The following is a 70,189-nucleotide window of genomic DNA, read 5'->3' on the forward strand; positions in this document are numbered from 1 at the left end:
TTACATGAAAACTTCATAATGTATAATTATATAACAATTACAATTTAGTAAAGTTAACATTACTTAATGACATAAGCTCTAGATTACGATTTAAAACCTATTTTAATGCACCTGTGTCGATTTCATTGAAATATCTGTAGAACTGGAAGTTTGGACTTACTGGGTTAAGTGCTGTCGTTTCCCCTCACGTCCTGGCTTGCAGCACAGCTACCTGACACCTTCACATTTATCATCCTACCTCCTGACCAAGCCCCATACACCTGTGTCCCAGAGGACAGGGTTTGGGGCAATGACCCTCTCCCACCCCCAGACCAGAGTTCAACCCTCAAAAGTGACAGACACCAGAGGAGTCCCTATTACCCTTCACCGTCAGTCTTCATCAGGGGCCTCACAGGGACAAGATCTCAGAGTACACTGAAGACGGGGCACTCTGGGGGCAGGAAGGAGGTGGAAGGCTTGGACCTGGGGGCAGGGCTCCAGCGAACTGGTCTTAGGGGTCTCACCTGCCTCAAGCCTGACCTCAGCTGTCTACTCCACCTGGCTGGGGTGGCCTGCACGCCTGCGCATAACCATTCCCGCGACAACAGACAAGCTCTGCAAACCGCTCCTTCTGGGCTCCGCGCGCGAGCAGACGCGGCCCACCCGCGCTCCCACTCCCCACCCCCGGCAGGAGGCCGCGTCCTCGGAACGCGTTCAGCGCAGGTGCTACCTCTCCTTTCCACACCCCTCCCCGCCCACCACAAACGTTTACACCAGGGCAGAAAAATGAAAATCAGCGGTTCTATCTGTGGAATAAACCGCCTGGCTGCCGCAGAAATCGGAAGCCACACCTTGCGCGCGCCCCGCCCAGTGCGCTCTGGGAGCTGCGGGCTGAGCGCGCGACGTTGCCCCGGGACCGCCGGGAGTTCTAGGTGCAGCTCCTCGGCTGGGGCAAAGCGCCCCGCAGGCGCCTGCAAGTCGGGGTCCTTGCCGGGCGCGGCAGCCTCCACGTGCGGGTTCTGCCCAGGTGAGCGCCGGGTCGCACCTCCGCCGTGCAGGAATGGAAGGCCTCTGGATTTCTCTCCGGGCATTCTCATAGGCTCCCCTGGAGAGATGGTGCTCTTCGTGATCTCCCAGTGCCTCTCTCCGGGCAGGAGTACCCTGGGCAGCTGATGAAGCTGCTGACCCACTTTGGACTCTGCGGCTCTATCTTACTCCTCGCCCTCCAACCCTGGCGCAGTGCAAGCACACCTTCTTCTGTCCTGGATAAACCCGGAGTGGTCAGAGCAGGTCACGGGGTGCTGAGGCGGCTGTGAAAGCCCAGAAGCGCCGCCAGACCCAGCTAAAGGTTCAGGAAGATCCACAAAGGCCCAACCTCAAATCTACCACGTCCAAGCGAAATTCTAGATTCTCTGCCCTAAACCCACCTCTGCCTTTCCCTTCCCGCCTGTTTCCCATCTTCCCCCGTGTTTAAGCCATCTTCCCCCGTGTTTAAGCCAGTACCTCAGAGTCGTGGGCAGTTCTTTTCTCATCCACTTCCCTCCCCCAACCAAGTCTCATGAGTCCCATCGGCTTTATCTCCAAAGGAGAGCCACAGTCTACTTCTCTTCCTCTTTACTGCCTCAACTGTCCCCTGAACCCTGGATCCCTGTAGGAGCCTCCTGACTGTGCTGCCTGCTCCTGTCCTTGCCACCCTCCACTCAGCTCAGGAGCAGCCCAGGGAATCCTGTTAAAATGTAAATCAAATCCTGTCAACCCCTAGCCTAAAATCATCCAATGGCTACACCTCGTTCAAGACAACATCCAGGCTCTTTGCCAGCTTCCAAGATTTCATCCCTCTGTGGCTTTCAGCCACAACGCACTCTCCAGCCACCTGGACCTGCCCAGGTCAGGTGCATTTGCTATTGGCTCTGTTTTCACCGTTTCTAATGCCTGGCTCCTCATGCAGCTCGCCTCAGCTTAAAGGCCTTCTCTGCTCGCTCCAGCCTCAGACACTCCCTCCCGTTTCCTCAGTCATAACATCAAGGGTAACTTTCTCATACTGCCTTTCATATTTGGAAAGCATCCTGGCCATTCACTTGCTTATCCGTGGACTGGCTCGTCCAGTAGAGGACCAGGAGCCTAGGGAACGCCAGCCTTTCCTGCCTTGTGCACTGCTGGGTTCCCAGGTCTGGAGCGTGCCAGGAGACACTCACTCAGAGGGCGTTTGTGGACTGAGAGGATGAAAGCTTGAGCTGAGGCTGGAAGGGAAGGTCCAGTGACCACAGTGACTCAATGGCAGCAGCTGGGCCAAAAGTGCAGGCAGTGGAGAAACCCATCAGACGTTTATCTGGCTGAGGTTGGTGGGATCAGACTACAGAGGGCCATAAAGGACCTCAAACATCCGCTGGCTCAGGGTGGGGAGGCTCATCAGGGTTTCTATCAGGGGTGGGACGGGATCCGATGAGGACCTCATGAGGTGGATTCCTGGACTGGAGACAGTAGAGTTAGAGGGTGTGAAACATGAGTCCTGTCCTGCGGAGGTGCTAGGTGGAGGTGCTGCTACTCTGGGGAGACAGGGATCTGCTCCAGGAGAGTAACTCTCTGCCTCGGGAGCAGGGGCTGGTCCGTGTGGGCACTGAGAAGATGTGAAAGAAGCCAGTGGAGACGTTCCGTCAGGCATTTGGAGGACCAGGAGGACCAGGCTGGAAACATTAAGATTCAGAGTCACCCACAAGGAAAATGAAAAGAGGGGTGCTGGGGACAATTCGAGAGTGATAAAGAGGTCTCTGCAAGAGACTGGTAAGAGAAGTCCAAGGGGAGCAGAGGGAAGACTTCACCAAACACAGGGCAGAAGATATTCTACCGAGTGCAGCACTCAACTGTGACAGATGTGCCCAGTGGTCATGACAGGTGAGTCCTGAGGGACACTTGCTGTGCTCAGTGGCAGGAAGGAGGAAGGAGGCGGTGCAAGCACATGAAGGCTGGTTTGTCCTGGTGTGCTGGGTAGCAGAGGCAGCGTGAGGAGCTGAGGTTCAGAGGAAAGAGGAGCCCTGTGGGCCCAGGGCCTCAGGCAGTGGGCATCGACTAGTGAGGTGAGCCCCGTGGCGGATGACAGGACACTGGGCAGGACCCCAGGGCTGCTGTGTGAGCGAGAGCGCGCTAAGGAGGGGAGGAGTCTTCTGCCAACGTCCAGCAGCAAGAGGGCCTAGACGGGGGCTGGCTGGGGCCCCTGGATCTGTTTTTTTTTTTTTTATTTATTTTATTTTTTCTAATTACTTCTACATGGTAGTAGAATGCATTTATACATCTTGAAGATCACACATAAATGGAATGTAATCTCTGGGAACATATTTTTTGTCGTTGTTGTTTCTGTTTGTACATGGAGTAACAGCATACCATTTGCATATTCACACACTTACATAGGGTAATGATGCTGGATTCATTCCGTTATTTTTTTCCTCCCCCCACACCCTTCCCACCTCTTTTCCCTCTACAGAGTCCCTCCTTCCTCCATTCTTGCCCCCCTCCTACCCCCCATTATGGGTCATCATCCACTAATCAGTGAGATCATTTGCCTTTTGGATTTTTGAGATTGGCTTATCTCACTTAACATGATATTCTCCAATTTCATCCATTTGCCTGCAAATGCCATAATTTTATTATTCTTTATGGCTGAGTAATATTCCATTGTATATATATATATCACAGTTTCTTTATCCATTCATCAATTGAAGGGCATCTAGGTTGGTTCCACAGTCTGGCTATTGTGAATTGAGCAGCTATGAACATTGATGTGGCTGTATCTCTGTAGTATGCGGATTTCAAGTCCTTTGGGTATAGGCCGAGGAGTGGGATAGCTGGGTCAAATGGTGGGTCCATTCCAAGTTTTCTAAGGAATCTCCACACTGCTTTCCAGAGTGGCTGCACTAATTTGCAGCCCCACCAGCAATGTATGAGTGTACCTTTTTCCCCACATCCTCTCCAACACCTATTGTTCCGTGTATTCTTGACAATCACCATTCTAATTGGGGTGAGATGGAATCTTAGTGTAGTTTTGATTTGCATTTCTCTTATTACTAAAGATGGTGAACATTTTTTCATATGTTTGTTGATTGCTTGTAGATCTTCTTCTGTGAAGTGTCTGTTCATTTCCTTAGCCCATTTGTTGATTGGGTTATTTGTATTCTTCATGTAGAGTATTTTGAGTTCTTTATATATTCTGGAAATTAGTGCTCTATCTGAAGTATGAGTGGCAAAGATATTCTCCCACTCTGTAGGCTCTCTCTTCACATTATTGATAGTTTCCTTTGCTGAGAGAAAGCTTTTTGGTTTGAATCTATCCCAGTTATTGATTCTTGCTTTTATTTCTTTTGCTATGGGAGTCCTGTTAAGGAAGTCTGATCCTAAGCCAACAAGTTGAAGATTTGGACCTACTTTTTCTTCTATAAGATGCAGGGTCTCTGGTCTGATTTCAAGGTCCTTGATCCATTGTGAGTTGATTTTTGTGCAGGGTGAGAGATAGGGGTTTAGTTTCATTCTGTTGCATATGGATTTCCAGTTTTCCCAGCACCATTTGTGGAAGAGGCTATCTTTTCTCCATTGCATATTTTTGGCACCTTTGTCTAGTATGAGAAAATTGTATTTATTTGGGTTTGTGTCCGTGTCCTCTATCCTGTACCATTGATCTACCTGTCTATTTTGGTGCCAATACCATGCTGTTTTTGTTACTATTGCTTTGTAGTATAGTTGAAGTTCTGGTATTGCAATACCCCCTGTTTCATTCTTCCTGCTAAGGATTGCTTTAGCTATTCTGGGTTTCTTATTCTTCCAGATGAATTTCATGATTGCTTGCTCTATTTCTGTAAAGTATGTCATTGGGATTTTAATTGGAATTGCATTGAATCTGTATAGCACTTTTGGTAGTATGGCCATTTTGACAATATTAATTCTGCCTATCCAAGAACATGGGAGATCTTTCTATCTTCTAAGGTCTTCCTCAGTTTCTTTCTTCAATGTTTTGTAGTTTTTGTTGTAGAGATCTTTTACCTCTTTTGTGATTGATTCCTAAGTATTTTATTTTTTGGGGGGCTACTGCAAATGGAGTTGTTTTCCTCATTTCCCTTTCAGGTGTTTCATCGCTTGTGTATAGCCTGCTATTTTGCTGAATTCATTGATGAGGTCTAGAAGTTTTCTGGAGGAGGTTTTTGGATCCTCTAAATATAGAATCATGTCATTCGCCAATAGTGACAACTTAAGTTCCTCTTTTCCTATTCGTATCCCTTTAATTTCTTTAGTATGTCTAATTGCTCTTGCTAGAGTTTCGAGGACAATGTTGAATAGAAGTGGTGAAAGAGGACATCCCTGTCTTGTTCCCGTTTTTAAAGCGAATGGTTTCAGTTTTTCTCCATTAAGAATGATGTTGGCCATGGGCTTAGCATAAATAGCCTTTACAATGTTCAGGTATGTTCCTACTATCCCTATTTTTTCTAGTGTTTTGAGCATGAAGGGGTGTTGTATTTTGTCGAACGCTTTTTCTGTGTCAATTGAAATAACCATATGATTCTTATCCTTAAGTCTATTGACATGATGGATTACGTTTATTGATTTACGAATGTTGATCCATCCTTGCATTCCAGGGATGAACCCCACTTGATCGTGGTGCACAATTTTCTTAATATGTTTTTGGATATGGTTTGCCAATATTTTGTTAAGGATCTTTGCATCTATATTCATCAAGGATATTGGTCTAAAATTTTCTTTCCTTGATGTGTCTTTTCCTGGTTTAGGTATGAGGGTGATATTAGCTTCATAGAATGAGTTTGGTAGGGTACCCTCCTTTTCTATTTCCTGGAATACTTTGAGAAGTATTGGAATGAGTTCTTCTTTGAAGGTCTTGTAGAACTCAGCTTAGAATCCGTCTGGTCCTGGGCTTTTCTTGGATGGTAGATTTTTAATGGCTTCTTCTATTTCATTGCTTGATATTGATCTGATTAAATTGTGTATGTCCTCCTGGTTCAGTTTGGGAGGAGCATATGTCTCTAGAAATTTGTCAATGTCTTCAGTAGTTTCTATTTTGTTGGAATACAGATTTTCAAAGTAGTTTCTCATTATGTTATGTATCTCAGTGGTGTCTGTCGTGATATTTCCTTTTGCATCATGTATTTTAGTAATTTGAGTCTTCTCTCTCATTCTCTTTCTTAGTGTGGCTAAGGGTTTGTCTATTTTGTTTACTTTCTCAAAGAACCAACTTTTTGTTTTGTCAATTTTTTGAATTGTTTCTTTTGTTTCAATTTCATTGATTTCAGCTCTGATTTTAATTATTTCCTGTCTTCTACTACTTTTGCTGTTATTCTGTTCTTCTTTTTCTAGGGCTTTGAGCTGTAATGTTAGGTCATTTAGTTGTTGACTTTTCATTATTTTCTGGAATGCACTCCATGCAATGAATTTTCCTCTTAATACCACTTTCACAGTGTCCCAGAGATTTTGTTATGTTGTATCGTCATTCTCATTGACCTCTAAGAATTTTTTTATCTCCTCCCTGATGTTTTCTGTTATCCATGTTTCTTTCAATAGCATATTATTTAGTCTCCAGGTGTTGGAGTAATTTCTGTTATTTATTTTGTCATTGATTTCTATTCTCAGTCCATTATGATCTGATAGAACACAGGGTAGTATCTCTATTTTTTTGCATTTCCTAAGGGCTGCTTTGTGGCATAACATATGGTCTATTTTGGAGAAGGTTCCTTGTGCTGCTGAGAAGAAAGTGAATCCGCTTGTTGATGGATGGAATATTCTATATATGTCTGTTAAGTCCAGGATATTGATTGTGTTATTGAGTTCTAGTGGTTTCTTTGGTTGGTTTTTGTTTGGAAGATCTATCAAGTGGTGACAGCAGTGTGTTAAAGTCACCCAGAATTATTGTGTTGTGGTCTATGTGATTCCTGAAATTGAAAAGGATTTGTTTGATGTACAGGGATGCACCATTGTTTGGGGCATAAATGTTTACTATCGTTATGTCTTCCTGATTTATGGTTCCCTTAAGCAGTATGAAATGTCCTTCTTAATCCCTTCTGACTAACTTTGGCTTGAAGTCCACTTTATCTGATATAAGGATGGAAACCCCTGCTTTTTAACTGAGTCCATGTGCATGGTAGGTTTTTTCCCATCCTTTCACCTTTAGTCTGTGGATGTCTTTTTCTATGAGATGAGTTTCTTGCAGACAGCATATTGCTGGGTCTTTCTTTTAAATCCATTCTGTCAGTCTATGTCTTTTGATTGATGAGTTTAGGCCATTAACGTTCAGGTTTATTATTGAGATATGATTTGTATTCCCAGTCATTTGGCTTATTTTTGGTTTTTAATTTGGCTTGGTTTTTCCTTTGAGTGGTTTTTCTCTAAGGTAGTTCCACCCTTTGCTGACCTCCATTGTTGTTTTTCATTTCCTCCTCATGGAATATTTTGTTGAGAACATTCTGTAGTGCAGGCTTTCTATTTGTAAATTCTTTTAACTTTTGTTTATCATGGAAGGATTTTATTTCATCTTCAAATCTGAAGGTTAGTTTTGCTGGGTATAGGATTGTTGGTTGGCAACCATGTTCTTTCAGAGCTTGGAATATGTTGGTCCAGGCCCTTCTAGCTTTTAGAGTCTGGGTTGAGAAGTCTGCTGCTATCTGTATTGGTCTCCCTCTATATGTAATCTGATGCTTTTCTCTCGCGGCCTTCAAAATCCCAACTTTATTTTGAATGTTAGGCATTTTCATTATAATGTGCCTTGGTGTGGATCTGTTGGTGATTCTGTGCATTTGGTGTTCTATAAGCCTCTTGTATTTGATTTTCCATTTCATTCTTCAGGTTTGGGAAATTTTCTGATATTATTTCATTGAATAGGTTGTTCATTCCTTTGGTTTGTATCTCTGTGCCTTCCTCAATCCCAATAATTCTTAAATTTGGTCTTTTCATGATGTCCCATAGTTCTTGGAGATTCCGTTCATGATTTCTTACCATCTTCTCTGTTTGGGCAACTTTATTTTCAAGATTAAATATTTTGTCTTCATTGTCTGAGGTTCTGTCTTCCAAGTGGTCTAGTCTTTTGGTGATGCTTTCCATTGAGTTTTTTATTTGGTTTATTGTTTCCTTCATTTCAAGGATTTCCGTTTGGTTTTTTTTTTTTTTCTTTTTTTGAGAATCTCTATCTCTTTGTTGAAATGATCTTTTGCTTCCTGCACTTGCTCTTTCAGCTTATTGGTATTATCATTCATTGCCTGCATTTGCTCTCTTATCTCATCCTTTGCTTCATGAATCATCTTAATCATGTATAATCTGAAGCCCTTTTCTGACATTTCTTCTAACATACTGTCATTGGATTCTACTAATACAGAATCTAGATTTGTTTGGATCATTTTCTTCCCTTGTTTTTTCATGTTGTTCCTGTATCTTCCCCTGTAGCAGTGCAGATCTGGGGTATTACAGATTTCCCCCTATAGGCTTATAGTGGCCCTATAGGTTTCCAAAACCCTTTCTTTAAGGGGAGATCAATATTAGCAGTGCCCAATATTAGCAATCTATGCAATCCTAGACCAAATAGCCCCTATGGGGACAATAACAAAATTGTCATAGTAAACAGAATGAGTTCAAATATTATCTTCAGTAAAACAAACAGGTTTGCAATAAGGTCTGCAGTTTCTAATGGAGGACAAAGAGGATGCAGAGGGATGTAGAATGTGGCCGTTAATGGGATAAGAAAAGAATATACAGAAGTTCTAGAAAATAGAAAGGGTGAGAGTGTAATCAAAAGAAATTGGATGTTAGCATGCAAAAAAGGGAGAAAGAGACTCTGAGGGAACAGGTAAACAAAAGGAAAAGAGAGCAAGAAAAGTAAAGAAATAAAAACTTAAATTTTTAAAAAGGAGAAAAAAGAAAATGTACAGTATAACAGTCATATAGTAATGAAAGCTCACAGTGTTCAGTAGCCTGATGCATGAGAGGTACCTGACAATGAGCTTCAAGCCTCCAGGAGGCATCGCAGGATGGGATTTGCCCCACCCAAAGATCGGAGCTCCGGCTTCCAGGATTATCCAAGATGGCTGCTGTGGCTTCCAAATATGTTGGCAAATGGGGAGCTGCAGCTCAGGGGTGGACATGGTCAGCTGGAGGTCCTGGAGACGAGATGCGGTTGGTCCAGCAGGGGTCCTCGAGGTTGGGTGTGTTTGGTGTGGTTGCGGGATTCTGGAGGCCAGGTGCAATCAGTTGGTCTGGGGTCCCAGTGATAGGGCACAGTCAGTTGGTCTGGGGGTCCTGGTGGCAGGGAGCAGTCAGTCGATGTGGGGGCCCCAGAGGCAGGGAGTGATCGGTTGGGCTGAGGGATCCTGCAGACGGGGCCCAATCAGTCCAGCCAGGGGTCCTTCGGGGCCTGGCTGTTGCCTCAAAACGGTGGCAGCCATGTGTAATCAAACCTGCAGGTACTGTAACAGTGAACTTCCAGGCAACAGCAGGCAGCTGGTGCTCCACTGGTGGTCAGCGATCAGTTTGCTGACTGTTGTCAGACGATCGGGAGGTGAACCTTGTGCGTTGGGTGATGGATAGGTATAAGGCAGGCAGGCGATGGACAGGTGAGAAGCGGGCAAATGGCGGATGATAGATGCCTGACAGTGAGCAATCTCTGGAAACTTTCTGCTTAAAGCTCCCTGCTTTCATTCAGGGCAGTGTCTCTCCAGTTTTGTGAACCATTTCTGGGTATTCAGGAGCCAGTCCTTCTCCCTAGATTTCTTCAGCCCCTGGAGAGCAGAGCAACCTGGGGCTCTGAAGCAGGACAGAGCCAAAATCCCTGGATCTGTTTTGAAGCTACAGCCTGACAGGGTTTGAGGGTCCCAAGGGGCATCCGCAGGGGGACAAGTGAAGGAGAGGTGGAGGATGGCTGCATCTGGAGCTACGCACAAGGAGAGTGACAAGAATGGTCCTGGACCCCAAGGCTTCTGCTCTGAGCAACTGGGAGGGTGGAGCTGCCCTTTACTGAGGGAGAAGCATGTTAGGCTAAAGGAACCAGGAAGATGGGGTTTAAATGCCTGATAGATGTCTGAGTGACACTTGCCCCTGTCCTCGTGGTATAGACAGGAAATATACAGTCATGATATGAATCTAAACATTCTAAATCCTAGAAGCAGCCTGACCTGCTCTGAATGGTGAGGAGGCTACTGTCGTAGTCCAAGCTGGAGACCATGGTGGTTTGAGGGGAGGGGCTGAGCTTGTTGCACGTTTTTAAAGTTGTAATCCACTTACCTTTATTTAGTTTTATTTTATTTGTTCTAACTAGTTGTACCTGACAGAATGCATTTATACATTTTAATAGGTCATACATAAATAGAATATAATCTCTCATTTTTCTGACTATACATATTGCATAGTCACACTGCATGACACATCGGTCACGCAGTCATACATGTGAGGTAGTAATGTCTGTTTCACTCTACTATCCTTCCTACCCCCGGACCCCTTTCCCTTCCTTCACTCCCCTCTATCTAATATAAAGTAACTCTATTCTTCCTTATCCCCCACCTTATTGTGAATTAGCTTCTGCATAACAGAGAAAACATTCAGCCTTTGGTTTTTTGGGTTTGGCTTATTTCACTTAGCATGATACTGTCTAACTCCATCCATTTACCAGCAAATGCCAGAATTTCATTCTTCTTTAAAGCTGAGTAATATTCTATCATATATATATCACATTTTCTTTATCCATTCACCTGTCCAAGGGCATCTAGGTTGGTTTCATAGTTTAGCTATGATGAATTAAGCTGCTATAAACATTGATGTGACTGCGTCACTGTAGTATGTTGATTTTAAGTCCTTTGGGTATAAACCAAACAGTGTGATAACTAGGTCAAATGGTGGTTCTATTCCAAGTTTTTTAAAAAAAAATTTAGTTGTGAATGGACACAATACCTTTATTTTGTTTATTTAGTTTTTTGTGTGGTGCTGGGGATCAAACCCAGTGCCTCATGCAAGCTAGGCAAGCGCTTTACCACTGAGCCACAACCCCGGCCCATCATTCCAAGTTTTCTGAGGAATCTCCACGCTGCTTTTCATAATGGTTGCACCAATCTGCAGTCCCACCAGCAATGTCTGAGTGTGCCTTTTCCCCCACATCCTGACACTTATTATTGCTTGTATGCTTGATAACTGCCATTCTGATTGGATTGAGATGAAATCTTAGTTTTGATTTGCATTTCTCTACTTGCTAGAGATGTTGAACATTTTTTTCACATATTTGTTGATCAGTTGTATATCTTCTGTGAAGTATCTGTTCAGTTCCTTAGCCCATTTATTGATTGGGTTATTTTTTGTGTGTGTTAATTTTTTTGAGTTCTTTATATAGCTTTTTGCATTCTTATGGGCTCATCAGGCAGACACGGTCAAGGAGGGTGCAGCTGCAGGGCTGAGGTCTTGGCTGGGTGGGGACGGATGAGGCAGGAAAGGGAAGAACAGAGAGGGAGGGATCTAGGATGGGCTGATTCAAGTCTCCATGGGGCCACAGACACTTGTGCACTTAAAACAGGTGCATCCCCAGCTGGTGTCCACAGAGGTGCCCATGTCTCTCTAGAGGTGACTTCCTTCCTTTCAGAGGAAGTACCCAGGACCCATTCCTGGAGACAGTATCCCATCCCCCACAGTGAAATCCAATTGGTCTTTCAGATTTATCTACCTTCTGTCAACAGAGCGGCAGTCCCCTGGCTGCCCTCTGTCCTTAAGAGCCCTGCACCTCCCTCCCAGGCACTCCAAACAATCCTAGAGGGCCGGGTCAATGATATCCACCTTGTCCCTCTGGTCAGGGCTGCAACAAGGGAGGCTGTGCAACTGGTCCTGAACGGTACCCCCATCCCTCTGGAAGGGACACAACCTAATTCTGAGTCTAACCTGCCTCTCTCTCTTTTCCCCTGAAACTCCCTAGGCCTTTACTCTTTGAAGTATATGGGTGCAATCTGAGCAGCTTTTCAGGCGCAGTGTTCTCTTTAGCCAGATATAATCCTCCAGCCCCTGGCCAGAAGAAGCTTCCTGTTGTACACACCTGTGCCTGGTCCATTACTGCAAGGACGCTATCCAGGCAGCCTCCCCACAGTCCAGACTCCACGCGTAACCCGATTCTCCCCCTTTGATTCAGGGGAAGCCAACACCACGATGCCCACCTGTCGTGCACCTCTGGCCACGCAGCGCAGCCAGTGTGCTACTCTGCCTTTGAGGCCCAGGTGCTGCACACGGTGCTTGCTGGCCACCTGCTTCTGCGTGGTGGTGTGGTGGTGTGGTGACGTGCGCGCCTTGGGCAGCAAGGACTCTACCATGCTCACGCAAGTGCTGCACGCTGCACCTGGACATCTCCCTGAGCCTTGTGGTGGTGGGCCAGCCATCAGCCGCTCTCCAGATGTCGTGCTGGCAGCCAGGCGGCACGCTGGGAGATGCCACTCACCTTCGTGATCTGTGAGGACCTATTCCGGGGCTTGATGATGACCGCTGTGGCCAGCAGCACCACTAAGCTCCTGCTGTACCTTCTGCGGGGTGGTGTGGTGCTGGAGAAAGGGGCAGGCCTCCTGAGAGCCACGCATACTGTGGTGCGTGAGCACAGGCGACCAGAAGAGAGTAGTCCGGCACCTATGCCAAAGAGCAGGCGCTGAGAGGGAACTGGGTGCATGCCCAAGGGGTAAAGAGGAGACCCTGGACATAACTTATAGGGAGGAGCCCAACAAGGATATGGGATATGCGCATGCTCCAGTTTGGGGCTGGAGCCCCCTGAAGGTTCTCAGAAGTATGTGCGCCTCTCAGAGATGGAACAAGGACAAACTTTAAAGCATCTGATCCTGCTGTCATTCTTGGTACGCACACACTGGCAAATAGAGGGGTAGAGGGACTGCCTTCTAGAGGCTAGGGCTGGAGTTCCCTACTTTAAAAAGACATTTTGTCATTTTAAAAACGGTTTTTCTTGTTGTTTTTTTTAAAACCCAAACAGTGCTTTTTGGGTGTGTCGTTTGTTGTTTTCTTTTTGTTTTGCAGTACTGGGGATCCAACCCAAGAGCATTCTACCTCTGAGCTGCATCACCAGCATGCCCGCCCTGCCCCCCGCCTTAAATTTTGTGACTGAGTCTGGCTAAGTTGCAAATCCCTCAAACTTAAGATCCTCCTGCCTCAAACTCCACAAAGCGCCAGGTATAGAGGGGTATCCCCCATAAGACGTCATCTATAGTGTGAACAAAATTGTGTCAGAATTACTTTTGTCTGCTGGCTTCTCTTTAACTCTCTTTCTCTCCAACTCATTACTTGAACAAATAATTATTGACCATCTACTCTGTACTAGGTACAAGCTATTGTAGCCAAGAGCAAATCACCTAAATTTGGTTTCCTCTTTTGTAAAGTGGGGATATTAATAATATCTAGATCCTTGAGTTGTTGGGCATTGGATGAGTTACTCCTAAAGCACTTAGAGGTTGAAAACAGTAAATGGGAGATCCAAGATGGCGGACTAGAGGGAGGTTGTGTTCCTTGTTGCTCCGTAACTCCGGTTTCAAGCAGAGGATATCTGTTTCTTGGTGAGGCAGTTTTTGCTGCTTATCGATCCCCTGCTGTTTACCCCATTTGTCTGCTGTGATCACCTGCAGTCTGCCAGCATATCAACGCCTTTTTTGAGTGCAGATTGCTCACTGTCAGGTGCCTATCATCCGCCATTTGCCTGCCTCTCACCTATCCATCATCTACCTTACACCTATCCATCACCCAACACATGAGGTTCACCTTCCAATCGTCCAACAACAGTCAGCAAACTGATTGCCGACTGCCAGTGGAGCGCCAGCTGCCTGCTGTTGCCTGGAAGTTCACTGTTACAGTACCTGCAGGTTTGATTACACATGGCTGCTTCCATTTTGAGACAATAGCCAGGCCCCATAGGACCCATGGCCAGACTGACTGAGCCCTGTCCCCAGGATCCCTCAGCCCGACCGATCACTCCCTGCCTCTAGGGTCCTCACACTGACTGACTGCTCCCTGCTGCCAGGACCCCCAGACCAATTGACTGCATCCTATCACCGGGACCCCAGACTGACTGATTGCACCCGGCCTCCGGGATCCCACAACCACACCAAACACACTCGATCTCCAGGACCCCTGCCTGACCAACCACACCCCACCTTAAGGACCTCCAGCTGACCATGTCCACACCCTGAAATGCAGCTCCCCATTTGCTAACACATTTGGAAGCCACAGCAGCCATCTTGGATAATCCTGGAAGCTGCAGCTCCGATCTTTAGGTGGGGCAAATCCCATCCTGAGACGCCTGCTGGAGACTTGAAGCTCATTGTCAGGTACTTCTCATGCATCAGCTATTGAAGACTGGGAGGTTTCATTAGTATATGACTGTTATACAGTAGATTTTCTTTCTTCTCCTTATTGAAAAAATTTAAGTTTTTATTTCTTTACTTTTCTTGCTCTCTTTTCCTTTTGTTTACCAGTTCCCTCAGAGTCTCTTTCTCCCTTTTTTGCATGCTAACATCCAATTTCTTTTGATTACACTCTCACCCTTTCTATTTTCTAGAACTTCTGTATATTCTTCTCTTATCCCATTAACAGTTACATTCTACATCCCTCTGCATCCTCTTTGTCCTCCATTAGAAACTGCAGACCTTATTGCAAACCTGTTTGTTTTACTGAAGATAATATTTGAACTCATTCTGTTTATTATGACAATTTTGTTATTGTCCTCATAGGGGCTATTTGGTCTAGGATTGCATAGTGTCTGAATTGGGCACTGCTAATATTGATCTCCCCTTAAAGAAAAGGTTTTGGAAACCTATAGGGCCACTATAAGCCTATAGGGGGAAATCTGTAATACCCCAGATCTGCACTGCTACAGGGGAAGATACAGGAACAACATGAAAAAACAAGGGAAGAAAATGATCCAAACAAATCTAGATTCTATATTAATAGAATCCAATGACAGTATGGTAAAAGAAATGTCAGAAAAGGATTTCAGATTACACATGATTAAGATGATTCACGAAGCAAAGGATGAGATAAGAGAGCAAATGCAGGCAATGAATGATAATACCAATAAGCTGAAAGAGCAAGTGCAGGAAGCAAAAGATCATTTCAACAAAGAGATAGAGATTCTCAAAAAAAGAAAAAAAAAAAAAAAAAAAAAAACCAAACGGAAATCCTTGAAATGAAGGAAACAATAAACCAAATAAAAAACTCAATGGAAAGCATCACCAAAAGACTAGACCACTTGGAAGACAGAACCTCAGACAATGAAGACAAAATATTTAATCTTGAAAATAAAGTTGCCCAAACAGAGAAGATGGTAAGAAATCATGAACGGAATCTCCAAGAACTATGGGACATCCTGAAAAGACCAAATTTAAGAATTATTGGGATTGAGGAAGGCACAGAGATACAAACCAAAGGAATGAACAACCTATTCAATGAAATAATATCAGAAAATTTCCCAAGCCTGAAGAATGAAATGGAAAATCAAATACAAGAGGCTCATAGAACACCAAATGCACAGAATCACAACAGATCCACACCAAAGCACATTATAATGAAAATGCCTAACATTCAAAATAAAGATAGGATTTTGAAGGCCGCGAGAGAAAAGCATCAGATTACATATAGGGGGAAACCAATACAGATAGCAGTCGACTTCTCAACCCAGACTCTAAAAGCTAGAAGGGCCTGGACCAACATATTCCAAGCTCTGAAAGAACATGGTTGCCAACCAACAATCCTATACCCAGCAAAACTAACCTTCAGATTTGAAGATGAAATAAAATCCTTCCATGATAAACAAAAGTTAAAAGAATTTACAAATAGAAAGCCTGCACTACAGAATGTTCTCAATAAAATATTCCATGAGGAGGAAATGGAAAACAACAATGGAGGTCAGCAAAGGGTGGAACTACCTTAGAGAAAAACCACTCAAAGGAGAAACCAAGCCAACTTAAAAACCAAAAATAAGCCAAATGACTGGGAATACAAATCATATCTCAACAATAACCCTGAACATTAATGGTCTAAACTCATCAATCAAAAGACATAGACTGACAGAATGGATTAAAAAGAAAGACCCAGCAATATGCTGCCTGCAAGAGACTCATCTCATAGAAAAAGACATCCACAGACTAAAGGTGAAAGGATGGGAAAAAACCTACCATGCACATGGACTCAGTAAAAAAGCAGGGGTTTCCATCCTTATATCAGATAAAGTGGACTTCAAGCTAAAGTTAGTCGGAAGGGATAAAGAAGGACATTTCATACTGCTTAAGGGAACCATAAATCAGGAAGATATAATGATAGTAAATATTTATGCCCCAAACAATGGTGCATCCCTGTACATCAAACAAATCCTTCTCAATTTCAGGAATCACATAGACCACAACACAATAATTCTGGGTGACTTTGACACACTGCTGTCACCACTAGATAGATCTTCCAAACAAAACCAACCAAAGAAACCACTAGAACTCAATAACACAATCAATATCCTGGACTTAATAGACATATATAGAATATTCCACCCATCAACGAGCAGATTCACTTTCTTCTCAGCAGCACATGGAACCTTCTCCAAAATAGACCATATGTTATGCCACAAAGCAGCCCTTAGGAAATGCAAAAAAAATAGAGATACTGCCCTGTGTTCTATCAGATCATAATGAACTGAGAATAGAAATCAATGACAAAATAAAAAACAGAAATTACTTCAACACCTGAAGACTAAATAATATGCTATTGAATGAAACATGGATAACAGAAAACATCAGGGAGGAGATAAAACAATTCTTAGAGGTCAATGAGAACGATGATACAACATATCAAAATCTCTGGGACACTATGAAAGCAGTAGCAAGAGGAAAATTCATTGCATGGAGCGCATTCCAGAAAATATGAAAAGTCAACAACTAAATGCCCTAACATTACAGTTCAAAGCCCTAGAAAAAGAAGAACAGAATAACAGTAAAAGTAGTAGAAGACAGGAAATAATTAAAATCAGAGATGAAATCAATGAAATTGAAACAAAAGAAACAATTCAAAAATTGACAAAACAAAAAGTTGGTTCTTTGAGAAAATAAACAAAATAGACAAACCCTTAGCCACACTAAAAAAGAGGAGAGAGAAAACTCAAATTACTAAAATTCATGATGAAAAAGGAAATATCACGACAGACACCACTGAGATACAGAGCATAATGAGAAGCTACTTTGAAAATCTGTATTCCAACAAAATAGAAACTACCGAAGACATTGACAAATTTCTAGACATATGCTCCTCCCAAACTGAACATACACAATTTAAACAGATCAATATCAAGCAATGAAATAGAAGAAGCAATTAAAAACCTACCATCCAAGAAAAGCCCAGGACCAGATGGATTCTCAGCCAAGTTCTACAAGACCTTCAAAGAAAAACGGTAAATGTATCTATGTTTGGTGTTATGATGGTACCCGAGATAGCCTCTGCTCCTGTGGGATTCTCCCATATACAATTATAACTGGACAAGTGCTAGTAAGGAAAATTACAGAGATCCTGTGCGTTTACAGCATGAGGTCCTAGTGAAGGGGGCGAGGTGGAAATTAAGAAAAGCTTCCCTGAGGCAGCTGAGATCGGAAGCCTCTGGGAGTCATCTGATGAAGGATGAACAAGAGTGGGGGCAGGTGTTCTGACAGTTCATGCAAAGGCCCTGACGAGGGGAAGTGTGGCTGCTTAGAGAAGCCCTAAGGTGCTTAGTCAGGTGTGAGAGGGCAAGATGGATAACCGAGTTGGCTTGGTGGCATGGTGGCTGGTGTGTGCATATTCACTGACTCTCCCTGGTCTTTCTACAGGCTGTGATGTGCGTGCCCAGAGGCACTTGGACCCGCAGCTCTCCTGAGAATCTCCAGTGCCACAGTCTTACTTGAGGCTGAAATGGTGTTTTCAGGGGAAAACACCCGAAAGGGCAACTAGCACAGAGTCTGGTGCAATCGCAAAAGTGGGCTCTTCTGAGTGCGTCCTCCTTCAGCCTTCATCCACTCGACGGTGCCCCTTATATGCCCTCCTTTCCCCTCCACTCCTGCCGCCCCGCGGGTCCCCGGGGCTCCGTGGCCCTGCGCGCCCCTGCGCCCCGCCTCACCTGTGCTCTCCCCCGCAGGCCACAACGCGGACGACATGGCGGAGACGGTGCTCATGAACTTCCTCCGGGGCGACGCGAGGCGGTTGGCCCGGGGCGGCGGGCTGGGCTCCCCGGGCGAGGGGGCGCGCTGCAGCTGGCGTCGCAGAACTTCTCCGAGGAGTGCGTCTACGCGCCCGAGGCCTTCCGCGGCCACGCGCGCGACCTGCTCAAGCTCCTGGAGGCGGCGCGGCCTTCGGCGGTGCTGGACCTCGTGCACTCGGCTGAGCGCCTGGCGCTGGCCCGGACCGCGAGGCCCCCGCGCCCCGGCGCCTGCTCGCGCTGTGGGGCGCTGGCCAGCCGCGCGCTCCTGGACGGCCTGAACCGCGGCCGGCCCCGCCTGGCCATCGGCAAGGGCCGCCGCGGGCTGGACGAGGAGGCGCCGCGGGGTCGGGGGAGCGTCCCCGTCGCTGAGGCCGTCGCCGCCTTCTAAAGGCTCCTGGTTCGGCTGGGATCCCGCGCCTGGGCGGGCGGGGCTGCCTGTAAATAGCACGGAATAAACTCGAGCTGCCTGTGCTTGGCCGTCCGCGTGGAGCTGGGAGGGAACGGGGTCCAGGAACCCTGTCGGAGCTGTGCTCCAGAGGCCTGGGGTCCGGGGAGGGAGACCGAGCAACCTGCGTTCAGCACCTCTGGGGTTTGGGGGCCTCCTGCTGAGCGCCTCTGGCGAGCTCAGATGCTCCTAAACCTCCGAGAGAGTTCCACCATGAGATAAGCAAAGTGAAGTGAAGTGACAGACTAGGGTCCCAGTCACCGTGAGGATGGCTCCCTTCCAGTAATCGCATCCAGCAGGCTCCGCGCCACCTCCTTTCATCCCCACCCACCTCCACCTCCTTGCCTGTAGCCGAACCTCCGTAATTTGAGCTGGGTCCCCACCAGGGTCTCCTTGGTTCTAAAGCTCCCCTCCCTCACCCTGTCCTATTCTTTTATCAGTCCCCACTTGAATCTATTCCTGCTGTCTCTGGTATGGGTGAAGAAGGTCTGGGGGGCTCCCAGACCTCAGGCTTTGAGGGCAGAGCTGGGTCAGCCTTTATTAGAGACTTAACCTTTCTGAGCTTCAAAACCCTCCAAAGGGCTTGGGAGGCTTTGAAGTGCAGAAGGGTGGACCCTTGGTTGTTACTTTTGAGGTTTGGCCACCAGGGGGCTCTTGGTTTCAGGGTTGCTGCTTTGCGGTTCTGGAAGAGAAGGTTGGGACCCACCTCACACGCTTTGCTGCGCTGGCTCCCTTAGCAGCAATGCCCTTCCTTTCCCACATCCCTGCTCAAATCCTCCAGGGTCCTCCTGGAAAGAAACCTTTCCTGATTCTCTCTGCCCACCTCACCCAGCCCTGGGCTCAGGGCCCTCCCAGGCCGTCAGCCCTAGTCCTCTCTTTATTCTGGCCAGCCAACCCTTTGGGGGTATTGTTCTACCCAGCTGGACTGATGTCTGAGGGCAAAGGCTACATCTTTCTCCCCTTCGGACAACAGCATCATTCATCTAGAAAGAGTTATTGAGCAAATATTAATGTATGTAGGGGCTGTTCAAGGCTTTGGTTATGATTCGTGTGTGTGTGTGTGTGTGTGTATGTGTGTGTGTGTGGTGTAGCCTCCAGTCCCACAGGAGAGAGATAATAGATAAATCAATACATAACACTATGTCAGGTGATGGTAAATGCCATGAATTTGAAATAAAGCAACATAAAGAGAAAGGGTATAAAGCGATGCTATTTTAGTTTGGGAAGTCAGGACCTCTTGAGGTGACTTTTGGTCAGTGACTAACATAAAGGCAGGTTACTAGACATGCTGGAGAAGCCTGCGTCAACTAAGGCCATGAGACCAGCTGGGAAAACCAAACGACACACACACCAATCTGAAGACATTAGAGAGCCACCAGGGTGGCCAGTGTCCTAGGGAAAAGGGAAGCTGTCTACTGCAGGGGCCAGAAGCCTAAGGAAGCAAGTGGACAGCACAGGCTCAGAGGTGGACTCGAGCCTGCTTTTAGCAGGGTCTTGCTGGGCTGGAGACGGTCATGCTGTCGGGAGCCACGGCAGCAGGGGGAACTCAGAGACGAGTACTGAGGCGAGCCCGACCTTATGCTTAGGCTTTCCCTTGGCGATCCCAGGACTGGATGGATAAAATTCGACGGTCAGGATCTCACAAGAAGAGACCCAGTAAACACCCAGCCCTTCAATTAGGACTCAAGAAGGGATACGGATTAGAGGTAAGGGTCAACGGGAGGAAGCTGCCCACACAAAGACCAGCTGTGGCTTCAAACCAATCCTGGACTGGATGGAGCAGATCTCTCCCTAGGCTATCTGCTTGTCAAAAGGCAAAAAGGCTATTCCTAGATACTCATTTACGTTTAATTCAAGTTAAATTTGAAGTTCATTCCTCAGTCACTGTAGATGCCTTTCAAGGGCCGCAGAGCCACACGTGGCCATGGCGGCCATGCTGAACAGCACAGACCCAGGATGGATTCCGCCATCACTGTGCAGTGCTGCTCTAGGCTGTCCTTGATCCAGAGGAAGAATATTTCAGCCACCAATCCAGAACATTGCTACAACTTTTTATACAAAATACTGGACATTCGATTAGAAAAATTTTTAACAAGCATGCCAAGACATATGACAAAACAGCTGAACACCAAGAGGAGAAGGGCCTACAGAGGCCATCAGAGTCCCTCCACAGGAAGGAGTGCAGCCTGGCTTCAACTGTCGTCACGTGTCCAAGAAAATAGAGACTGGACTGGAAAATCTCACCTCTGAGTTGGAATACACTTTTAGAGGAGCCAGGCGGAGTATCAGACTTACACTCCTGCTGTGAACTGATATAAAGTGATATAATATGGGGGCACTTTGCTCTGCTTTGCTTCACAGATGGCTCACCTCCCCACTGCCAGCCCCGAAGGCCGGCACCAACTTCACACCACCACCACCCCTGGCCGAGTGCTCTCGGGGACAGCAGCTACCACAGGCCATGGCCTCCCACTGGGCTTCCTGTGAGCTCCCCTTGGGCTCCCACAGGAGCGGTGGGCACACGTGGCTTTGCAGGTTTCTCTGCATGCTCCCTATTATCCACCTGCATCTGCGCCTCAGGTGAACGGCTGGTGATGCTCTCGCCCTCCTGCAGCCTCGGGAACATCACCCCTCAGCTTCTGGCACCTTTGGGTTAAGGGCCAAGTCCTCTGGTAAGTCCTATTCTCATCATTCCCTCAGTGGCCCTATTTCCCAGGCTGTACTCATTACAGTTTTGAAAAGTAGAGAGACAGTTTTAGACTCTGAGTCAAATCATCTTTCTCCAGAGCATATCCACTCTTGCTTCTAGCAGGAGGATCACTTCAATCTGATCAGAGATTGAGGAAATTTGAAGTCTGTTTGTGTGTATGTGTGTGTGTGTGTGTGTGTGTGTGTGTTTCTATTTATTTTTAGGTACTGGGATTGAACCCAGGGTCGCTCAACCACTGAGTCACATCCCCAGCCCTTTTTATCTTTTATTTTGAGACCGGGTCTCATTAAGTTACTTAGGACCTTGCTAGGTTGCTGAGGCTGGTTTTGAACTGGAGATCCTCCTGCCTCAGCCTCCCAAGCCACTGAAGTCTGGATTCAATCCTTACTAGGTCTCATCTATTTTCAGCCCAACCCCTACTCTACAAGGTCCCAATTTATAGAAAGATGTCAGTGTTTATGCTTTTCTTTGGCAAGCCCTCAACCACAATTTGTACCCCTGTAGCACCATGAAACTTCAGAACAGTCTACACAGGTTTTCAGTGTGTGCTTGGAAACAGCATAGTTTCTTTTGGGGGGGGATACCAGGGATTGAACTCAGGGGCACTCAACCACTGAGCCACATCTCCAACCCTATTTTGTATTTTATTTAGAGACGGGATCTCACTGAGTTGATTAGGGTCTTGATTTGCCGAGTCTGGCTTTGAACTTGTAATCCTCCTGCCTCAGCCTCCCAAGCTGCTTGAGGAACAAATTATGTCCAGATACTTGAGTTCCCACTTCTTTCAGATCTTTACTGTGAACTTTTTCTCTCCATTGACTCCAAATATTGGAAATATTGTATCTAGCTTTTCTACTTTTTGGCCGTTTGTTTTCTTTTCCACAAAGAAGGTTGGTTTGAAATGACCTGGAAAGCCATGTCAGAATCTTGTCACCTGAACTAGAGAATTTGCTGCACCTTCCGCTCTGGTGCCTCTGTCCCTACAGTTCTAGGATGTGGCCCACTAAGGGATTCCCCAGTAGGCTTCTTTGTCCCATGGCCAGCTGACCTGTCCCTGACACAAGAGCCGCACCACAGAATGTTTACTCTGTGGCGTCACCAGCTCTGGCGAAGGTCACCCAGTAGGGGAGCAGCAGTCTCTTGTGCTCGGGGGCAGGCAGGTGCTGGTCTGGAGGTCTCAGGGGAGGTGGCTTGTCCTGGCCTTCTTTGACACTGAGACTCTGCCGCGTACAGCCACTGGAGCATTGGGGTGAGATGGCTCTTTCCAGAATCTGCAAACATGAACTGCCATCCCTGTGGCTCAGGGAGCTTGGTCTGCAGGTCCCTAAGGAGGTGGAATTGGCCCAGGGTCTTGGTTTTCTTGCTGCACATTGACCTGATTGTATGAGGGTATAAGAGGGTCGTGGTATTTGATGGTCCCTTCCACAGTTCAAAAGGTAGAGATGATTCTAGAATAAAAATAAATTTTGGGAGTGAGGAAGGTCAGAGCCTGAGGAAACACAGGCACTGGGTCCTCCCCGGATCCGCCCTTCTCACACCGCAGCTCCTGCCTGCACATGTCTCCACGTCGCACCCCGACACGGAGCCTGGAGGCCCTGCATGAGGTCAGTAGCTCGCGAGGCACCTCTCTCCCCTGCCCACTCACCCAGCGGAAGCAGCAGCATCCTGAGCTTGCAGCGGGCATGTCCGGGACTCCCAATGTCACCCCATCAGCCCCCTCTGTCTGGAGCCCCCGCAGATGCGGGAGAAGCAGGCAGCTGGAGACGCTTTCTGAACTGGGCTCCCCAAGCCCCTCCATCAGGGCAGCTCAGGACTTCCTGGGAAATGAAACCGAGCTCCTCTCACTGCGGGTCCAGTGGCCGCCTGACCAGGGCTCCTTCCATCCACGGCCAGTCCCATGTGGCTTCCCAGGTATCCATCTCTACTCCCCTTAGAAAGGAGGGCGCCGTTCCCACCGCCCCTCTCCCACTTGGAATTACTGGAGCGTCTCTCAGAGCAGGAGGGTCTGGAGGCGGAGACCCACCTGAACTGAGTCTCCTCTTTCTTCTGGCCCTCAGCCCAGGTCTGGTCACCCCAGAAGCTTCCAGAAAGGATGACTAATTCAGACCCTCTGAGAGATGGTTTCCTCCATGGTCAGAAACTGTCACTGAGAGCTGGGGCCCTGGGTCAAGCTGCGGACGTGGGTGTGACACTGTGCTTTTCCTGTGTCGGTTTGAGCTCAGAATGCAGCTGGGCTTGCTGGCGTTTTCAGTCCATTCTCAGGTTTCCCACGAGCCCTACACTCACACCTTCAGAATGAGTTTTGACTTCTAAATAATCCCTCCATCCCCACAGGCCTCCCTCTTCATGGTATCTATCAAATCTCCTCTCTTTACCACACCACCACTTCCCCCTAACTTTCTGGGTCTTCTCTGCCCCCTCATGACAATTTTTTCCATCCCATGGTCCACTGAGGCCACAGGGTCATTTTCCCAGTCTATTTACTGTTCATACTGAATGAAGAGATTAGAAATGATTTCTACAACTCTTGAGCTAAAATACATATTTCCAACTCGTCTCCCCATACTTCATTCTTTCATGTGAGCTAAATCAGGACTTGACATAGAGCCAGGCATGAAATAGGACCACAAATAATGTTCTGTTGTTGTTGTTCAAAAGATAGTGTTGTCCAGAGCTCTGTAACAGTACAAGGAAGGGAGTTAAAATCAAAAGCAAAATTCTAACCCACTGGAAAGTGAGGGGAGGAGGGGAGGAATCTGACTGCGGTTTTTGTGGAGAGGTAGAGTCAGTCCTGAGAGGTAAGGAACCCTGTGCCGTGTGAGAAATGAGTTGCCTCTCTGAAGCTAAGTCCTCTCTTCCCTAGCGTGCTTTCAGAGGGGAGGCTGAGGAGAAGTTTGGACACCCTTACTAGCACATCTGCCCTGCAAGACAGAATGTCACCTACCCCGTTTCCCAACCCACTTCCCTCTGCCTCTGAGAAAGGCCAGAGCTATATCTGCAGGGGGCGCTCCATCCCCCAGAGCCTGCTGGGGCGCACCCAGCCGCAGGGTTGGCGCTGTCCGTGGTCCTGAGCACCACTGGGCTCTGAATCCAGGAAACTGCCCACTCTTGCCAGCTGCCCCAGTCCTCAGGCACCAGGTCCTGAGTCCCAGGCCTGCAGGAGGCCCAGGTCAGAGGGGCTTCAGGAAGGCCGGGTCCCTCTTGGAAAGCAGGATCCAGGGGAAGAAACAGGAGCAGACTGGGCGCCTCCCCGTGCTTACCCTCAAACCCACCCTATGTTTCTTCCTCTGCACTGGCGATAGCCTGGTGAGGAGACAGGGAAGAGGAAGGAATTCTGAAGATCACGCGTGGAGTGTGCCTGGACCTCCCGTCGCACACGAGACCAGGAGGGAGCTGGGTGTTCGCTGGCTCTCCCGCAGTGCCAGGCCCCGCCTGCCTTCCCACACTCAGCTTCATTTCACCCTCACTGCCAAGCTGAGGGGTGGGTTGATAATTCTCATCTGATAGAGTGGGAAAGCGAGGCTCTTCAAGAGGAGTGGCCATACAGGGTCTCACATCATCGCTGACATTTGGGGGCTGGGATTGCAACCCAGGCCCACCTGGCACCACAGAGAGTGTTCCTGAACCCAGTATCAAACACTGGATCCCCAAAGAAACCACGGGGCAGAAGACACGCCCTGGGGAGGTTTCCATTCAAGAGGTTGGACCTCAGACCTCGCACCGGAGCTGCCCACTGGAGCGGCGTATGTTTTTGTTACAAAAATTTGGCCGAGGTCATGTCTCCAAGACCAGCTCCCGCATCACCTTCCTCCTAGTTCAGGATGCGCTGCTTCCAGTGGATCCTCAACCCGTTTACTGTTGGCAAGGAGTGATCACCCTGGGAGAGACCCAGTGAAGTTAGCTACCAAGCTGGCCAGAACGCCACCAAGAATCAGAATTTCAACGTGACCGGCAGAAAGAGGGAGAGAGGAAGCAGGAGACTGGGGAATAAGCTGAGTTTAAGCAGAAAGAACGTGCCGAGGTCGGTGAGATAATGGGAGTTCTGGTGAAGTGCACCTGCTGCCTGTTTTGGGTTGGCAGCAGTGTGAGCTGTGGGTACGTGAGTGTGTCCTCGCTGCAGCCGGCAGTGCGGGAGTGTGCCTCATGGAACAGGCTACGTTTGGGAGAGGCACCCATCGATCAATGTTGAGCTCTGCCTTGGCTGGAAAGGGGACTCGGCCTTCACTGCAGAGCGAACCCAGCAAGGCCTGCAGCCTCCGTTTCCTCCTCTTGCCCGGAGCCACCCTGGGGCTGCTGTGAGGTGGGCAGGGGCTCTGGGGACCTGGACCCCATTTCCGCCAGCATTCCTTTCAGCATTCACCCAGCCCTGGCCCTACCTCCCCTTGCCATTTCAGGATATGCCAGGCCCTGCCGAGGCCCTGGCCTTCTATCAGGCCGGTCTTGCTAACTGGCAAGACCTCTCCCTGCACCCCTACAACCCAATCATCTCTGGTCGGTTTTATACTTTGGAGACCCTAAGTTTGTCTCCAGTATCCTTTGACAAAACTGTTCCAGTTTCAGTATTGTCAAATCTGTCAAGCTTCTTATCGTTGGGCTATGTTTCTGTTAAGAAACAATTTCTCCTCAAAATCTTCAACAAAAGTTGACTATCAGAACTCCAGGTATTTCCCATCTGTAATATTCTCATTACAAAATAATGAAATATTATCCATTTGTAATATTTTCATTACAAAAATTGCATTGTGTAATTGTCTCTCAGTCCCAGAAGTAGCACATGAAGTCACGTTGGGACCTTCCTCTTCATGAATGACCCCTCTGTTGACACTTGGGATCGTCTCATTTCCTGCCCTTGACTATAAGCATAATGCTTGTGTATATATTCTTAAATAAGAATGGGTGCTTTAAAGTTCTCGACGGACACAGCGGCGTGGTGATGTGTATTTGGTATTGCCTAAAGGACCACACAGGTTCTCTTTTCCCCAGAGTTGGCATCATGCACAGTTTGTCCCCTTCTGCTCTTTGGCATTCTCTGGTGTTCTGTGTTAGGCGTGTGCATGGCAAAGACCTTATACAGACCCTTATACAGACCCTTATACAGACCCTTATACAGACCCACCCTGACTTTGCGTGATTTGACATGAGTTTTTGACTTTACAATGGTGCAAAGCAGGGCTGGGGATACTGCTCAGTGGAAGAGTGTTTGCTTAGCCTGCACAAGGCCCTGGGTTCAGCTCCCAGCAGGGTCCACCATTATTAGGGTAAATGAGTGATCAGAGACAGTGTACTGAGCTCCTGAGCTGTGCCATCCTGGGGTCAAGGGCATTGTGTGTACCCCATCATGACCTGAGGAGCTCCTGTAGCTGGAATATTAACCCAAGCTGACTCTGTCTTTAACTGAAGCATTTATCCAGTTACATTTGACATGAACACCCACAGCTATATTTTGTTTTCCATATGGACCACTAATTCCACATTACATATGTCCCATTCATACTTTCTTCTGGTTTACTAAATTTTTACAGATCACTTTTAACTACTGCTACACTGTAAGTTACACATTATGATCCTGTTTCTTGAGTCATTGCCATGAAAATCACATCAGGAGCAATTAACTTATCAAAGTCTTTAGTAAGTAAAGACCTTTCTCCTGGATAATATGTGGATAGTAGAAATATAAAATCTACTTATTCCCCTTTGTGTCTGACTGTTATCATTCTTAGGAATTCTAAAACCATCTTTCATTTTTATTCTACAGATGATAAGCTTGCCCATTTATTTGCTCCAAAAGGTCTTTATTATTTTCTCATTGAAGTGATTTCTCCTGAACATATGCTATGCATTAATGTTAGAGGGTATTTTCTTGTTTCTGCCTTCCACGGTTGCCACTGATAATTCAGCTGTCAATTAAACTGCTTTTCTTTTGAGGACAAACTGTCTTTGGGCTTGCCCCAACTCTGGTCTGAACTCAGTGTATGGATGTCCCCCTATGCAACTTCCCATCCCAGCAGAGCCAGAGTTTTGACTTTTATTTCCAGAGCCATGTGCAAGACCAGAGAACCCAAACTCATTCTCAGTGTGGACAGACATCCTTGGGAATTCTGTCATGTCATCTTAGAGATTCCTCCTAGTTCCCTGGTTTCCTGCTTTCCCCAAAAGTTTGGCCTGGCAAGTTCCCATGTTCCTTTCGGGTGTTCCATGCTTTCAAGGTCAGGACTCTTTTCCTACTCATTCTTCTTCCAAAGGATTTTATTATTTTCAGCACAAGGTTTGATCAGAATGATGAAGCCTGTCATCATCAAAACCACAGTCACAGTTCCCTTGCGGTGCTGAAAAGGGGTCTGGGTAGTGGACAGTGGGAATCAGTGCCCTCTCCGTGCCACAGGGCACTTGCCCATGCCTTTCCTCATAGCCACTGTAAATTCTGGAAATAACATGGTTGTTGTTTATTTAGGTTTGGGTGCTGGTAGAAAACCTGTCGCTGTTTTTATCTTAGCATGTAAAAAACGAAATGAGTTTGGCTTTAGAGAAGGGCGTATATGTGTTCTGCCTTCAGTCCACCTGCCCAAGGATCCACCCAAGGACCCGCCTGGAGCGCAGGAAGGCATGAGCCAGATGAAAGCCAAGGGGCATGGCTTCCAGGAGGAGGGGCTGCAGCTGCAAAGCCGGTGGTGTGAACCAGCATGAAGGGTCCAGGGAAAGGTGGGGGCCGCAGGGAGACCATGGAGCACCAGAAGAAGGAGAGGCCTGTGACCTGTTGTCTGATGCCAGGGAGCCACAAGGGAAGTCAGCCTCTGCTCTTAGGCTGTGCAGAGCCCTCTGGGTCCCGTGGAGGAGCCCAGGAAGGGACCGGAGGGGAAGAGGTATGCTGGAGGCCGTGGCAGACAGGTGGGGTGAAAAGGTGTCCCTGGAGAGCACAGCTGGCCTCACAGCATGAACCAAGCACCAGGTGGAGGGCTGGTCTTTCCTGGGGGGCTTCTGCAAGCTGCTGGCCTGTTCCCTGCCCCTGGTCCCCAGCCTCAGGAGAACTTGCCAGCAGGCACCTTCTGTTGGAGGAAGCAGGAAGCACACACCTCTGTTGTGACTTCCATGTCTTGGTTTGTCTGAGTCACAGGATGGGAAGTGAGTACAGAGATGAGGTGACTTTCCTGATAACAATGCCCCAGAAGGTGCTGGAGCTGGTTTGGGCGCAAGTCTCTATTGCAGTCAGGGCCCTCTCTCTGCTCCACCCGGGATAGGTTTCGGTATTAATGTGGAAATACCTCATGCTTCAGCAATCGGGCCTGACTTCTCCTTTCCTCCTGCCAGGCCTGCGCTCTGGGTGAGTCCTCACTTGCTGGTCTTGATCTCCGAGTACTCGGTGCTGCTGGTGGCCTCGCGCCGGGGAGGAGGCTCTTTCCCGTGGAAGCTGAGCGAGGCGTAATGGAGCTCTTGCAGCTCCCCTGGGAGAGCGGCGCCCTCAGCAGGACAGGCGTGGTCTCCGGAGCCGTCTGGCCGGGACTTCTGCCTGGGACCCTAAGGGGAGAAGGGAGGCACGCGGGATGCAGATACGGCAAGGTGGGGTCCGTAGGCTTCCACGTTGCCTGGCTCCCTTCCCACACAGAGACCCGGCGCCCACGACTTCCCGGAGCCCTCCCGCTCGCTCGCTGTAGACCCCGGGTTAGGTCCCGAGGGGAAGTCCGAGCATGGGGAAGCGCTTGGCAAGGCCACTATTCCAGGAAACTGCCACTGTCATCTCTCCTAGGAATTGGGTGATTTCTGGTAATTATCATACTTATAACTATGCAACTGCAAATCAGATTCCCTGGATTGTTGTGATAAGAATTTAGTCTCAATGAGTCTGCGGAGCTTGGGAGAGGGTGAGGAATGCTTTAAAAAATGTACCAATATCACACATAAGTTTAAAAGTTCAGAGTTTGAGGAGTTCTTCAGAAAACTACAGTTACAGGAATTGCTTGCTCCTATGCTGACCACACCTGTCCCAGTTAATGCTTTACCAGTAAATAGCCTGACAAACAGAACAGGAGACTTGTTGTCCCCACAGTACTAGGACCACCCTACTTAGCTTACAAGATTGGGGGATGTTTGTGGAACCCACCTAGAGGGAAACAAGTGAATAAGTATAAGGACCCCCTCCCACAGAGCCACCTCTTCCCTATACAGCACTGTACAATGAAAATGGTGAATGAATAGTTGATATTTATGGTAAATGGACAAATGTCCAATATTTGTCCTTCCTTCAAAGGTTTGGACATCAAGGGCCACCCTGGAAATGTAGGACTAAAGAACAAATAAACAGCATATGCAAACAACTAGAAAAACATTATCTTAAGATCATTGTATGTTAACTGGTAATGAGTAGTTTACGCTGGTTTAAGTCTCACATGTTATTATAGTAGGTGGAGGACAAATTGATAACGTAAAGAATATTAGGATAAAAATGAAGCACTCACACTGCTTGTTGCAGTAAATAACCTTAGTCTAACTGAGCTCATTTAGGTAACAGAGTAGACCTTTAAGGTAAAATCAAAACCATAATAATATGAGCTAAAGATTAGTGCATGTTTTGCTTAGCAGTTCAGTAAAATTAGCTTAAAACAATAGAGTCACTATGCTGACAATAGGGTCTGACACCAAAGGGCAAAGAAAGGCCAGTAGGATGAAAAGAGGAAAATACCTTTCACTGTAATTTGCTTATGTGAGTAACTTTAAGTAAATATAGAAAGTTGACCTTAATGAACCCACTATGTGTTATAGACGCCTGCTGGAAAGTGTGGTTAATGACGAATCTTGTGGTAATTTCTCTATAACTTGGATCTTGTTAATCCTGCTTTACTTAATACTATAAAAGAAGAGCTAAAATAAATCTGAGCAGCACTTGCTTCAAGTTGCTCCAGGGGTTCCAGTCGGTCCTCTGCCCAGACTCACCCATCCTTTGGGAAATGAGTTGCTGGGGCTGGCTCCCGGCAAAGAAATGCAAATGTAGGGACATAAAAATGTTTTCAGACCCACAACCCCTCAGAAGCTTCAGCACAGGGAAACCCAGACGGAAGCCACATTTGGAGGAAGAAGTAAGAGAAGGTGGAGGACAACCCCAGGATATCCTGTGATAAGTACAGGAGATAAAGGTGATAAAGGTGCAAAATACCTTGGTAAAACGTGTAGCTGCATATTTTCCAGAAAAAGGAATGGAAGAGTCATAAGTATGTTCTTAATAATCCAGAATGAAAATTTAGATCTATAGGAAATACCGACGTTTTAGAGAGTAGAAGGAAGAGCGAATAACCAAAAGTGTTAGGTGTGAGACAGAGGCATTGATTTTTAAGAAAGAAGGGAAAAATATTAGAGAGGTAGAACCAAGTGAAAATAAAAGGCGAAACAGTAGGAAGAAATCCTCACATGTCGATGACCACAGTAAACACCGACTGGATACACGCAAGAAAGTGTCAATCACATTCCTAAACAACTGCTTACAAAAATCACTGCTAAAGCATAATATGTAACATGTTGGGAGAAACATGAGGCTCCTTCTAACCCATCACAAATTTGCATAGCTGTATTAAGATCCAACCAAATAAACTTTAAAGCAAAAAGTATTGGTATAGACAGAAGGGACCACCCTGTGTGATCCAATGTTCAGTACACTGAGACTTGATGCTTCTAAAATAAATGGTTTTAATTAAAAGCACACCAGGTATAAGAAACACATGTTTCTGCAGAGAGGAATTGACAAATATATTATCATCATCTAAGATTTTAAGATACGTCTCCCGAGTATTGACAGATCAGGGAAATCTGTCAGTAAAGATCTGGATTTGAACATTACCATCAATGCACAGGCCCAGGAACTTATCTAGAATTTAAGAAATAAAAATATGCATATTCTTAAGCACATGGGAAACATTATAACACTTCATTAGGTACAGGCCACAGATCAAGCCCGAACATGTTTTTAAATTAGGTATCATAAAGACCATACATTTTTGCCAGAAAGCAACTAGGCAGGCTCTTTTACAGAAAGATGTTTAAAAAGTCTCCATACATTTGGAATTTTTTAAAATATTAAATAATCTAAGATTCAAAGAAGAAATCTTGGTGGGCTTTTAACAGTACCTGGAACTGAATGATATTAAAATAACAAACCGGAGCTTGTGGAATGGAGGGAAAATGGTGTTTTGAGAAAAATACATCCATAACTACTTCCATCAAAAAGAAAGAGCTATAAATTAATAAGCTAAGTATGCAGCTTAAAAATTAGTGAAGCGCATCAGAATGAACCAAGGCAAGCTGAAGGCAGGTGCCGAGGAGACAAGAGCCAAACCAAACCAGGTAGAAAACAAAGGACAGTGAGAAAGTCAACCATCCCAAAGGTGGGCTCTTAACTGATAATAAAATAGCAGACAGTGAGCTTTATCTAAAGAAAAAGAGAGAAGTCACTGACAAAAGTACAAAAAGTACAAAAGGGGAATTGAAATCCCTAAATCAGCATAAGGACAAGCGAATGCACCCATGACCTTTGTCAGAAATAACAAGTCCCCAGGAAAAAGCTCACTGAACAACACAGAAAATGACTGGAAAACTGCCTAAGGAGACAACTCCAAGCCCCTGGCATCTATCACCCTGTCAAGAAAGGAGCCGTCCCAAGTTTATGCACTCTCTTCCAGATGGAGAAAGCAGTTATCTTCAATTCCTCAACATCATCTCAATGTCCCAAGTCAACAGAAGAAAGGAAGTGATAGGTCTGTTGATCTCTAGAGAGGCAAAGACACTAAGCAAGAGATCGTCCAACTGAATCTACGAGGTTATCAGAAAACACACACCACGGACAAGGTGTCCTTCCAGGAAAGCTAGAGTCCTTTCATCTTAGAAAATCTCCAATAGGAGAGTGTAGAGTGCTTGCTTAGCATGAGCAAGACCCTGGACTCAATCCCCACTACAACAACAACAAATTAATTTTCATTAATAATGGTAATAGATTAAAGAGGGAAAAGTTCTATCAGTAGATATATTTGAAAAGTTCAATAGAAATTTATGATAAAGGGGCTGGAGTTGTGGCTCAGTGTAGAGCGCTTGCCTAGCATGTGTGAGGCGCTGGGTTCGATTCTCAGCACCACATATAAATAAACAAATAAAATAAAATTCTATCAACACCTAAAAAAATATTTAAAACCAAAGATGCCCAGGGTCACACTTCTACGTGACTTTGGAGTCTCAACCAATGCATTAGGATAAGAAAAGGGAACAAAGTTGCTTAGGACATAAAGAAATAAGCAGGTCTAATTTTGCAGCTGATAAAACCATCTAATTCAAAATTCCAAAGGATTCAAAGTAATACCCAAAACCTGAGGTACCTGAGGATTTTAAAATTCTTAAAAAATAACTCAATTTCTATATACAAATTATTTCATTAATAGGATAGCTTACCAAATCAAAAGGATACAAGATCAATTTAAAATGTGATTTGAGTTAGGGAAGTGGCTCAGTGGGAGAGCACGTGCCTACCAAGGCCTCGGGTTCCATCCCTGCCACAGAAACAAAATAAAACTAAACTAAACACCACCACCACAACAAATTAGCAATTTGAGTTAACTTGCTGCATCGGCTTAGAGAATGGAACTGGTTCTCGGCACCTGGACATGGCACCCAGGGGAGGTGGGTGTCTCTGTGAAGAGATGCAGGCACAGAAAAGACCCGAGGGGAGCCCACCAGAGGCAGTCAACTCCACCAGTGTTGCAAAGAAAAAGCAGAAGCTCTGTGTTGATAGACAGCGAGGAAATGAAACACCTCTGTCTGCCGTTCAAAGGGTCCGCGGGCCCCTCCCGTGTGGTCTGAGAGGTGGTGCGGCTTCCGTTGCTGCAGGAAGCTAGTCTGTGTTTTCACTTCCCCTGAAAGTGAGTATTCAGAAAAGTGGGTCAGTTGTTGAAATCTCTTAGAAGAAAAATACGCCAACAGGGCGTAGGAGAGGAAGCCCAGAAGATGAGCTGATTCCTGAAGAAAATCGCATCACATTCGCATCAAATTCAGTGGCTTTGACTCAGCAAATCATGACAGTTAAGGATAGCCCTGGAGGTTGAGGTGTCAACTCTTTCTCTAACTGGGTGAGGTGGTGCACACCTGTGGTGCCAGCTGTCTATGGACTGAGACCTCTGAAACCATGAGCCCCAAAGAAACTTTTCCTCCTGAAATTGTTCTTGTCTTTCGGTCACAGCAGCAAAAAAAACGACTGAAACACCGAGGTGGGAGGACTGCAAGTTCAAAGCCAGGCTCAGGAACTCAGCGAGACCCTGTCTCAAAATTAAAAATAAGAAGGGCTGGCAGTGTGACTCGGGGGCGGAGCATTAGTGAAGCACGAGGTCCTGGGTTCAATCCCCAGCACTGCTACCAACCAACCAACCCACCAATCATTAACAGATCAGCAGGCTCATGAAAAAGACCCAAGAATTCTTCAACTACCAAAGCGATAAGACCCTAAATGACATTTAAGTCTGACCTGTGATATTTTTAATTGGAAAATCCCCTCACATTAAAAATATGCTCTCATTCATATTTTCAGCAATAAGAAATTTTAAAAATACACTTTTAAAAAGATAGCTATCACAAGAGCAACCCTAGGCAGTATTTAGGATGAAAAGCAACAAAAAATGCACAAGCCCTGTGTGGAGAAATCCTACATCCTTCTTGAAAACACCTGAAGATTTAAGATAGATGTACTTCTGTGGATGAGAAGACTTGAATTCATACGTAAGCAATTCTTCCCCAGTGGACAAACAGGCTCAATGTAACTCCAATTAAAACACCCACAGGAGTCTTTTTTAGAACTTGACAAATGGATTCTAATATTTAAATGAAAAACAAAGGACCGAGAATAGCCAAGACTGTTTATGGAAGGAGATTGAGGAGGGGGTCCTCAGGACCTTTCTGAGTGCATAGGTACTGTTTACTCTTAGACAGTTCTGGCTCAGAGACAGTAACCTCGGTCATTGCTTTAGAGCAGAGGCCACGGAAGGGGCCCCCACACACGCGGTATGCAGATATATGACAGAGTGACATGGTGTGTCAACACAGGAGGTACCTATGGGTGCACACTGCACACCACACATAGACAGCAACCCCAGGTGAACTGAGTACTTAAAAGTGAAAAGCAAAATATAAAAATTTAGTATAAACTCTACCCAACCATCCTTCCAATCTTAGGATGGGAAAGATTTTCTTAAAAGGCACTCAGTGGAGTAGAGATGATCTGTGAATATGATCATATTACAATTAAGAACTTGTGTTCATCCAAGGTCACCTTGGGAAAAGTAAAGACGAGCTACTCACTGGGAGATACATAGTTCTAGGAAAAAATAAGTGTATAAATATATGAAGCCCCCCAAACAAATCCAAGTGCAACATGAAAAGAGCAAACACCCAGTAAAGAAATGAGCTCCTGATGTGAAGGCATTGCGGAGAGGTTCATCCTCCTGGTAACCAAGGAAGTGCAAATCAACACCACAGTGAGAGAGCGAGAGGGGGAAACATCGAGGCAACTGGTGAAACCAAGTTGTGAAGACTGGATGTACCAGGTGTCACAGGCACGGGTGGGAGTGTACCTGGACACCGGTGATTTGGAAAAGTGCTTGTTCACAATCTCTTAAAGGTGGACCTCCATGTACACTGTGACCCAGCCATTAAATTCCCACGATGCTAAAGAAAAACTCTGAATCTGGAAACAACCCAAATGTCCATCTGTCCAAGCTTAGATAATGGGCAGAATCACAAAACAAAATATTGCACAGTAGGGAAAAGAATAAACCACAGTTCTGCTCAACAATATGTCTGAATCATCTGGGTGATCTGGAGTCCACAAAGCAAGTCCAAGAAGAACAAGTAGAACATGGCGCCCTGTGTAGGTTCAGAAGCAAAACTGCTGAACAAGTCAGCAGGAGGAAGAGGAGACTCAGAATGCGGCACTGGGCGGGGACCAGGGAGCCACATGGGCGGGGTAAGAGGCAAGTCATCGCCCCTGCCTGGGGTCTTAGGTTGGACGGTAGGCTCACCGTTGTTTCTGTATTGTGAATAAAAACAAGAGGGTAACAGTGAATGATGCTTGTTCCTGGGGTAAGTGCTCCATCAGGGGCCAAGCACCTTGGGCAGTTCCCAAGGGTAACATGACCTGGTTTATAAAAGGGGAACATGCTAGACAGGAACAGGGTGAAAGAACGTTACAGGGCTGAGGAAGACCCAGCCCTGGTCCTCAAGAACCACGCAAATACAATGAGAGGGTGGAGACAGGTAGAGATGGATTTCCTGAGCCCCTCAGGACAGGGATGCCTGCAGGACTGTGGGGACCGGAGGAGGGAGGGAGGGATGCCCGCAGCAGGGTGGAGGGGGAGGTTAGAGCTGGGGGGTCAGACCAGGTGGCCTGGTGGAAAGGGGGAGGAGAGGGCCTTCCAGGCAGAAGTAGCTGTTCATGCGGAGGCTGGAGCTGGAGGCGGGTGTCTCTGTGTGCAGACAGTGAGAAGGCCAGGGTGGCTGGACCAGAGGACAGGAAACAGAGGGGGCTGGCCATCAGATGATGGGCCTGGGAGTGTGGGCCTGCTTCTCCAGCAGTGGGGCAGTAGCTCTGGGGCTCCGTGTTAGCTGGGAAGTCAGAGCTTTGAAGAGGAGGCTCTGGCAGCCCATGTCCAAGGTGGAAGGGGGGGCGAGGAGGTGAGGTAGGCGGAGGGAGCAGTGGGTCTGTCTGCTTTACTTAGAAAGAAGACTGGGCAGACAGAGAGTTTATTGATCTGGGAGATGAAGGGGGAGAACAGGAGAAGGGCAACTCCCGGGTATCTGCCCAGGTCCCCAGGGAGGGGCAGGTTTGGGAAATGCTGAGGACCTCAGTGTGGACATGCACAGGGCCCTGCCCTCTCCCACATATGACCAGACACCACATCACTCACCCAGGGGACTGTGCCCATGACAGGGTCCTTGTCGTCCATGACCTCTGGTTTCCCAGACCCGTGCTTCCTGTAGGACTTCACTCTGAGGGAAGAAACCAGTGCGCTGCAGACAGACCAGCTGCAGCACAGGTGGGCAGGCTGCCTCTGCCCTCCGTTAGGATGGCGAACCCAGCTGACCCAGAGGCCTGGCTGTGGGAGAGGACTCCATCCTGTGCACACCCAGGGACGGGTCTAAGGTGGCCTGAGACTGCATTTCCATCCCTAAAGACCCCTTTCATACACAAAAACTTGCATGTAAATGATCATAGGAGTGTTATTCATAATGGCCAAGAAGTGGACGCAACCCGAATGTCCATCAATACATGAATGTGTTGTCCACACAGTGGACATGGCGCCCTTTGGAGGAAGCCTTTTTTATTCAGTGCTGGGGGTCAAACCAGGGCCCCCAGCATACGAGGCAAGGGTTCCTGTACTGAGCAACAGCTCCAGTCCGCCTTGCAACGCCGTTCAGAATCAGGGGGACAGAGCTCTGACCCACCCCACAACGCGGGCGAACCCTGACCACACTATGCGAAGTGAGGGAATCCAGACTCAGGACTGCCAACTGCAGGATTTCACCTACATGGGGTGTTCAGAAGAGGCAAGTCTAGCAGGATAGAAGCGGTTAGGGCCGGAGTAGAAACGGGGTGTGAGGTGGGAGGGAGCAGGAATCCTTTTTTCACTTGGGTTCATAAAAACGTTCTGAAATTGATGGTGGGGATGGGCACCGGGGTGCTTCTGTAAACGCTCAAAGCCTTGGCGCTGCACACCTTGGGTGCAGGGATTGCAAGTACATGGGTATGTATCAATAAAGCTGTTAGGAAGAAGAACAAAGGCCCGCTGGATCGACTGAGCAGGGCATTTCTGGGGTCCAGTGGCCCCATACCTCCCTGTCCTTTCCTAGTGGATTCTTATGATTTCATGTGGCCTCAGCATCCACTCTGAATGGCTTGTACTTCCTTATGCCAGAAGCGGGGCTCCGCCAGTTTCTAGTTCTCCACCTCCTCCCAGTTCCTCAGTGTGATCCACCCAGACAATTGCCTCATGCACCTTCCTCCTGGAGACCACAGCTGCAGACAGCCCACCTGAGTGTCCCCGTGTCCCGACTCCCCGCAGGGACGTACAGATGCCACCGTGTGACTCCCTGGGCTCACGTTCACCTGCTCTAAGCCCATCCATTAACACCCCCTGTGGAAACCTGTTTGGATGATGCCTTACCCAACCCCCCAAAGGAGCTGGCCTGCTCCCTGAAGGCCACATGCATGACCTCAGGGCATGCCACAAAAAAAATGGCAGGGTCTGTGGGGAGTGAGATCTTTATTTCCGTCCTAATGGTTGGATGCCTGCTCTGCATCTTAAAGATCCTGAATTCTGGGGACCAAACTTACATGCAAAAGAGGATGAGGCACAGACAGAGAGAGAGCAAGGCCCCTGCACCAGCACCTCCCAGGGCTGCAAGAACCACTCCTGCCCTGGACTTTCCTGCAGAAAAGAAGGGTCCACGGGACTCATTCTTGACCTTCTTGGGGGAAGCTGCTCAGAGCCCTGCTCAGTCAGGAAGTGGAGGAGCCGGGACTCCCAGCAGCTTCTTCCAGACCCATCCCCTCCCCCTCAGATGTGAGATCCATGTGCCTCCCCTCAGATCCATGTGAGATCCATGTGCCTCCCCTCAGATGCCCTGTCTCCCTCCACGACAGGCCCCCTGACCTGGCAGCAGCAGGAGGGTGGCGCTCTGGGTGCCATGGGCGTTCTGGGCCTCACAGCTGAGCCTGAGGCCAGAGCTGACCTCCTCATGGAGGCTCAGGGAGCTGTTGGCCCAGGGCCCCGCGGAGCTGGAGGTGACCCTGAGGGAGGCATTGCTGCTGTTCCCCTCCAGCAGCCCCTCCCCCAGCCGCCAGTGCAGGGAGGGGGCGGGCCAGGCGCGGGAGGAGCAGCTGCAGCGCAGAGCCTGGGCCTCCCAGGAGCAGGAGGGTCCCAGCAGCCGCGGGGGGTCTGTGGAGAGGGAGAGAAGGTTCAGCAGGTGCTCCTCCTCCAAAACCCAGATGTCCAGACCTCAGGGTCCCCAAACTCACAGGGGAGGCGCACAGAGACATTTTGGGAGCCCAGTGCATTCTGAGCTTGGCAGGTAAAGGCTTCTCCTTCTGCAATCCCTACGCTAGACAGGTCCAGGATCCCCGTATCAGAGATGTGGGAGGCATTCTGGGTAAGAGGCCCCCAGAACCAGCTCAGCTGTGCAGCAGGGTTGCTGTCTGCAGAGCAGCACAGCAGCAGGGCCTGGCCTTCCAGGAGAGCTTTGGGGAGAGAGATGCAAAGAGATTGCAGAGAGAGAGAGAGAGAGAGAGAGAGAGAGAGAGAGAGAGAGGGAGGGGTTCAGGGAGGGAGAGAGAGAGAGAGAGGAGACTCACTGGAGGGGCCACAGTCCCGCCAGGGTCCCGCCAGGGTCTGACTGGCACTCCACCCCCCCTTGGCCCATCCTGGCTCAAATCTTTTTTGGTTCTTAAAGGGACTTTGGTCCAAAGACCCTGGGCTTCATGTCTTCAGAGGAGGCTCAGCGTCTCACAGGGACGTGTCTGGACTGCATGGCAGAGAAATCAGAGAACCCTGTGGCCTTGGGAAATAGGTTCCGTCAGTGCAGCAGGACCAGGACTCAGGAGGCCAAGCAGGGGCAGGAGGAGCACGGAGCCCAGCCATGGTGAGGTGGGGTGGCACGGGTCTCTTTGGCCTTGGAGACCATAGCAAGAAGTGATCCATGGGAGGGACGGGGTGGGCAGGGTCCAGAGACGCTTGTGATTTGAGAGAAGCTGGTGTGTGAATGCAGGGTGCCCAGACACGGGGTGGTTCTCTCCTTCCTGCTCCCATGTACAACTCCATTAGGTTCCATTCCCCCTCCTGCTGAGGTGTCTCAGCTGCAGACTGGAAAGCTCTTTCCTACCTGTGCCGTTTCTGAAGAGGGCTCGGATGCTGAGGTTCTGAGGGGCGTCTGGGTGGAAAGACACCGTCCTGCTTCAGAGTGAGCAGCGGGAAGGGCGTGGGCCGCGCAGGTGCCCGAGGGGCCACGGACACTGGGAAGGTGGGCTGCTGTCCTTCCGAACACTCCCACCTGGGCTGCAAGTGCTCAGCCCCACAGACCAGGTGTCTTACGCCGTCCTTGCCTTTCCCACACTCTCCTGCGCACACACACACACACACACACACACACACACACACACCACTCACAAGGCCCTGGGGACCCGGCTGGCCCTCCTGCACTCACAGGACACATTGAGCTGGACGGTTCTCTCCGTGGTCACCTGGGCTCCTTGGAGTTCCACCTGACAGGTGAGGCTGGTACTGTGGTCCTGGGGCCGAGGGGTGAGGCTGAGCACTGAGGACTGGAGGGCCCCGGGGTCCATGGGGTTAGTGACGGCCCCCATCCAGGAGAACAGGAGAGGTCTCCCCTCCTCACAGGACCCTGGCAGGTGGCATCTCAGGCTGGTTGGGTGACCGGACACCAGAGGCTCCAAGAAGTGGATGACGGGCTTCTCTGTCAGGACTGTGGAGGAGAGAGGGAGACGCCTGGGCCCAGACACAGGGACGCCCAGGGGGACCCTGCGAGGGACTGGAGAGGGAGACGCCTGGGCCCAGACACAGGGACGCCCAGGGGGACCCTGCGAGGGACTGGAGAGGGAGACGCCTGGGCCCAGACACAGGGACGCCCAGGGGGACCCTGCGAGGGACTGGAGAGGGAGACGCCTGGGCCCAGACACAGGGACGCCCAGGGGGACCCTGCGAGGGACTGGTGCCTCAGGGCCTGGGCTGGCCCCAGGTCCCATTCCCCTCTGACCACCCCAGCCCCAAGGCCAGAGCAGGGGTGGCCCTAATGTCCCGCCTCTGTTCTAAGACAGGGGTCTCCACTACCCAGCTCCCATGCTGGGGCCCCTACCCACCTGTCACCTGCAGAGCCAGCTTCTTATCTCTGTAAAAATGTCTTGTGTTTGGTCCTATATCTGCTCTCAGGATGTAGCGTCCTGTGTCCTCCAACCTGGCGTCCCTGATGCTCAGAGAGCAGTTGTTGGCCCTGACGTCCCCGAGGACGCGGAATCGGCCCCTGGTTTCTGTTTTGACATCTTTGGATGGGTGGCTTGTGGCCACAGGATCATAATAGTATCCGTCCTCTCCGTCCCGGAACCAGGAGATGTAGAGCTGGCTGGGGGGATTCCACCCAGTCCAGGGGTAGGAGAAGGAGCAGGACACCAGGACACACAGGCCCGCCTGCACTGTCACCGACTCCTGCAGCTGGAGCTTGAACCCTGGATCTCTCTGCAGGGACCCTGGGGGACACAGAGGCTCAGCTCAGCCCAGCCTCCACCCTGGCCAGCCCCTCCTCAGCCCACTCACCTGCCCAGAGCAGGGGCAGCAGCAGCAGGGGCAGCATCCTGCATGTGCCAGGAAGGGAGCCAGTCCAGGGTCCTCGGAACATGGGGTGGGGCGGGGCAGAGGAAGCCCTGCAGGAAGGCAGCGGGTGAGCGAGAACTGTGGTCACCCGCCAGAGGGGAACTGGGGAGCCACGTGCCGTTGGTGGTGAGGTGGGGCTGGGAACCAGGTGACCCTGCTCCAAGCCTACCGATGCTGCTGGGATGAGCCTGAGGTCCCCAGAGGGTGTGAGCCTTGTCCAGACAGGAATCTGGAAAAGGTCCCCTGCAAATGTGCTTAAGTCAGCAGTGAGATCAGCAAGGGAGTGGAGGCAGATAGGAAAGGGAATGCACAGCCGGGCTCAGTGGCACACACCTGTAATCCCAGTGATCGGGAGGTGGAGGCAGGAGCATCACACGTCACAAGTTCGAGCCCAGATGAAGCAACTTAGTCTAATGCTCAGCAACTCAGTGAGACTTTGCCTCAAAATAAAAAATAGAAAGAGCTGGGGATGTGTCTCAGTCCTGAAGTGCCCCTGGGTTCTATCCCCAGTAACACACACACACACACACACACTCACACACTCCCTCTGCTATAATTCATAGTGTGGCTTCTGTTTTCATATGGTCCCTAAGTCATTAAATCTGAAGAGATGAAAAAGATGGACATTGGAAATGTCACATGCCTTCATAATAACTTACAGCCAGCTGGGAATAAAGAATATTTCTCCAACAAGTTAAAAGATGTCTTCAGCAAACATCATGCCTGCATTGGGTCCCAAGTCATGAAAATAAGTAAAAGATAGAAAAATTGAGAATGGAAAAAAAAATCAAAACTATACTGAGATTTCATCTCACACCTGTCAGAACAACAGTCATCAAGAATTCTAACAATAACAAATGCCAAAGAGGACGTAGATGAAAGGAATACTTTTACTGTCTTGGTGGGAGTGCAAATTAGTACAACCACTATGGAAATCAGTATGGAGTTTCCTCAAAAGACTAGGCATGGAAGCACCATATGACCCAGCTGTTCCACTGCTTGTTTTTTATCCTGAAGAATTAAAGTCATCTTAACTACAGCAATACATGTTTCTAGCAGCACAATTCACAAGAGCCACACTGTGGAACCAGCCTAGGTAGCCTAGGTGTCCATCAATGGATGAATAGATAAAGAAAATGTGGCATATATACACACAGTGGAGTGTGTATATAACGAAGAATGAAATTGTGTCATCTGCAGGACAATGGACAGACCACGTTAATGTTAAGCACAATAAGCCAAACTCAGGAGGTCAAGGGTGACATGTTTGCTTTTATATGTGGAAACTAGAGAGGAAAAAGGAAAAGACAGTTGGGGGTTTATCTCATGAAAACCAAAGGGAGATCAACAGAGGAAAGGGACCAAGGGCAGGGGGAGGCCAGGTGGGACGGGGGAGGTGATATTGGCCAAATTATACTGCTGTATCATGTGCATGTATAAATACACAGCAGCAAACCCCATCATTATGGACAACTCTAATGCACCAATAAAAGCATGGAAAGAGAAAAAGACGACTTTCTTCATGAAGGGTATCATTGCACGTACCTAAAAATCCAAAAGTGCACACAGATGAACTTGGGGCTTGAAAAGGGAGTCAGCAAAGTTGCTAGAGATTGATGGGATTACAAAAAGCAAGTGTGTTTCTGTATCACAGTAATAACGAAAATGGCATTTTATGGAAGCTGCTGCTGGCAGTGGTGTTTGTGAGAGTCCCCGGGCAAGCAGGTCAGCTCTGCCCCGGCACTGGCTGGAGCCTGTTTGATGGATAGCTACGAGCAAAGTGTGAGCTAGTTCCTGTGAAGAAAAGCAGAACTGGCCCACACCTTTCTATTAAATAACGAGGACCTTTGAATAGATCCCAAAAGTCAGCTGGGTGACCGCAACCAGGGGAATGTGTGCTGTCCTCTCTGTCTGTCCTGTGAATGTCACCCCCTTGCACTCCCTCCACAGAGTCCCCAAAACACTTTGGTTTGGAGATGCCCAGCTCAGGAACTGCTGTTGGCTATTAAAGAAATCATTACATTGTGCCTCAACTTACTTCTTAACATATCAAAAATCATGATAAACCTAAAATATATCTAAGTATTTAGAAGCATATCGGGCAAAACCACGGTGTCACCGTCTGTATGGAGGAAATGGAACCTCTGTATTGAAGGACATTCATGATGCAATGAGATCGAAAGTAGGCCACGTTAAAGGGTTTGAAAGCAACAGTGTGTAAATGTCACCTCACTCAGATCAATCACAGGAATCAGCGCATCTCATCACCCCTCGGGGCCTTGCGGGGAGCTCATAACCATATTGTAAAATTATACTGACGTAGAAATTTCCAAGTAGGCCAAGGTACTTATGAAGAAGAGCAATGAGTAGTTCTGCAAGGTCTCAAGATACCTTTCATTATAGAAACTGAGACTGTTGCATTGACGTGAAATTGACCAACACACCTGTAGAAGAGAATGGAGAACTTGGATAGATAACTTAACCACAGGAACCGTCATGCATGAGAGAAGAAATGATAGAGAAGGACAGAAAATAGACTTTTCAACAGCACCTGTGAGCAGCTGGAGATCTGGATGCAATCAAGTGAACTTGGGAGGACCGCCAGCGACAACCAAAGTCAGTTTTAAATAAGAAAAGGACGACTTAGGATTCAGAACATTCACGTACAGATGTTTAAAACGACTGCTAAATTATTGTAGCACATCCAAAATGTTTCAGCTAGGTAAACGGTGATGAGGTCCTTTATGTTTTCCCTCCAGCATGCACCTCCCAGTTGTCTTAGTCCAGTGTCTGTGGCTAACAGCACGCTGCCAGCAACTGGGCGAGTCATAAAGAAGAGAGGTTGGCTTGGCTCCCTGTTCTGCTTCACGGTGGAGGGGCCGTGTCTGCGTGACGGCCTTCTTACTGCCAGTCTTCAGGTGCAGTGGGCATCTCTCGGTGCAGACAAGACCCCAGCTGGCTGTTACAGGAGACCAGCTCTCGAGATGACCCGTCAATCCACCAGCGGTGGGAATCCACCAGAGGGCAGAGCCCCCACCAGCACTTCAAGGCCCTGCCTGGCTTCACATCTCTCAGGGGGGTCCAGGGGGGCCAGCCAAACCATGCCCAGCAACAGCTTCCACTGGTTACCAGGTAAAGTTCTGATGGACACACACAATCAAAACTACTAGAAACGGATGAAACGAAAAGATCCTGCTGGAAAACAGACACAGAAAGGAGGACGTGAATTAGGGCATGTTGCATTCCACACTTGTACAGTGAGGTAAAAATGGTCCTGAATCTTATGGGTATCTAAATTGACTAGTATTAATGAATTAATCAATCATAAAATCTGAAATACACAAGAAAGTGGGATGTGGTTTTAACAAGAAAAACTATTGAAGTTGTGTATATGCACTTTGAAAAAGAATGTTTTCATCTTAATATAAGATGACAGTTCCACATTAAAAAGAAGGAAAGGACTAGGGAAAAAACAGAAACAGAAAGTTGTAGAAGGTCCATGAAAGAGGAATTTGATGAGTAAACTACTAAGATTTGATCAACTTTACTTAGAAGTCTTATTTTAAAGATAAGCTTAATGTACTGAAGTCAATTTAGAATTGATTTTTTTCTCTGTTGGTTCTTTTCTTTCATTGCTGGGTTTTTGTGTTTGTTTTTGTTTACTTGTTTGTTTGTTTGGAGTATTGGTCTGTCCTTTGTTGTTGTCTTTGGGTTGTTCTCTTTCTTTCTTTTTCTTTTTCTTTCTTGTATTGGGGATTGACACTCTACCACTGAGCCACATCCCCACACCTTCATATTTTAAATTTTGAGACAGGGTCTCACTAAGTTGCTAAGGCTGGCCTCGAATTTGTGTTCCTCTTGCCTCAGCCTCCTGAGGTGCTGGGACTGCAGGTGTGTGCCACCATGCCCTACAAAATAATTTTTTTGTGTGCATTGTTTTGTTTTTAAATTACACCTATGCAGTTTTCTGCATCTGCCTTTACAATCTGTGACTAGTGTGGTTTTGCAGCAGCCTGTTGTGCTATTTTATTCTAAATTTAGTCTTTTTGATCTCAAATTAACTTGGTGAATTTTCAGCAAGGTCCTTGGATTATCTCAAAAGATTATTTTTTTCTCCTGATAAAAAGAGATGTTAACCTCTTAGTTTATGTGATGTGAATGTGAGGTGTTGTCCTGTATGGGGGGCTAGCCCCTCTGTGAGTCCTCTGCTGCTGATGGAGGGTCTCTGCCCCAAAGCCCTGCTCCTCCGGGTACATCTCTACACCTGTGTGTTACTTTTATGCAACATCATTCTACCTGCTGATGCTTCCAGCAATTGTCTGAAATTCCTAGAAATCTGAAGTCTCCTGTGACGGTGTTATCAGTCGTCAATCTAATTGTTATCTCAAGATGCTGTGTGCCACAAAACACCCACACTTCCTTCCTGAAAGTTTTTGAAAACAGCTGTAGTATAGAAGACACTGACAGAATTCAAAGGAATAAGTAGTTGACACATAAAGAATATTTGCAAACTATTAAATAAAAATGCTCCGATTAAGAACAGGTTTCTGATAATGATCAGACCAGGTAAGACTTTCCAGAACTCTCATGGGAAACTGACAGATCCATGAAACAGCTAAATCAAGATCAGGCAAAGCGAAAGATTGATTACATGGGAACTTGATGAGGAGGAAAAATCATAATTTTTAGAACTTTTTGTTTGAAATAGTGTTGATTCTTTTTTGTCTCATTTTTCAGTCTTAAGGGATCCTTTCCTCTTTTCTCTTAAGCTGTCTATAATTAATGACAATTTGATAAGATACGCTTTTGTAACAAAAAAATGGATACTTATTTTATTCTCCTTTCCAGAATTTGGAAAGTCTTATGAAATGTTCTTATTTTTATGGCAACATGGGTATTTGCATAGGTTAAAAAAGAATAAGTTCTGTTCATCACAGGACACAAGTGGGCAAGTCTTTATGTGGCTTCTTGACCTAAGAGGTACTTATTTATTTATTCATACTTGCATGCATACATACATACTGGGGACAGAATCCAGGGGTACTCTGCCACTAAGCTGCATCCTCTGCCTTTTTGATTTTTTATTTTGAGACAGGATCTGCCTAAGTTGCAGAGGCTGGCCTCAAATTTGGGATCCCGATTCAGCCTTCTGAAGTGCTGGGTTTACTGGCATGCACCACAGCACCCAGCCCAGAGAGGTTTTTAACTTCTAATCTGAAGTTTCTAGTTATCAGATAGTTTTTAAAAAATGAAGAAAGCCCCTCAGATGCTATCAAACCTCTGACTAAAATGTATTTTAAAATATACACAGCATGAGGAGGAAGTCTTCAGTCATTTCTCCCCTAGTTCCGCCCCTTCTCCACACACCATTTTGTAATCTAGATTGTTACCTGTTTTGTCAGTCATTGGTCCAATTAGCCCACGGGTTTTCTCTATTTAAGGGTAATTCCCCTGCTATTTGCTCTCTTTTCTTATTTGTCTGCTAATAAAGTTTCTTGTGTGAGTTCCTGCATCTGGAGTAGTTTCTGGGTGCCTTCACATAGAATTCCTGTTATTATTGCATTTATATAAACCAGGTCAAATTCATTTTGTAAAAAAAAAAAAATTAACAGTGATTATTTCTAGTCAAAATGTGAGTAGCTATAAAACTTGTGTTTGAGTAGACAGCTCTAGTGCACCCATTATTAAATTTCAGTCCTGTCATTTTCTTTGAGACTTTATTACTCTTTTCCCATAAATCAGATTGAATCCTGATTTTTTTCACTAAAAACAAAAGCTTCCCTTTTCCCAAGCCATGTGAGCTGAAATGGAATGATTCTAGGCTTCAGAAAAATCATGACAACCAATCATGAAAGGACAAGCTTCATACCTGCTGCTCAGAGTTCTCCAGAAACCACCTCATCCCACCTTCTGATGATGCTCCCAGCTCAGAGCTAGAGACCTCAACCAGGCTCTCCAAAGACCAGGATGGTGATTTGTTCTAAAGAGTAACCTTTGCTTCTTTTGTTTCCATAGAAGGCCACCTGTGTTCTGTTGAGTGATACATTCTTACTCCTAAACCAAAGAGCTCCTGATAGCTCCACATTGCCACAGAGAGGAGCTTTGCTCTTAAGGATTAAAAGATGTGGATTCTGTGTTGATAACGTGGAAATTGTCTTTCATCAGATAGGTTCTGTCTCCTCCACTGACTTATTTAATTGGTTCAATCTTTGCCCCAGGGAATTTTTCAATTCTTGACGATTATTCTCCTTCCAGTCATTATATTTCCCTCCCTAGAGCATTGCGACAGAAAGATACCTGAAGTAGCCTTCCCAGCTTCTGAGCCCTGGGCGAGGGGGCGTGGACAGTACCTCAGCACTCACAGACTGTGTTCACAGGCAAGTCAAGCAAGAGGGCACAGCTGGAGGCAAACAGGTGGAGGAGCAGGCCAGGAGGGAGAACGAAGCTGTGAAGACTGGGAGTGGGGTGACAGGAGGCAGGGAACGGAGGCTGTGACTTCCCTGCTGGTCAGCTGAGCCCAAAGTGAGGAGGTAAGCTCTGTCTGGTCCCCAGTTCTTCTCTGCAGATGAGGTTCCATGACTCTGTTCTGGGGCTAAGGAAGGGAGAGATGGAGTTCTGGAAGTGCATTGTCTTGGACATGATGGGGCCTGGCCAGCTGATGTGGGGCAAGGTGAGAGGAGGGCACGCTGGGCCCGTCAGGGTTTCCCAGAGCAGCACAAACACCAGAAACCCCCTACTTCCAGAGGCACAGGGTAGGAAGTAAGGATGCTTGAGGAGGTGGGGGTTAGTGTCACACGTGTAGACTGCAGCCCCATCCCATTCTGTCTGTGCTTCCAGGACCCAGGTGATGTCCCCACAGTCCCCCAGGTGATGTCCCCACAGTCCCCCAGGTGATGTCCCCACAGTCCCTGACCTTCAGGAGCCCAGAGGCTCTGAGCTCTATACTGGCCTGGACCAGGAGGTCTACAGGGATCTGCTGAACCCCACACTGCACCTGCCCCTGGCCCAGAACCTCAGATCTTGCCTTCCTTGACCTTTCACTGGCCATGCAAAGGAGGATGGTTCTCTCCATGGCCACTTGTAGGGTGTATCTTAGAAACAGTAAGCGTTAGGCCAGCCCGGTGCTGGACCAGAGCATGCTTACCTATCTGCTCCTAAGCTGGACACCACCCATGTGGTCGAGTGGGCAAGCTGAAGCTAAGCCCAGCTTGTCGTGACACACCTAGGACACCAGATGGTTGTAACCATGGGGTGGACATCCACAAGCAGAACTTAGAAGCTGCACTAAGCCCCAAGCCTTTTGGAGCAGCAGAACCCAAGTAGGACTGGACGTTATCAGACAGATAACCGATACTCTGCTCCCCTGAGATCCCTGCCATGGCCGAGGAGGAACCCAACCACAGCTCCTTGACTAAGACAGGTCGAGGTAAGCGTGCTCTGGGGTCAGCACTAGGAGAAATAGCTTAGGCTTCGAATAGGTTTGAAGTGACGTGTGATACCTTGTGTGATGAATAATAAAATGAGTTAACTTGCCAACCGACTCCTCCTGGTCAGTAAGACGCTGGCAACACCACTCCAGTTTCCAAAGGAGGCTCCTGGTGGGAACCTTGAGACCAGGTGACCCCTGGGACCAGGAGTGAAGTAGCAGTGGGTCTCAGGTCCTCGAGAGGAGGGGGAAGCATCCTTCTGAAACTAAGTACTAGGTAGTTCCTCTCCATTTAGCTCCAGGACCACAATTCACAGGAATCCCATCCTAACTCCATCCACTACCTGACCCATCTCCTGCTCTGTTACCCATCTTGGAGAGCTGATGCTCCTGTCACTCTTATAGTGACTCCTTAGGTGAACAGGTGTATGTCATACCTCATACCCTTTGTATACAGCTCCATGCTGATCCCCATTTGGGATCTGTGCTCGCTCCGAGCTCTGGGTCCTGCTAAGCTGGTGCTGCCGTCTCCCTCCAGTCGCCATCATGATTATCTCCCGGGACCTCACCAGCCACGATGAGATGTTCTTCAACATTTACAAGATCCGGGAGATGGCGGATGGGCTCTGCCTGGAGGTGGAGGGCAAGGTGGTCAGTAGAACAGAGGGTAACATTGATGACTGGCTCATGGGGGGAAATTCCTCCGCTGAAGGACCCGAGGGCGGAGGTACCGAAAGCACGGTAATCACTGGTGTTGACATTGTCATGAACCATCACTTGCCGGAAACCAGCTTCACAAGAGAAGCATACAAGAGGTACATCAAAGATGATATGAAATCAATCAAAGGCAAACGTGAAGAACAGAGACCAGAGAGAGTAAAACCTTTATGACAGGGGATGCAGAACAAATCAAGCACATCCTTGCTGATTTCAAAAACTACCAATTCTTTATTGATGAAAACATGAATCCAGATGGCAAGATGGCTCTCCTGGACCCCCATGAGGATGGTGCGACCCCATAGATGATTTTCTTTAAGGATGGTTTAGAAATGGAAAAATGTTAACAAATTTGGCAGTTACTTTGGATTTATCACATGTCACCATAACTGGCTGCTGCTTGTCATCTACACAACACCAGGACTTAAGACATATGGAACTGATGTCATCTTAAGCACATTTATTTTGACCATGATGTATTTGGGGTGGAGGCATTGTTTTTTAAGGAAACAGTCATGTAGGTCGTCTAAAGATAAAGTGCATTTAAACTCACTTGAGATAAGTTCTCTTAGTTTAATACATGTTGAAACTAAATCCAACCTGTACTGTTCCTGGAGAAGCTAGCACCTGATTGTGGTCACCATTAGAAAGTCGACTGTCCAGCTGGGGTCGTGGTTCAGTGGTACAGCAATTCACCTAGCACGTGTGAGGCACTGGGTTCGATCCTCAGCACCACATACAAATAAATAAAGTTACTGTGTCCATCTACAACTAAAAAAAATAAAAATAAAAAAAAAGAAAGTCGACTGTCTTCAGATGACTCCTGCAGTGAAAACTACTTCTGCAACTGGAAAATAAAAAACAAGAATCAAAGCTTTAAATCTGACTTGTAATAAAGGGAAAGACCTGCTCATAGCTGTGCCAGCATTTGAATGTGGAACCTTACACATGGCATCACCTGCAACGGAAGTAGTACCTCCTGGAAGAGATTACCAAGAGAATGAAAAAAGACTAATTCAGTTGGAAAAAAAAAAAAAAAGAAGAAGGTCCTTATTCCCCTGGCCCCATACCCTGTCCTGTGTATATTTAGCAGTAGGGAAAAAAATGAGGTGGGTGAAGGGAGAGGAAATTGCAACCAGAAGCCACAAGGTACAAATGGAGAGGCAGAGAAGGAAATTTCCCCACATCCTCCAGCAGTAAAGCTGGGTCCCAGGCAGGGAGGAAGCCAGACTAACCTGCTTCAGGCCACAGTGCCTGTCAAAAAATAAAGAAACCCAAATCACTGCACTGAGACCATGCAGCAGCTGTTTTCACATTCAAGAATGGTTATAGAGTTTGATCTCAGAGAGGAATCCATCCATATGTATTTTTTTCAAAGCAACCTACTGATAATTTTTTTTTATTGAAGCAAAATTCAAATGGCATGCAATTACCAATGGCAATTTTGGATGTGAAGGCTTTTGGAGGATGAGCTGAAGAGGAAACCAAAAGGACGCTAAGTAACTCTCGCCAGCCGCAGGGCTCCCCCTGTGGAGGGGAGAGGCAGTGCGGTTGAAAGTCCTAGACTCTTGGCAGCCCACGAGGAGGTACCTCGGCACTTTTGAGAATAGGGGAGGACTCTGCAGCCGGAGGCAGCTATGAAGGTTCCAGCCCAGGGAGGCTAAGCTGAGGGACTGACAGAATGGTATGACATCCCTCCTTCAAGCCGGTTTCCATCGGGCAGATTATCTAGTTTCTATTTTTATTTTATTTGACTTACGGTATCTATAAAAATGTTTTCCTTGGGGAAAATATACATAACATAAAATTTGCCTTTTTAACTGTTTTTATGTGCATGATTGGGTGGCATTCAATACATCCACCTTCCTGGGCAACTAGAACTTTTTCATCTTCAAACTGAAACCTTGCACCTGTGAACCACCAGCTCCCAGTTCCTCTCTCCTGGGCCTCTGGCAGCCTCTCTTCTTCCTGCCATTTCTGTGAGTCTGGCTGCCCACCCCCTTATGGGTAGAAAAAGACACTGGTTCTTTCTCATGGCATCTTCAGAGTCCTCCACATTGAGGCCTGCACTGGAGCTTTTAAGGCTTAGTGATAGTCCGTGTTATGCGTGTATACCTTTTGCTTATCCTTTGATGCATTAGTGGACACTTGGGTAGCTTCCTTGATTTGGCTATTATAGACAATGCTGCTGTGAACATTGGTGTTGAAAGCCTCTGCTTTCAATTTGGAGGGGGGCATCGACCAGAAGTGGAAATCATAGTGTGAGGTGCAGAGAGCTGCTGTATCATTTTCCTCCCTGGCTGTGCCACTTTGCATTCCCACCAGTAATGCACAAGAATTCCAATTTCTCCGTATCCTCAGGAACATTTGTTTTTTCTGATTTGGTTTTCCAGTAGCCATTTTAATGGGGGCGAAGTGTTGTGTCACTATAGTTTTTGTTTCTTGTTTTCTTTTTAAATTTTTATACGTATTTTTAGTTTACTTCTATTTGATTTTTTTTTTTTTATATATGCTGAGAATTGAACCCAGTGCCTCACACATGCTAGGCAAGTGCTCTACCACTGAGCCAGCTCCTAGTTTTTGTTTCTTGTTTTTTGCTTTTCCTTTTGGTACGAGAGATTGAACCCAGGGGCACTTTATCACTGAACCGCATCTCCAGCCATTTTTATTTTTAACTTTGAGACAGGGTCTTGCTGAGTTGCTGAGGCTGGTCTCGAACTTGCAATCCTCCTGCCTTAGTCTCCTGAGTCTTTGGGGTTACAGGCTCATTGCATTTTTTACTTGCATTTCCACAGTGGTCGCTGTTTGTAACATTTTACAAACACACACACCATAATTTCAAACTTACTAATATAAACGAATTTCCAACATGTCAATATTTGAAGTCTCTTGGAATGGTATGAAAAGCCAGCTTCCGTGGGCAACAGGAAGATGAGCTATTCCCTCAGGGCAGGGACCGCTGGGCCCAGGCACAGCTTCTCTCTTACTTGGACTCACCTTCCACCATGTGCTGAGGTGGTCCAGTCTATCTTCTCCAACAAAAGTTGTACAAACAATAGAAAAAGAAAAGATCAACTGTCTTAGTTCAACCGGGCTCCTGTAACAAAATACCCCTGGGTATTTTGAAACACCAGAAATCCGGTTTTCACATTTCTGAGGCCAGGAAGTGTGGTTCGAGTGTCTGCTGTGGCAGATGACATCTTCTCACTGTGTCCTCACGTGTAAGAGGGGCAGACACTTGCCTTCCCATCTTTTATATGGTTGCTAATCCCATTAGTGAGGGCAGATCCATCAAGACTTAGCCACTCCCTAAAAGGCCCAGGTTAAGATTTCAACCTATACATTTTGGAGGGACACATATGCCTGGAATCCCAGCAGCTCAGAGGCTGAGGCAGGAGGATCACAATTTCAAAGCCAGCTCAGCAACTTAGCCAGGCCCTAAGCAACTTAGTGAGACTCTGTCTCCAAAAAAAAATTAAAAGGGTAGGGATGTAGCTCAGTGGTTAAGCGCCCCTGGGTTCAATCACCAGTACACTAAAAAGAAAAAAAAAAAAAAGGTGTGCTGGGGGAGGAGGGGCCAACACAGAGTGAACAGGAAACTGCCTGGCACGGGCCAGAGCTGCGGTGCAAAGCAGGGCGGTTAAATTCCAACAGAAATCCTGCGTGAAATCACCTGAAGGCTCAGGGGTGGAGCGAGAGCAACTGAGGGCACAAGGTGAAGCCGTGGGTAATCGCCAGGGCCCGCGAGTGCGGGGCAGCAGCGCTTCCCCTGGGCTGCCTGGTGGAGGTCCAAGGGCCCAGCCAGTGTGGCTCTGCCCACCCCAGGCAAGGGACACCGCCGGTTGTCCTGAACCAAATTGCTGCTAAAAGAAAAGCCTCGGAGGAGTAGGGCCGATTCTGGGGCTCCACACGTGACATCAGTGACGTTGAAAATCCACTTCAAAAGCACCGAACTTATTTAAATCAAAGTGGGAAGGCAGGTGGCATTCTGAAGGACGGGGACTGTGCAGGACGTGACCCGGCCGCACTGCCATGCCCACGGTGAGGGGCAGGACCACGCTGAGGGACACGCCCAGGGTGAGGGACACGCCCACACTGAGGGACAGGCCCAGGTTGAGGGACATACCCAGGGTGAGAGACCCTCCCAGAGTGAGGGACACGCCCACGCTGAGGGACATGACCACGAGGACTTCAGGGCAGTTGCTCTGACCCTGTTCCCAGAACCCCATCCAGGCAGCTTCCTAACCTGCGCTTCCCTGAGTTTGACTTCACAGCAGAGACCACACAGGATCCTTCCTCTGCCTGGCTTATGAGCACAGTGCCTTCCAGGGCCGCCCATGTTGTTAGTACAGGCAGGATCACCTTCCTTCTCTTTCTTCTCTTTTCTTTCCTTTCCTTTCCTTTCCTTTTCTTTCCTTTCCTTTCCTTTCCTTTTCCTTTCCTTTCCTTTCTTTCCTTTCCTTTTTCCTTTCCTTTCCTTTCCTTTCCTTTTCTTTTCCTTCCTCCCTTCCTTCCTTCCTTCCTTCCTTCCTTCCTTCCTTCCTTCCTTCCTTCCTTCCTTCCTCTCTCCCTCCCTCCATCCCTCCCTCCCTCTATTGGGACTGAACTCAAGAGCCTTCCTCCACTGAGCCACATCCCCAGCCCTATTTTGTATTTTATTTAGAGGCAGGGTCTCACTGAGTTGCTTAACACCTCGCTGTTACTGAGGCTGGCTTTGAACTTGAGATCCTCCTGACTCAGCCTCCCCGGTAGCTGCCTCTTCCAACTCCTGGCTCTTCTTTTTATTTCATGACTGAATAATGTCATTATACTTTAGAATGAGTAAATTACCAGGGATATATTCACCACTGGAATACTCTATTAAATACAAAAGCAATATGAAAACCAAAGATGAACTATTGATATATGTAATATCATAAAGCAGGAAAAACCATATTGAGACAGAAAAGTCAACCTGAGCCGACTGGGTGGCCACGCCTGTAATTCCAGAGACTCGGGAAGGCCAGGGCAGGACGATCATGAGTTCAAGGATTCGTTGGGAATAAAAGAGGATAAATATTAAAAAAAAAAAAATGCAGTGCATATCTAAAATAAACTAACTTCATCAAAAAAAAAAAAAAAAAAGGATTCACTGGGAACTTAGCAAGACCCTGTCTCCAAATACAAATATGAAATGTGTCTAGGGCAGTGGGACTGTGGCAGAGCCCCGGCGTCCAATCCTAGATCTGGGTGGAGGAGGCCAAGCACACAGCACAGGTGAGGTTTGAGTCCAGCGATAGGAAGCACAGATACTGGCAATACAGAAGTAAATGGTCAGAAGAGAGACTGGTGGCCCCTGTGGACGGGTGTGGGTGGAAGGGCCCAGAGAATCATGGGAGGGAGGGAGGCTGGACCTATGCAGCTGAGTGAAGGCTGCACCCACATCCGCCTAGCTGGGTGCTCTTCAGACCTTCCCGTCTTACTCAACTGAAGTTATGCATCCAAAAATGAACACACAGGGGTAGGGTCAGCTCAGTGGCAAGCACTGCTTAGCATGACGAGCCCCTGGTTCCTCCCCAGCACCCCCCGCCCCAAAAGAAGAAAACACACAGCGAAACTTAGTTAAAATATGTCCAAAAATATGGAATGGAACATTCAGACATAATTGTGTTCTAGAAACTTCTGCAGAGACTTTAAAAAGTGAAATCAACTTTTATGTTGTATTGTTTAATAAAAATGTTTACTCACAATTAAATGCTACACTATTGTATAATAATTATAACAAGGTAGGATCCTCGACTGGAAAAGAAATGCAGTGTTCACGACTCCATGCGCACCTGCATCTGTGCCGACAGGGAAGTTGTCTCAAGTGTTGAGACAGCAACTTCATGGTAATGGGGGCAGGAAGCCAAGCTCATTCCCTCTGAAGGGCTGGGGATGGAGAGGGAAGAGAAAGGGAGGAAGGGAGGGGTGGGGCGCTGCAGCCAGGGAGTGGGGCGAGACCAGCAGGGATTGGTGGGGCAGGCAGATGGGCAGGCAGGAGCCAAAGGGGTGTCAGTGAGCTCAGGGTCTCCAGGGAGAAGCCGGCAGGGGTGTCCATCTGGGCTGGGTGTCCATACCTCACTTCTGTCTTGGGCAGGGGCTCAGCCAGGCCTCTTGGCCCTGCTGCCCTGGGCTCCTGCACACCTGCAGAGTCAACAGGGGTCTCGGATCAGAGCCGGCCACGTTCATTCGAGCTCAGCCCTCCTGGGACTCTGGGACCCATCCCTGGGCTCCCTGCAGAGGGGCAGGCCAGCTCACCTGGTGTAGTAGATCCAGGTGAGGCAGTAGGTGAGGAGGAAGCCAGCCCCCATGAGGGCACCCCTGACCAGGGTGAGGACCAGGGGCCAGGAGCCCTCCTGCTTCTCAGGGACACACAGGCAGGAGGAGGAGTTTCCTGGGAAAGGGGAGGGGCAAAGTTCTATCCCCAGGCCTCAGCCCTCCCCCACCCAAACACCTGACCAGGCTGCTGCCCCTGCACCTGCCCTGCTACTCACTCTGCACAGAGAGGCTCAAGGAAAGAAACTGTGAGCCCAGCGGGTGTTGAACCTGGCAGATAAACTCCCCTCCGTCCTCAGCCTGCATGTGGGGCAGCTCCAGGACCCCAGACCCCGAGACCTGGGAGGGACTCAGGGCTCGGGTCCTCCGGGACCAGCTCAGTGAGGCAGGTGGGTTGCCGTCAGCCATGCAGACCAGCTGTAAGGACTCGCCCTCCAGGACAGTCAGCCATGTGGCACTGCTTGGGACCTTCAGGGCTGGGTGGGGGACATGGCAGGCAGGGAAGCTGATGGGTCTGTTTGTCCCTCCTCCTTCCCACTGAGTGCAGCAGAAAGACAAGCCCTTGTGGCAAGGACTGGGAAGAGATCAATCACAGTGAAGAGGTGTCCCTGGGGGTCTGGCCAGGCCATCAGAAGGACAGGAGGGCCGAGCCTGGATGGAGGAGCATGGTTCTCATCGTAACAGAGGGAGCAGCTCAGCGGTCCAGCAACCAAGCAGTGAGAGCCAGGTGCCCCAAAGTGGCACCAAGGCTGGGAGAGAGGCGGGTCAGGACTTTGGAGCCTTATGTGCCAGGTCGCAGGCTGCAGGCTTTGTCCTGAGGGTCCTGGAAAGCAGAGGAGCTGTGAACAGGCAAAGCACAGGAGCAACACTGGGCCCAGAAGATCCCAAGCGGACCTGGGCGAGACCGATTGGACAGGAGGCAGGGAGGCTGGGGAAGGGCTGAGGCTGTATTCTAGGTTTGAGGACAGGACCGACTGGGTCTGGAGCCAAAGGGAAGGAGAGGAGGGAAGTGCTTTGAGAAGTGCCCAGTGTCGAGAGGCATCCGCTGGAGTGGCTAAGGGTGCAGCTCGTGGCCCAGGAAAGGGCTGGGGGAGAGCTGGGGGGCACGGGACAGAGCTGCAGGAGCTATGAGGACCCCAGGCAGTAGAAAGGGAAACGCTGCACTCTGGGGAGGGGCCACTGAAGGCCCTGAGCACAGAGGATTGGGAGGCTGCACACCAGGAGGGCAGGCAGGACTGCTGGCCAGGGCGAGGACCCAGGCAGCAGGCGGCAGTGGGAGGAGGGAAGCAGCAATCTGTTTGCGGGCGCAGTTTCAGTTCTGCAGGGTGAAGGCTCTGGGGACCCACTGAGTGACCCTGTGCACCAGCGGCTGTGCTGCCCAACCCGACCCACAGAAATGGCCAGAGGGTAATTTTGACACATTCATTTTATCACAATTGGTAATAAAATGGAAAAGAAGAGGAAGGATGGCCAAAGCATTGCATGGTGACCTTGCTGAGGGTGTGAGGATGGCCTAGCCAGGTGCTGAGGAGGGAGGGTCCTGTCCCTGGGCTGTGAGCCGGGGGCTTGCAGAGAGCTCCCAGCCCAGCAGGGAGGGGGCGGCTCTTTCCTACCTGTGCCGTTTCTGAAGAGGGCTCGGATGCTGAGGTTCTGAGGGGCGTCTGGGTGGAAAGACACCATCCTGCTTCAGAGTGAGCAGCGGGAAGGGCGTGGGACGCGCAGGTGCCCGAGGGGCCATGGACACTGGGAAGGTGGGCTGCTGTCCTTCCGACCACTCCCACCTGGGCTGCAAGTACTCAGCCCCACGGAGGAGGTGTCTTACGCCGTCCTTGTCTTTCCCACACTCTCCTGCACACACACACACACACACACACACACACACACACACACACACCACTCACAAGGCCCTGGGGACCCGGCTGGCCCTCCTGCACTCACAGGACACATTGAGCTGGACAGTTCTCTCCGTGGTCACCTGGGCTCCTTGGAGTTCCACCTGACAGGTGAGGCTGGTGCTGTGGTCCTGGGGCCGAGGGGTGAGGCTGAGCACTGAGGACTGGAGGGCCCCGGGGTCCATGGGGTTAGTGACGGCCCCCATCCAGGAGAACAGGAGAGTCTCCCCTCCTCACAGGACCCTGGCAGGTGGCATCTCAGGCTGGTTGGGTGACCGGACACCAGAGGCTCCAAGAAGTGGATGACGGGCTTCTCTGTCAGGACTGTGGAGGAGAGAGGGAGACGCCTGGGCCCAGACACAGGGACGCCCAGGGGGACCCTGCGAGGGACTGGAGAGGAGACGCCTGGCCCAGACACAGGGACGCCCAGGGTGGACCCTGCGAGGGACTGGTGCCTCAGGGCCTGGGCTGGCCCCAGGTCTCATTCCCCTCTGACCACCCCAGCCCCAAGGCCAGAGCAGGGGTGGCCCTAATGTCCCGCCTCTGTTCTAAGACAGGGGTCTCCACTACCCAGCTCCCATGCTGGGGTCCCTACCCACCTGTCACCTGCAGAGCCAGCTTCTTATCTCTGTAAAAATGTCTTGTGTTTGGTCCTATATCTGCTCTCAGGATGTAGCGTCCTGTGTCCTCCAACCTGGCGTCCCTGATGCTCAGAGAGCAGTTGTTGGCCCTGACGTCCCCGAGGATGTAGAATCGGCCCCTGGTTTCTGTTTTGACACCTTTGGATGGGTGGTTTGTGGCCACAGGATCATAATAGTATCCGTCCTCTCCGTCCCGGAACCAGGAGATGTAGAGCTGGCTGGGGGGACTCCACCCAGTCCAGGGGTAGGAGAAGGAGCAGGACACCAGGACACACAGGCCCGCCTGCACTGTCACCGACTCCTGCAGCTGGAGCTTGAACCCTGGATCTCTCTGCAGGGACCCTGGGGGACACAGAGGCTCAGCTCAGCCCAGCCTCCACCCTGGCCAGCCCCTCCTCAGTCCACTCACCTGCCCAGAGCAGGGGCAGCAGCAGCAGGGGCAGCATCCTGCATGTGCCAGGAAGGGAGCCAGTCCAGGGTCCTCGGAACATGGGGTGGGGCGGGGCAGAGGAAGCCCTGCAGGAAGGCAGTGGGTGAGCGAGAGCTGTGGTCACCCGCCAGAGGGGAACTTGGGAGCCACGTGCCGTTGGTGGTGAGGTGGGGCTGGGAACCAGGTGACCCTGCTCCAAGCCTACCGATGCTGCTGGGATGAGCCTGAGGTCCCCAGAGGGTGTGAGCCTTGTCCAGACAGGAATCTGGAAAAGGTCCCCTGCAAATGTGCTTAAGTCAGCAGTGAGATCAGCAAGGGAGTGGAGGCAGATAGGAAAGGGAATGCACAGCCGGGCTCTGGCACACACCTGTAATCCAGTGATTGGGAGGTGGAGGCAGATAGGAAAGGGGCTGGGAGGTACAGGCTCAGGAGTCCAGAGCAGGAGTGGGGACCCCTTTCCTCATGGCACACTGAGTCTGCTTCAGGGAGCAAATTCACCTTTGTGTGTCAGGAGCTGTGACGAGGGGAGCCCTGGCTGTGGGTCCAGGTGGTGGGTCTTCTGCACTCAGGAGGGGTGGCAAGTTCTCAGCCACAAATACACCGGGTGGAAGTGAACTGGCCCATAGCGCTCAGGAAAGATGTGGACCCTCCCGGTCGGTGCCCATGGTGTTTCCTGACCCCTTGGATTTGGGTGGCTGATCCTGTGATTGTCCCCATTTCCTGGTCTTGATGTCCAGGTCAGGCCTTAGAGTTGGGTGTTTGGAGGAACCCAGACTTTGCCTATAGCTGTTCAACCTTATGAAAGTTACCTGCACTCTCTGTGTCTAAGTTTGCTCATCTGAAAAATAGAGTCAATCATAGAAACGCTGTGGGGGATTGCATGATTCGTGTGTGTGTGTGCTTAGGATTGTGCTGGCCCTGGCTTCGTTCCCTCATTCTTCATGGGCACCCACAGGGCACCAGGAGATAAGCCCACGATGGGAGGTCAGTCAACAATCACAGAGGGGAGACAGGCATTTAATATGGAAATTAAGACATAGTCTCCTAGGGAATGATTTGTTCTAGGAAAAACATGGAAGCAGGAATGCAGAAGAGGATCTGCTGAGAGCTGCCAGTTTTTAGTAATATGGCCATGGACGGCCACATGCACAAGATGCCACCTGTCAAGACAGGAGGGAGTGAGGAAGTGAGTCCAGTGTCTAGGCAAAAGTGATTCATTCCAAGGGAAAGGGCACCTCTAAAATTCCCAGGGAGCACAGGTGATGGATGTGGGCAAAGCCAGGTGACCATGAGACAGAGTGATGGATGTGAAAGGGGGGAGGGCAATGCCATTCTGGAAGGCAGCTCTTGGAGACATCTGGAGGCTGTTGCGTGAACCTGACCATTGCTGAACGCATTCATCGGGGCTCTCCTGAGAAACAAAATCGACAGGATGTGTGTGTGTTTCTTTATTACAGAAGTCCCTCTTATTCCACGTCTTCAAGTCTTCACATTCGCTGACTTCAGTTACCCACACTCAACCATGGTCCCTCCCCAAAAAATATTAAATGGAAAATTCCAGAAATCAATAATCCAGAAGTTTTTGTTGCTCTCCATTCTAAGCAGTGTGAAGAAATCATGCACTGTCCTGCTCTGTCTTGCCCAAGATGTAAATTTTCCTTTCTTCTCACATATCCATGCTGTATATGCTACCCTCCCATTACTCACCTGGTAACCATCTCAGTTCTCATATCAACTGTTGCCATTTCATAGGGCTTGTGCTCAAACAGCTCTTACCGTACTCATTCATGTCCCCAGAGCACAAGAGAAATCATGTCAGCAATTCAGATTTGCCACAGAGAAGTGTAAAGTGCTTCCTTCGCGTGAAAATGTGAACGTTCTCAATGCCTGTGGGAGATTTGGCCTATCTGCAACTTCAGGCATCTGCTGGGGGTCACGGAAGTGCTCCCCCATGATAAGGGTAAGACTTGGATAAGGAATTGGTTCACACAATTATGGATCCCAAGATATGCAGTTGGCAAGCTGGAGACCCAGGAGAGTCCACAGCTTGGCAGGAAGAGAGCCAGAAGAGCCAACATTTCAGTTCCAGTCCAGAGGTAGGAAGAAGCTCATGTCCCAGGTTGAAAGCAGTTAGCAAAAAGAGTTCTACTTACTTTCAGGAGAGTCAACCTGCCTGTCTACTCAGGCCTTCAATGGGAAGGTGCAGGCCCACCCACATCGAGGAGGGCAACCCAATTTATTCAAAATCTGCTCATTTAAATGTCCATCTTATTCCAAAACACCTCACAGAAGCATCCAGAAAAATGTCTGAGCAAATGTCTGGATAACCCATGACCCCGTCAAGATGACACCTAAGATTACCCGCTACTCTGAGTGCACGGTGAGCACAGTTCTTGAACAGGATTTCCTCTTGCTTTCACTCGATCGCCTCCACTTGCTGCACAAACTTGGCAGTTGCAAAGCCGGGCCAGGAGATGGGGACCTGGGGTCCGGATGGCCGTGGCGCAGGGTGAAAGTGGAGGAATGGACAGTGTTTGTTGACAGATCAGATGCCACAGGAACAGAAAGAAAAAGTTAGGGATGATGCCAATGTTTGGGGTTTGAGCTGTGGTGGGCTTAAAGTTACCACTGCCAGAGCTCAGCTTGGGACAGGCCGGGCTGGGCGTGCATTAAACCCACAAGGGGAGAGCAAGCAGGAGGAAGTGGACATGTGGCTCTGGAGAAAGCGTTCAGGCTGGACACGAGAACTCAGGGTCCTCACAATACAGGTGATAACTGAAGTTGTGAGCCCGTGAGACACCACAAAGGACACAGGTGTGAATGGGAAGGGAACAAGACCACCACCAGGGGCTCTAACAGCTGGGTATAAAATCCATCTCCATGCTGGAAGTACCATGGGGAAACACTGCACTTCAGATGTCTACGTGACTAGGCCAGGGGTGTCCATGTATTTAGTCAAACATTATTCTGGGTGTTTCTGTGAGTGTTTTCAATGACACTAAATCTTAAAACCATGGAAGGGTCAACAAGAAACAGAGGAATTTTAGGTCCAAAATCTAGGATAGGCTGTGAATGCAGGGAAGGGAACTGTCGTAGTCAGTTTTTGTGTTGCTGTGACCAAAACACCTGGCAAGGACTATTTAGAGGAGAAAAGTTTCTTTTGGCTTATGGTATCAGAGGTCTCAGCCAGCAGATGACCAACTCCATCTCTGGGCCCAAGGTGAGGCAGAACATTCTTGGGGGAGATGGGGTGAGTGAAGCTGCTCAGCTCCTCAAGGAAGAGCAACCCAGCCAGGGCACACCCCAGTGACCCGCCTCCTCCAGTCACATCCACCAGCCTGCAGTCATCACCCAACTAGGAAGGACTGATTAGGTCACAGCTTTCACAGGCCAATCATTTCACCTCTGAATGTTCCTGCATTGACACAGGAGCTTTAGGGAGACCCCTCACATCCAAGCCACACCAGGAATGGAGCCACAAAGTCCTGTGCACCCTGGGGAGATTTTGAATGTGGCAGACCTGAGTTTGGGGGCTCATGGTCCTGAGGATCGGGCAGGGGAGCAGGGAGACTTGGTGGCGCATGCCTTCCTGCACACCCCAGACTCTGAAGGGCAACAAGGCTCTGTGGGACCAACCTGCCCTCCCCGCTCCTGCCCACCCTCCAACCATTGCCGGGGTCAGTAGCAGGGAGGACTGAGCGCCTCCAGGTTGGGGAGCTGACACCGGCCCCCCCGGGATGGCCTCACTCTCTAACGCAGGCTCTGATTCACATCAGGAGTGGGAACTTAGACGTGCCGGGAGCAGGAAGGAAGTTGCGCACTGAAGCACCCGTGTGCAGACATAAGGACCCCGTCAGCAGCACGAGGAGCTTCCTTGTCATGTGTCCAAGGAAGGACGGGTCCACAGCAGGGTACAGGCAACCTGGGCCAGCAGGGTCAGGGACTGAGGAAGAGGACAACCAGCCTGGGCACCCAGCTTCTTCTGCAGGCACCTGGGTAGGGGGAATACCCACACAGCTCCCCTGAATCTCAGCCCCTCATCCTCACTCCCTCCCTGTACTCCCTGTACAGTCTTGGGAGGAGCCCAGGTGTCCCTGTGACCCCACAGGGCTGTCCTCCTGGGCTCCAGGGCTCATTTGCTGGTTTTGACGGCTCAGGGCTGGTTCCCTTTCTGATCCCATTTTTACCTTTCTGAAAGGACCGCTTTTCCATTGTGGGTCCTGCCCTTGCTCCTGGGGCGTCTGTGACCAGCACTGGCTGATTGGCAGGACACATCACCCACGACCAGGCAGGCAATTTTATCAGCTCATAGTTGGGGCCACGTCCAACCTCGTCCAGCGAGTGGAGTTCCTGGACTTCTGCTGCAAACAGCTGCTGTCCTCCTCCCAGGACCCCTGGACTGGGAAGATGCAAGCCCAGAGCCGCCACGGCCCAAACACGTGGCAGAACCCCCCGAGGACAAAGCCCACGGAAGGAGGCAGAGCTGGGGGGCCGATAGGTCAGGAAAAGGATTTGGGGTGTACCAGCCAGCTCTGGAACCTCTGCTCCCCTAGCCAGGGGCCTTCGGAACTTCCAGTCAAGTTCTGGTGCTTGTGCTTCTCTCTCCCAGCAGGACAGCTGGAGCAGCGCTGATCCTGCCCCCACCCGAAGCCCTCTGCCCGACAGCTCTTCCCTAACCTCCCCACCACATCCTCTTACCTACTCTACCCAGCACCACGGGGCAGAAGCCTCCCCGGGAAGCTTGATTTCAGTCTCAGAGTTTACAAGCCCTACCTGGGCTTCTGGGAAGGATGCTGACATACATTCATGCTTCCCAACAAGTGCCTCTCCAGTGCCCATGGATACAAAATCAAAACGACCAAACCCAGTGTGGAAATAAAGCCCACGCCAATGAGAACAGGCAAAGAACAGGCATTCAGAGCAGGCCACGTCAAGGGAGCTGGCCACCATCGTTGGGTTGGCAGAGGCTCCGCAGAGGCTCCACAGAGGCAGAGGAGAGAAAGAGCTTTGTGGCGGACGAGGGGCAGGCTTCAGGTGCGCCCTCTTGGAGGCTGTTGGCATAGCAGCAGTCTGTGGGCTAACCAGAGCAGGGAAGCCTCTGTGACTGCGGAGGGCAATATTTGACTTTCTCCGGTGGGTCCCAGTCTGGAAACAGTGGGGGTTAATCTGGGAAGTTGTCAGTTATTATGAATAACTGTCAATTATTGATAGCTGTCAGTTATTCAAGCCCTGGCCATTTGGGGTCAATCACTGCTCAGCTTCTTGGACTGGTCGCTGGAGATAGTGGGTCTGACCTCCTACAAGCCTGACTTTTAGGCCATAGCCTGGCAGCTGAGCTGGTTACTGGAGATGAGGGTTGGTTTCCTGCTACAAATTGGTCATTGCTCATATGTATACCGTTAGTCCTTGTTAGATAACAAGGACATCTGCTGGTTCTGCACCTGCAGATTCAACCAAATGCAAATACGGAATATTTCTTAAAATTGCGTCTGTACAGAACAAGTAGGGATTTTGTTTTAATGACCATTATTACCTAAATGGACCAGCATGATAAATACTTACACAGCATTACATCGTATTAGGTATTATCAGTAATGGAGAGAGAGTTGAATGTGCAGGAGGAAGTGTACAGGTGATAGGTAAATATTATACCGTTTCATAGAAGGGACTTGAACTTCTGTGGATTTGGTATCAGAACCAACTCCTGTGCAAACCAAAGGATGATGGTATTCAGCCCACTTTTAAAATGCCACTAGTCTGAAGAGACAAACCAAGCATCAGAATCAGACTCAGGTACAATGCAGATGTATCGATAACCTCACTGGGAATTTTTTCCCCCACACTTTTAAATTGGCGCATTATAGTTATACATACTGATGGGATTTCACAGGGAATTTAAAATAACCACGACCCATATGTGAAAGAGTCTAAAGGAAGAGGTAGATAACATGGGAGAACAGAAGAGTAATGTAGCATGGGATGGTCTCAAAAGGATTCATTAAAAGTAAACATCTAACAGAAATGGAGAATACCTGGTCTGTTCGGCTGACAGCAATCTGCCAGGCTGTGATGGGTCTGGGAGGGCAAAGCCCTGAGTGCTTACCACCTCCACACCCAGGGTCTTGATTTGGAGAATTGAAATAATATATGTTCTAATTTATGAGCATGGTGTATATTGCTATTATTTCGGGCTACTTTAATTTCTCTGGGTGGTCTTTGGACACAGCCACTCGGTTAAAGGCATTTGCTAAGACCAATAATTTGCGTGTAGGATATTTGGGATTTTCTACCTACACTATCTTGTCATTGAAAACAAGGACGCTCTGTTTCTTCCCTTCCCTTCCCGATTCCTTTCACTCTTCTTCCTGCTTCAACTGCGCCCTCTAGCAATTTCAGTACAGCGCTGACCAGAAGTGTTGACAGTAGACATCCCTTGACCTTAAGGGGAAAGTGTTGAACATTTCACTGCCTCGGTATAACTGGAACCCCACGCTAAGTAAGTACCGTGAGTCCCGGGCTACTCGCCAAAACGCTTCTAGTTCACAGTTGTATTCAGTTTGCATGCGGGTTCTCCAATTATTTTAAATTCATCAGTTGCGATTTAAAATTTAGAGATCTTGTCCAAAAATCCGAATGCTTTGCTTCCCTTGAAATATCTGAAGATCTGGGATCCCGCCGAACAGAGCTCCGCTGGAGCCCAAGAAGCCCCGCCGCTTCCTCTTGCCGGGATTCTCCGCCAGGCGCCCCGATCGCCCGACTGAGCGAGAGCCCTCTGCCCTACTGCTTTTCTTACCCCAGGGCAACTGCACGCACTTTCTACGCCCGCCTTTGTCCTGTAGCCACTTGATTTTGCAACACCTGAGCAAATAGATGCACTGACTCATCAAACAAAAATTCCCCTTGTCGGAGATTTACGGTCTAACTTCATTTCCCAGTAGGGGAACCTGCTCATGCAGAGGCAGGGAGCCAATCCAAGCCCAGGTGTGCCCCCTGCTGGACAAGGATCAGAGCTCCGCGGCAAGTCTTGAAAAGACCAAGCGCTCCAATCCAGACTCCCAATGCTCCAGCACAAATTTTGACAAACAATAAAGTAGAAAAATAATAGAGCATTAAAAATTGGCGCATGCCTGTAATCCCAGCGGCTCAGAGATTGCAAGTCCAGAGCCAGACTCAGCAAGTTGGAGAGACCCCTGTCTCAACATAACAAGGGAGGGCTAGGGTTGTGACTCAGTGGTAGAGCACTTGCACTGAGTTCGAGCCTCAGCACCACATAAAAGAAATAAGATGTAAAAAAAAAAAAAAAAAAGAAAAAAGAAAAGAAAAGAAAAAAAAAAAAGATGGACTGGGGATGTGGTTCAGTGGTTTAAGCCCCTCTGGGTTCAATCCCCGGTAGCAAAAAAAGAAAGAAAGAAGAAAAAAAAAAAAAAAAAGAAATTGAAAGGAGAGTTTTAAATGATGAACTGCATAAAACAAAAATGATACGCTTCCAACTCATGAGAAATTTTTATAAGATATAAACAATGATAAGACAACATAAAAATGAAACTAGAAAATCCATAGACAATAATTAAGGAGAGAATGACCACAGTGAAAAAAATCAAATCAAATCAGAGAACTAAGATGAAATGCTTAGCACACAGAAAACAAAATCAGTGGCACAGAGTCCAGATTCGGGAAAGTCAACCAGGATGTGGACCAAAGGATGGAAATGAGGAGCAGAAAGGTGATCACTGTGAAGGAATCCAGTTCATTAGAAAATTTTGGATTCACTTCCTTGCTTATAGCTAGAAAACTTGGAATAAATGGATGATTTTTCAGGAACATGTAAATTATAAAAATATTCTCAAGATGAGTCAGACATATTAAATAGACTGGCAAATATGATACACAGAATCTTATTAAATTATTTCAAACTATCAACAGATAATTCTGATTTAACATAAAGAGAAAAATGTTTTTCAGCTCTTTGCAAGTATTCAGAGCTGGCATCACAGAACATAAAAACATAACATGGTATCAGAAGAAGGGAAAACTGCAGATGAATCTCCCTGTGATTATTAACTGGAAAATTCCAAGTCCATAGGTGGCAACTGAAACCTCCAGCAAAGATTTCCTATATCATGGCCAAATGGATAGTACGCGTTACAGGTATGGTTGAATGTTAGATCTTCAAACATAGAGCAAGGCGACTCTGCTCAGGAGTTTGCTAGAGGCCAAAGGGGCATCTCTTAGAATTCAGGCACCTTTCCCAAAAAGTCTCCTGAAATAAAATCATCTCCTTAATTTAGGATGGCGTCTACCTACCTATCCAGTTTCATTAAACCGAAAGCAAGTTAAATGCTTCTGAGTAAATATGGCTCTCTTCCACCCTGGGATTGAGCCACTTGCTTCTGCCATCTCCACCCATCCCCAAAGCAATCTCATCCAGCCCAAGACATGAAATGCTATCAATGCTTGCTAACTCCCAAGTACACCTCTTCATCGTGCTTCCTTCTCCTGAGCTCCAGACACACACTGAAGTGCCTGCTCAAATATCTAATAGGCATCTTAAACTCATCACGCCAACACCTCGCTCTTGATTTCCACTCCAAGTCTGCCCCCCACCGTCCCTGTAAATGTCCGCTGCCTTTTCTAGCACCTCCTGCCAAAGCTTTTGAAGTCACTCTTGCTTCTCCTTCTCTTTTACCCCTTGTCCACTCAGAAGTCCTCTCAGCTTGACCTTCGAAGTAATCCAGGGCCACCACTACTGCTCCTCTCCCTCCTCCTCCCTTCCCCTCCCCTCCCCTTCTCACCTCTTCTCTTCCTCTCCTAACCAGTATGACCCTAAAGCCATCGGGTGTGGCAGATCAAGGTGGGCATCAGTTCAGAGAGGCGGTATGCAGTTGGGGGTCCCCAAAAGAGTGTGTTGGTTTCTCTCCAAGAATGTCAGCAGGGAACTCAGAACTCAAGCAAGCAAAGAGGGCATGTGTGTGTGTGTGTGTGTGTGTGTGTGTGTGCGCGCGCGCATGCACTCAGGGATGGCCCTGGCAGGGTGTCGGAGCTTGAGTAGGGTGCTGTGGGAGCCTCCTGGGGGTGGTGAAGGGTGTTCCCAGCAAGGGGAACCAGAGCCACGCAGGATGAGGACAGCAGCCACGCAGGGAGGAGCAGCAGCTAGTTACAGCCAGGGGATGATTAAATAAGCAAATATAAACCAATAATGGGAACCTCATTCCTCGTTCTTAGAAAAGGGATTTACACATATGAAAGACAGGACAGCATAATGACCCCTGTGGTCGGACTGGAATGAACTTGTGGGCTTCAGTATCTGTATCATGGATGAATGCAAACCAGAGATGGCCCCTCCGAGTCAGAACAAGACCATGGCACCCAATACCACAACCATCATTTCACATTCCAGCGGTGGGGTGCTCGGTTGCAGAGGAAACCAATGTGGGTTAACTTAAGCGGAAAAAAAAGAAGCCATTCATAGGACATTGGCACCTGACAGATTGCATGTGCTGAAGTACCAAGTGCAGAAAGTGGGTCAGAATCCAGGGAAACAATGATGGGAGAACCACAGCCCAGTTCACCCAGGGACAGCCACATTCAGAGCCAAGGCCACCAAAGTGAGCACAGAGCCCTTCTCCACGTCTACATAAAGTCTCCGGGTGAGCTCAGGCAGACACCAGCATGCTACCTGCAAGGTCCCCGCAAAAGCAAGATCCAGCTCTTGGGTCCTTAGTAGTGGGACAGAGGAATCTCACTGTGATGGAATCCTCAGAGAAACAGTCCAGCCTTGCACTGTGAACATCATTCTCAGAGTGCAGAAGTTACAGGACCAGGACCAGATAAAAGGAATAAGTACTGGAAAGGATTATCCTATGCAAGTAGTATCCATATATTATTATCTTACCTGCAATTGGTGTGATTATATATCTAGAAAATGCAAAATTAACTGGAAAAATGACTAGAAGCAATACAATAACCCATTCAAGTGTCAGGTTACAGCAGAGTTTTTCAACTCAGTGCTGTTGACATTGGGAACTGGAAAGTACTTGGCTTGGGAGAGAGTGGGATGCCCTGTGTGTTGAAGGGTGTCTGGCAGCACCCTGGCTACTCTCAGTGGCTGCCTGGAGCAACCTTTCCCTCATCCAGCTGTGACAAACACAAACATCCAGTGGAATTGCAAATCAAGTGGAAATGGGTTGTAAAATTAATTTATAAAAACCAATACCTTCTTATGTTAAAAAGTGACCAATGGAAAATGACAGTGTAAAATAATTTATATTTAAATCACCTTGAAATCGTGTTGTTAATCCATCTGGAATGGCTTTGTGTATGGTGTGAGATAGGGATCTAATTCTACTTGTCGATTCATTAGAAGATCCTGATTAGCATGTAGATCCTATGTCTTGCTAATTCAAAGAACTTGATCATGAATTCTAAGAATTTTTGGTAAATTCTCAGGTTTTTTGGGTAGATGATCATATTGTCTGTGAAAGTTGACAGTCCCATCTTTTATGCCTCATATTTATTCTGCAATTTAATTTCCTGTCCAACACCTTTCCTGGCACTTCCAGAGCCTGGTCACTGTGGTAACAGTGGGACTCTGCCTCGCTTGGGCACTCACGGGAAGACTTTCGGTCTCATCACTATCACCAGTGACAGACACTTCTTTAGCAGTGGAGATTGCTGTATTCTATTGTGCTTGATGCATTTTCTTCTAGATATTCTGAAACACTGATTTTGATTTTCTCTTTGGTCTACTGTCAGAGAATGCCTTTTCCCCATTTTTGCTCTCTGTGTGTGATTTTTACTGTTTTGCTACATAGCTCCATGATTCGTATGCATCTAATAATGCTTTTCACAAGGATGGACATGTTCACTCTGCTGTCAAGTGCAGTGGCCACTGGCCACAAGTGACTTTTGAGCTCCTGAAGTATGCCTGGTGAGACTGAGCAAATACATTTTTCTTCTGGTGCTGGGGATTGAACCCAGGGGTGCTTAACCACTGAGCCACATCCTCAGCCCTTTATTTTTTAAATATTTTATTTAGAGATAGTGTCTCACTAAGTTGCTTAGGGCCTTCACTAAGTTGTTGAGGCTGGCAATCCTCCTGCCTCAGCCTCCCCAGTCACTGGGATTACAGGTGTGCACCACCACACCTGGCTAAGCAAATACACTTCTGCTGTGACGTATTTGCCTTTTGATATTTAACTCAGTTTAACTTGCTAATTTGGTTTACTATTCACACCACTAATGCCAGATTAAGATGTCATACTACTGTCGAGTTCTGGTATGAATTTTACATTAGCCTCCCAAACTAAGCAAGGCATTTGGAGAAGAAGGGATTCATTTCTACCTTGAGTTTTGATGATTTGCTGGTTCAGCCATCAGGACCTAGAGTTTTCCTTGTGGGGTGATTTTTACCTGATTCTTCTCAACAGTTATAGAACTATTCAGGCTTTCTGCACTTTTCTGAGGCTGTAGTCCTAAATACTTTAGAAATTCACATCTAGGTATTCTAGAAGTTTATCCATTTAATCTAAATTTCAAAGATATTTATATAGAATTGTTTAAAACATTATCTTCTTATCTTTCTATGCATGCAACATCTGTGGCTATATCCTTTATGTTTCTGACATTAGGCAAACGTGCCTCTATCTTTTCAGATAGACTTACTAGAGGTTTATTGATTTTATTACTCTTTCAAAAAATAAGTTAGAGCTCTGTTGATTCTATTTTATGAGTTTTTAAATTTTCATTATTTTCTGCTCCTTATTTCTTTCTGCTTTCTTTTATGTATCTCTTGAGAAGAAACACCTACTTTAATTTAGCTTATTTCTCTTCCAATAATATGCATGTTAAGCTATTAATCCCCTCACAGTGTTTTCTAGTTTCCAATGTGACTGCATAGTTGACCCATAAATTTCAACAGTATTTCTTCATTTCCAAACTTTTAAGAATCCCATAATATTTTTAGATTTCTACCTTAAGTAAAAAGAGGTCATAAAATACACTTTCTATGATGTGAATCTTGTGAATTAAGTTGAGATTTTCTCTGTGGCTTAGTC

The 70,189-nt window shown here is 48.1% G+C and overlaps 2 protein-coding genes and 2 pseudogenes across 5 annotated transcripts; 2 read left to right on the forward strand and 2 right to left on the reverse strand.

Annotated features, from left to right (window-relative positions):
• Positions 1–11,758: 11,758 nt before the first annotated feature.
• On the forward strand, positions 11,759–18,572 carry LOC124966177 (cytoplasmic tRNA 2-thiolation protein 1-like; annotated as a pseudogene).
• Positions 18,573–27,761: 9,189 nt separating this feature from the next.
• On the reverse strand, positions 27,762–40,921 carry LOC124967295 (sialic acid-binding Ig-like lectin 5). Of its 4 annotated transcripts, XM_047529434.1 has the most exons (10): positions 40,903–40,921; positions 40,677–40,783; positions 40,226–40,609; positions 39,553–39,831; positions 39,232–39,279; positions 38,372–38,590; positions 38,007–38,291; positions 37,688–37,781; positions 36,261–36,342; positions 27,762–28,851 (listed from the first exon to the last, which is right to left on the reverse strand). In XM_047529434.1, the coding sequence occupies exons 2-10, from the start codon at positions 40,756–40,758 to the stop codon at positions 28,666–28,668; spliced, it is 1,659 nt and encodes a 552-aa protein (XP_047385390.1). In that variant the 5' UTR covers positions 40,759–40,783; positions 40,903–40,921; the 3' UTR covers positions 27,762–28,665. The 4 variants fall into 4 exon arrangements, with proteins under 4 accessions (XP_047385390.1, XP_047385391.1, XP_047385392.1 ...); XM_047529435.1 differs by lacking the exon at positions 40,903–40,921 and having other exon boundaries at positions 40,226–40,405; positions 40,677–40,772; XM_047529436.1 differs by lacking the exons at positions 38,372–38,590; positions 40,903–40,921 and having other exon boundaries at positions 40,677–40,810.
• A 7,784-nt stretch (positions 40,922–48,705) lies between these two features.
• LOC124967584 (translationally-controlled tumor protein-like) lies at positions 48,706–49,223 on the forward strand (annotated as a pseudogene).
• Positions 49,224–54,556: 5,333 nt separating this feature from the next.
• LOC124967088 (sialic acid-binding Ig-like lectin 14) lies at positions 54,557–58,360 on the reverse strand. The gene is given in 10 exon segments (XM_047529101.1): positions 54,557–54,786; positions 54,975–55,041; positions 55,156–55,291; positions 55,392–55,649; positions 56,787–56,834; positions 57,112–57,297; positions 57,300–57,389; positions 57,665–58,048; positions 58,116–58,222; positions 58,342–58,360. Coding segments are annotated over 8 exon segments (1,227 nt in total). The 5' UTR covers positions 58,198–58,222; positions 58,342–58,360; the 3' UTR covers positions 54,557–54,786; positions 54,975–54,998.
• Positions 58,361–70,189: the final 11,829 nt, after the last annotated feature.

The sequence above is a fragment of the Sciurus carolinensis genome, chromosome 16 (assembly GCF_902686445.1).
Source record: "Sciurus carolinensis chromosome 16, mSciCar1.2, whole genome shotgun sequence".
Taxonomy (NCBI): Eukaryota; Metazoa; Chordata; class Mammalia; order Rodentia; family Sciuridae; genus Sciurus; species Sciurus carolinensis.

Bases quoted from the DNA above. Each gene is read 5' to 3' on its own strand.
- LOC124967295 (XM_047529434.1), bottom strand. From the start codon at position 40,758: ATGTTCCGAGGACCCTGGACTGGCTCCCTTCCTGGCACATGCAGGATG. The intron at 39,832-40,225 runs GTGGGTAGGGGC...TCTCCTCCACAG, and splicing joins GCTGGCTCTGCAGGTGACAG to TCCTGACAGAGAAGCCCGTC. The intron at 36,343-37,687 runs GTAAGTTTGGTC...TTCTTCCCTCAG, and splicing joins TGCCTCATCCTCTTTTGCAT to AGTGAAGTCCTACAGGAAGC.